This window comes from Haemaphysalis longicornis, unplaced genomic scaffold, assembly GCF_048455015.1.
Source record: "Haemaphysalis longicornis isolate Haplotype H1 unplaced genomic scaffold, Haemaphysalis longicornis Haplotype H1 scaffold_7, whole genome shotgun sequence".
NCBI lineage: Eukaryota > Metazoa > Arthropoda > Arachnida > Ixodida > Ixodidae > Haemaphysalis > Haemaphysalis longicornis.
In genome coordinates this window covers 169,569,848-169,641,936 of record NW_027526422.1, presented here as the reverse complement: position 1 = coordinate 169,641,936, position 72,089 = coordinate 169,569,848, and the positions used below count along the sequence as shown (strand labels likewise).

Below are 72,089 nucleotides of genomic sequence, written 5' to 3'. Positions count from 1 at the left end.
AGTTGATCTACTTAGTCCCTGGCATGGCCAGGGTTCGAACAGTCGTCGAACAAGTCCACTGGCAAAGGCAGTGATCTGCTATAGACGAGCTCAGGAGACGTGCATGTATATCGAATTACCAAGAGCGTCACAGGTTGTCCTTGAACTCCGTTGGGTGGCCATGTGCAGGTGGTGGAGTCTTGAGGTGTTGAGGTGTCGATAAAGACGCACTCCGAGGTTGTTCAATCAAACACACTCTACCACACTATAGACTATACTACATACACTAAACACACTATACCAAACACACTACATCGCGACCAAACACACTATACCATTTTTTTTCGAAGCGAAAGGCTCCGGCTGAGACACGATATAGTGTTTGGTTGCGAACTGCTAGTCATGTACCTCGCTGTTTATCACTTTAAGCACTACCATGAAGGACGCAAGTTCCCAATCTTCACCGATCACAAGTAGCTGAGGTTCGCCTTAAGCCGCCCTGACACCCTCCATACTCCGCGGGAAGTGCCTCAACTTGAATACCTCTGGGAGTTTACGTCGGACCTTGAGCACGTCAGTCGCAAGGCCAATTCCCCCGCAGATACTTTGAGTCGCATGGACAATGTAAATGCGGTTGCTCCAAGAACGCAGGAAGACATACAGACCTGCTCGATGTCCATGAACTAGCTGCGGCGCCAGCCAACAACAGCGAGCTTTGCCGTCTTCCTGTAGCACATACAGCACTCAAGCTTGAAGGCATACCGTTTCGTGGTGCGACCATCCTCTGCAACATATATACGGGTGTCCCGCGACCCTTCCTTCCTTCATCACATCGTCGCCGCTTGTTTGACACCATCCACTACATGACCTTCCGGCAATTTGGTTATCTCAGAAACTGATTGCGATCTGCTACGTTTGGCCCCGTATGAATGCTGACATTCGTGACTGGGGACTGGCTTGCACACCGCGCCACAGGTCAAAAGTCAAACGGGATTACATGCCACCTGCCAAACCATTCCTTAGGCCCGATGAACGTTTCTTCGTCGTTCACATTGACCTAGTCGGCTCCCTATCACCTCTAAAAGGTAACCTGCACATCCTGAATTTTGGTGACCGGTTTACACGTTGACTCGAAGTCAGCCGTCTGCCCGACATCACGACCTCCGCCATGAGTGCAGCATGTTTCTATCGGGGCGTAGCGCTACGGATGCCCTTCGGCGGTCGTCACCGAACTCGGTGGGCAGTTTGAGTCATCCTTGGTTACAAAACGATTACATCTCGGCATGAGTTGTCTGCGGGCTGCTGCGCACCACGCTGAGGCGAACGGCCTCGTACAGCGTTTTTATTGACACGTCAATAGCTCAAGGCTTCACAACCTGCACACGGCTGCCCAACGGAGCTGAAGGACTACCTGTGGCGCTCTTGGTCATTCGGTATGCATGCACGTATGCTGAGCTCATCTATAGCAGATCTTTGCCTTTGCCAGTGGTCTTGTTCGACGACTCTACGCACCGGGTCCCTGCCAGCGACTACGTAGACCAACTACGGATAGTGCTTCGGCACCGCCGCCCTTATTCTCACGCTTTGAAAAGCCCCACACGGTTTCATGATCCCAGTCATTAAAGCAGGCACGCATGCTTTCGTGCGCCCCAGACACGTTCGAGGAGCGCCACGACCCCATCACCTTCGTGGATACCCTGTTGCTCATCGTCACTCGTCCACATTCCTACTGGACATCTACGGCTCCCAAGACACCGCGGTAAATAAGCGCCCTCAATCCGCATAAACCTCGGCGTGTCAACTGCAACTGCGAATAATTTTTTCGCTCGTCACTCTCATCCTCTCTGGGAGGGAGCCCTGTAGCAGAAGATCCAGCGGCAACGCTAGATCAAACGCCGCCCTTCACGCGGAAGCCCGAGTGACATGGCATGACATTTGGCGCGGCCGCGCGAGCGTACGCGGACACGGATTCTGGTTCAGTTCCGACAAAAAAAGAATCTCCTTCGCCTTGCCGAAGAACCACTGTCCTGCCCGAGGCTCCTTTCTTTCGCCGCTACATGCCTCCCTACTTATGTAATTCTGCATAAAACAGCCTTTGCTTCAGTTACACGCACCAGCAAAAGTCAAAATTTATAAAAATAATTGAGGTGCAGGGTCGGAAGCGCTCATTAGAAGAAAAATAATCAGGGAAGGTGGCTTGTGCTTCTGTGCATATGCACAGGATTCAAACGATTGCATATTCGTACATGCTACGTGGTGCTTACGGTAAACTGCACGCACCAACTTTACTGGTTTCGTGGCTTGCCTGAAACAAACCTCAGCATTCAGTTTAACTTATCCAAGAGATTCCACTTCATAAAATTGCATCTGTTTCATGTTATACTCCTTGTAACAGCAGCTGTACCTTCCGTTGTCTGGGAAACACCACTTGGCGAAAATTTACCACTAATTGTGCAGAAAAGAGACGAGCCCGCAAACACCATTCCTGTGACTCTGTAACATGCTTATCATAATAACATGCTTATCATAATGATTGATGATGGTCACGAAGGATGCGAGGCGTCATCTTTTTGAGCATTCTCCCCTGCGCGAAAATGGCTACAAGTTTTTCGGCGTGTTCGGAGTCCACTGAGAGAAAGCAGTACATTTGGCAGGCAACCGCAGTTCATGTCAATAGAAGCAGGCAGTGTCAGGGTATCGTCATTGGTGCTTCCACAGATGATAACAGTTCTTCTTACTCCGCCGAAGCATAGAAATATTGCCTTGTGGAGCAGCCGCGGAACGTTTTGCGGAGGGGGGAATTCTGCTACCGATGAGTTAACCCTTGCTAGTTGGTCAAAACCCCTTATCCGCCAGCTGGCCTTTTGGCTCTCGCAGACATTTGCTTCCTTCGTTTGGTCTTCTGTTTTGAAGAATTCTGAATTCAAAGGCACTAATTTTCTTTCTCTGTTTCGATTTACCCGCTCAATCGGCTTTTACCCGCTCACCATTCTTCTTCCGTTTTACCTAGACAGTCCGCATTTTCTCTTGCACTTGCATCTTGATTGGATCCCGTGGTGAGGGAAACCAGCACTAAAATTATTTTCCTTCAACGCAGTGGGTTTTTTTCTGATTGTCTGGTAACACTTCAAGTGCTTCACGTCGTAAAATAATTAAGGAACCTAAAACATCTGCCCAAAACCCGGAAACGTGCTACTTTTTACCGCTTTCTCTTCAGATTCATTGATTTTTTATGACAGTTCTCGTTGTCTTGCACTTTTTCTGGCAGCACAGCAAGTCCGATTCTTGACCAGCCAGCCTACAGGTGTACTTCGGAGTGCTCGGATATCGGCAACGAGTTGGTCAGCGTTAGAAGGTGGCGTAGAGACTACATACTGCATTTTTCGCAGGTAAACCCGCTATGTTTACAATTGATTTGAGTGTCTCTTCAAACCCTCTTTTTTGCCAGTAAAATGTTACCTATTTTCTACGCCCCCCTTTCTGGATGTTTTCAAACAGTCATCCTTTTATTCTTTCTCCAGCGCAGCTATGCGAAACAACGTCGAAACAGGAACCTATTCAACCAGAACTGAAGAGGACCTACCCTTGCAGCGGAGTTAAAAACTTGTTGCAAAAATGTAAGCGCTAAGTGGGAGCAAATGCTTCTGTTTATTATGGTGGTGCGTGAAATATCTAAAATATTGATCTGTCTTATTTGAATGCAACATACTGGCTTTGTGGGACCTGCACGATATGGCACAGGCTCTTCTTGCCAGCCAGACAAAGAAACGTTTGGTCTCTTTCCTACTGCCACTTCAAACATGAGAAGAACTTGCTTTACATAGCAGCAAAGCACTTGCAAACACTGCACTCCTGTAGATATCACGCAGATCTTTGAAATAAAAGCGAGGGAAAAATATCACGCGTACATCCCTTCAGTGCCCAAGAAACCGTCGTGAGAGGCAAGTTACATTACGGAACGTTGCAAAGTGGCTACATCTGTACACTTTCAAGTAATGTTATATGTTAGAAGGACAAGGGTCCACCCTTGGAAAGAACACATGGTTGCGGCTTTTGAGTTTTTTAAACTTTGTGGAAGTATTAGGTTTTTAACTCGCATATTTAGTTTTTAGAGATTCACACGGATTTTTTTATATGTGACTCTCAAGAAACATGCTCACAAACTTCAGGCATGTATGCTAGAGAGCAACGCGAAAAAAATGGTTCGAACAATCTATCGTGATCACAAGCTCGAATATTGAATCAGGGTGCAATACCCTGTTGAAGAACAACCTAGCTAAAAAACCTAATACTAAGTTACTTTGTAAATGCACTGCGTCCCGCTCAAACTCACTGTACCATCAATGTAACATAGATCTTATGGAGAGGGAACGCTCGAAGAAGGCCGATAGCTGCATGAAGTGGCAAGGTGGAAAATACAGAATGGACAAATGCATTCAGACCGAGTGAACTGGGGCAGTTGGAAGTATTTGGTAGTGCTACGTTCCGCAGTAGAAATATTGCATGGCGTGGATGCTACCAAGGTAAGCTTATTAAGCAAATACGGCAACGGTTGCACACGATGTTGTGCTATCACCTGACAATATTACGAATTTTTTTGCTATAAATCAGCATTTCTCTTTTGGTAAGCTACCACCGCAAACCTTTTAAGGGTAATATTTTTTTGCAGTTTCCCTAACCTCAATAAAGGACAACATTTCTAACAGCGAAGAAAATTGTCAAGAAGAGAGTCTGGAAGACGGAGTTTTTAAGGTTCGAAAATATTTTTCCTGGGTTGCTCAGCACGTTCGTCCGCGTTTTTGCCGACACTCGAGTGCACGATCGGTAATGTTAAGCAGCGTAATTAAAACCTACCAAGTTATAATTATGCTGCTTTTTTGTGCCACATTTTGCTGTGACTTGATAAATACTATAGAGGGTATTCATGATTGTAATAGATGTCATTCAGTGTTGATAGATAGTCCTGTACTTTGGCTGAAATCATGGTTGGCGATGCACAGCGACCTTGTATACATGAACTGTGGGCATTGCTCTGAACACACTGGGAATGCGCTCATGCGTAATGTGGCGTGGAAATACGTGCGTTATACGCACCTAGAAGATGTTTTTAGTAAAGTTGTTTTGAACAATATCCACTTCAACACGAGAACAGTGCTAGTGGCTGGAACCGTATATAACGACAGCAATGAGTGTACTTCTGCGGTGTCGCAGGCTCGCCGCTGGTACCTTGTCGATGCAGTCATTATAAACTATGAAAACTACCGATCTGGGCGAATTCAGTGTCTCGTTGCATATCGGGGAAATACATCGGCTGGTACTGTAGTGTCAGTCTTGCCACAGATGAATTTTGACGAATTCGTAAATGAAAAAGGTGACCACGCATGTGCAGGTTCTCAGAAATGCGCCTCTGTCTACTGTATGCGCCAAGGCAAATGGAAGTCATCACTCGGTGGCTGTGAAATACAGATTGGCTGTATGCGCCATATCCCGTTGGGCGAATCTTCGTGCCACGATAAACAGTATGAAGTTCTAATAACCTCATTGCGCGCTTTCAATGCAACAATAAGGTTGAAATTTTATACTGATTACTACTCTGTAGCACGAGATTTTCAGAATCGGCAGGTCGACATTCTGCTGGAGCAGACAGGGCTAGACGAGATCATATTTCGCCAATATGCTTTTCCAAAAATATATGCCTACCAACATGAAACTTTCTATGCGTGGATGGGCGAGCAAGAAGAATCGTTTTTCTCCACCCTAACGCACTCTAAAGCAGTCATTGCGTTTCTCTTGTTTTCATTTGTGCTTTGCTGGGTGGTTTTATGCTTAGGATAGATTTTACAATTCGGTTGGAACTACAACGGCAGCTTGCTCATAGAGTTTGGGACAATCCTGGCTGGGTCATTTCTGGCGACTACGGTACTCATCCCACGCAACGTCACTGGCAGTAAAAGAAGTTGGTTCAGGACATCCCAAATGACTGTGATAGTTGTTTGGCTGTTGGGAATATTCCCAATGTCTTTTTATCTCCGCGGTGAAGTCACCTCGCGACTCACGGTCAGACTTCCTCCAAACCCCATTGACACTATTGAAGAACTCGAAGGGGCTTTGGATGCAGGTTCACTTACTCCTTGCATGGTTAGAGGTAAATCACTTGAGTTCCTATCGAGCACCAGGGAAGAATACCGCTACCGAAGCCACGGTCTTTATAAGAAACTTAAGATGGCTTTTCAGACGAAAACCACCGGCATAGATTTTAAGCACACTAATCCTCTGCAGTGCATTCGTTCTTGTGCTACCAAGCCAGGCTACGCTTGCATCATGTTGGAACACGAAGACTGCCCCCAACACATTGCAACAGGCGGCTATGTTAAGTCTCGAGAAGCGCTCAGACTTTATCTTTCATTTTCCACACTAAGAAAAGATTTTGCGCTGTCGAAAACCTATGACGCTATTGAGGAGAGAATATTTGAGACTGCCCTTAACCCTTACGCGTTCAACAGTCGCAGACGGTGTTACCATCGGTTGATGAGCAGTGGCACTGACTTTACGGGAAGGCACCACGAGAATTACGAGCAAGCACCGCAGTTTTTGCAGCTGTCGATGTTTTTCGCTATTTTCTCCGCTTTACTTGCGTTTACGAGCATTGTATTCGCTGTGGAGGTTGTAATCGGATCCAACCAAGGAAACCAAGTGCGCTGTGAAAACAATATTCATTCTGATGATTAACGCACCGACACTAAACAGGCAATAAGACGCGAGGGTGCGGAAGGCTCCGAATAAATTTGACCACCTGGGGATATTTAAAGTGCCCCCAAAATCTCGAACACGGTGGCGTTTTCGCTTGCCGCCTTGATCAGAAAAGTTGGCGCCATGGCCGGTAATCAAAGCATTGTCATTGGTCTCAGCTGCACAACGCTTTTAGCCACTAAGCCACCACGGCGTGTGCCCCGCAAACAAACCATTCTGCTAATAAAACAAAAGTATTAACCCAAAAAATTACCACGTTTCTGCTTGTGTCACTGCAAATTTCGTCGAAAGACAGTAGTCACCGGCCGCCCCTACCTCCTGAATCCTAATCTCCCACTGCGTAGCTACCAGCGCGCTCTTCTCCTCTCCTCTTGCACCTCTGTGCTGAATAGAATGAAGGTTTCTTCAATGCAATTCAGTTTTCTCGCCTTCGTAGAGTGACGCGGTATCTATTTGTAGAGCACGTATCCCTTTTTATCCATAGTTTTATGTTCTTCCTCGAACAGCAGCAGCACAAATTATGTTCATTTGTGCTTGGTTTTAATCCGCACCTGCTAGACATTTTCCGCGCCATTCTGAACCCCTCTTTTTCACTTTCTGATGTAATAACGTACCAACGTGTGTTTCTATATAAAGACCGCGGGTACTTAAATTCTGCCTCATATAGGCTTAACGAATTGCGACATCTATGACCAATGCAAGACGTTTCAGGAACTTCAATGGTTTCTACCTACATACACGTCTTTTGTTGAACAGAGTGACAGAGAGACCAAACCTATCTCGTTGTAGTAGTGTAGGAAAGACTACATAGTCCTTAAAATTCCTGATTGTAAGACTATTATGGAGTGAAGATGCAAGAATATTTATTGCTATGGTTTGTCGGCGTAAGTCTGCAACATGCAATGCCCGTCAAGACAACAGGGCTCCAGTTTGGGCTGATTCGTTACAGAAAGCAAGACATCCGCAGTCTTTAACGCTGTCTTTTTATTGTTTTCTCAGGGTAATAATTTTCACTGCTAAGCCGTAGAGACGCAGCAAGATTCTCGTTCGGCGTGATTATTTCAGTTCTGTTCGTCGGTCAGGTCGTTCCGATGTATTCGGGCTAATAGACAGCACAAAAGCACAAATTTAAATTTCCCCGGTAAAAGTTACGTCACTTTGTACGCTATGTGCATGCTCCCGTTTTATAATTGTTAAAAGGACAATAAAACAAAGATGCATTTAAAACAGCCGGTAGGCTTCACTGCATAATGGAGCAGGGGCCATTTAGGAAAACTTTCTTCGCAGCCCCGAACCCATGATTACGTTTTCACATATATTACGTTTCCGTCTAGCGATGTATTAGAAAAAGCTGCACAGCCGGTTGATGTATATTCGGATCCACACGCAGAATTCCCGATTCGCGCTATGAAGATAGACACAGAAAAACTTCAACGTGTGGGGCGCATAGTACGAATGGGGACTTGTAGCTTTAGCGATCTCGTGATTACCTTGGTTGCTCGGAAGACACTCTTTAAATTTCATACATTTGACGACGTGATCTAAAAAAGGCATCCCGCCACGTTTGTTTTAGTATAATTGATACCCATCCCTTACATGGCTGAATAGATGATGCTATATTTGTCACACTCGTGCACGCAACTCGCGACCACTTCTTGGCATATATTTTACATAGAATTTGGCTGGAAGCCTCTGCATTCTGCTGATTGCTTTTTGTAGAACGCTTCCCCTGGAATTCTCATCGTGCCGAACCAAATTATATTCACTGAATGTCGCTTTACTGTTGTTTCATCGAATCAAACTCGTTGCCAAGGGCCATGCAAATGATTTTCAAAGAATGTGGACATCCACAGGTTTGCCCGCGTTCTGTGCATAAATATGCTTGATCTCTTTTCATGGCTGCCTTTTGTCACTTTGCGCTTGCAGCATTTCCAAGGTTTGAATAACGCTGCTTGTGAATTTTTGCAGCCAAAACAACCATCAATGATTTATTTAGTAACGCAGGTTAACACAAATGCTGTCGTACATGGAGCGGTAATCGGACCGCAATCTTCACATATTCAGGCCATTTTTAGGCCTCGAAAACTCGTAGACATCGCATTAAACACATGTCACGTAGTACCATACCTTCAGGGCCTTACCTATCTGATCTGGTGCTGCGCATGAAGTTGATAGTTATTGTTGTTCATGCCCATTTTGCAAATGTGCAAGATCTATGTGTGGCGAATTTCACAAGCAAGCTTTCGCTTTCTTCTCTCGCTCGCACGTATGTAAGGTTCCTTGGAGGCACTTCAAAGTTATCTTGCGGAAACCGGCATACGTGACCCAAGTTGTACCTTCTGTTGCGTTATTTCTGGCCATTCTCTCCTGTACGTGTTTGTCGATGTATAAGTCACTCTTTACGCACGAGATTCAGATGTGAAACGCCACTTGCACAAACGTCGAAAGTGTTTCCTAATTTATTGGTGTCGTATACGCTTGCCATAGTCAGGTGCTGAAATATCTGTAGTAACACACGAGCCCCGTGGGCTGGTGCAAAGCGATAAAAAGATTTTGATTCCTCTATAGATGATTTCACCCTCAAAATAGCCTCAAGAGCTCTCTCGTGGAGCCTATTTTCGATTAGCGCGACGGGAGCACCGGAAGTGCAATTTGGACAGGCACTGCTTTCGTGAACCTTAGCTATGGCGTGTTTTTCTTGGTTCTACGTATTAGTAATGGCACGCAGGGTGTGATTGACATTAAGGTAGGCCACCACCTTCAAATTTTTTTTTTATTTTAGTCAAAATATTGCCATTATATTTCTGATTGGTAAAGCTTATGCAGTTAGAAAATTTAAAATGTTAATATTGCTAAAAATATATAAGAAAAATTTATATAAATAAAAATATGCATATATATGCATGTTGCGCAAACAGTGATAACTACAAAATGGTAGGTGCGATTCAAACAAGCCTTCGCAGGAACGTCAGCAGGACAATAAACTGTGCAGCTAACTTCCGTGATCTTTACATCTTTAAGCCAAGTTCCGTAATCAACAAAATACTGAGAAATTTCATATCCGGCCGCTTTGGTTTTCCCATAATTGGACATAGTATAAAATATACCGATTGTTTTTGGTCATTGTGCTTAATTGCATTGTTTCATATATAAAAAACATCGCCAAAAATTTCATACAAAAATATTTATTTTACGGAAATTTATCACCGTTCGTCTAACTTTGGGATGCGAAAAATCACGTGTTGAGAAAAACGCCTTCAAAGGTTTAGACCAATTGTAGATGGAAACAAAAAACAGTCAATGAGCCCAAAATCCACCAGGCTTGTAGCTTGGGCACTCCTTTGAAGCAGACGACCTCTTTTTAAGCGAGCTGAAGGGTACATTTTTTTTCTTGCCTGTTTTTCGGCTCCAGCTGGCTCACGTGCAGCCTTCGTCATAAGGTGGCCGTCACTGGTCCGGCACACCATCCTCGTACTATACCTATAGCTGCATATTGTAAAGCACTATACCTGTCTTCTTGAAAACTAGAACTAAACTGAACTCAAACTGGTGTAGGAGAAAACACAGACAACCTGACGCAAACGCAACGGCGCGCAATGTAAACCACAGAGTTCCCGGCACACAGCCCTGTAGTGGAAATTTTGAAAAAAAAAATCGAAAATTTAACGCACTACAAAATGCGTCCAACAGCGTTAGAAAGTATCTAAACAAATAAGTATTAAATAATATATATACGACGAGACATTTTTTGACAACATGGTTGGTGTTTTAGAATCAGAAACCCCCAGTTTCGGTTTCGGATGCGCATAGGAAGGGTTGCGAAGGGATCATAACTTTTAAACCGATTAAGATAACAGCATAATTCTTTTTGCTACATATTTTTAATAGACATGAATGTTGAAAATGCTGAATCCGAACAGCCACTTTTTGTCAAAAAATGCTGCCTTGAAGATGGTGATCTACCTTAAGTTATTAAGGTGTTGTATGTAAAGGATTGAAGCTGATTGATGAAGAGGGTTGATTTAAGTTAGATGTAATTATTCACGTGTGAATTCATGCCTTGTAGACCGATGCGTTTACTGATGTTTCACATTTCCGAATTCGGACAAGTGTGTCACTCATTCAATCTCTCGAGCAAAGAAACAGGCGCAAGAATATGTGTTTATTGGGAATTAAACATTTAGCTATGATATTTCGCTCAGAACGCGTGTGTTACCATTTCACACAGCTATAAAGAATTTGTTGTTTCCAGATGGTGTCTTGAGAACTGCCTTTGATAGATAAAAAAGATGTAGCCAGAATATTTGTTAACTTCACGCCACTGCAAATTTTTTCCTGTTGTGCTACGTGGTCTCCTTTTTGCCCAATTTCTTTTACTTTCTACTCATAACAAAATAACACATACGGAAGGCAGCGGAGTCTGCTCATGTCGACGATGCGATAGCACAGCTGTCATGCGCAGCTGTTTGACGCATACCTTATTTGTTTGAATGCACACTTCAGCCATATTACTGTTATAGTTTGATATAGATTGAGGCTTTAAAGTTTTATTTAACGTGTTCTTCAAAATCTATAGCAGGTCGTTGCTGATATAGCGTCTGGCTGAAGAATTCTCTCGTTTGTTTCCCTTAATGCCTTGCAGCATACACCCTGACCATTGTGCAACAATTTCGGGGTTCTTAACGTGTCGCAGCCAATCGAGGCGTTAGGCCACCGCATTTTTGTGTTTCCAAAAACACTTGGCGCTCCAATAAAGGCCTTTGAGATTGCATAAATAAACGTCCCGCGGTGAAGGTCACCTAATCACGAAAGAGCGTATTTTCGCTCGCAAGGTGGCAGTAGCAAAGTGGCACCTTGGGTAAAAGACTAAAATATAAAAATGGCGAGAACTTTAAAATTTTTTGCGTGTTATCTGAAACACCTTATGTGTGGGTGGATACGCTATCGTCGGAGCCAGCAGGAATTGATGAATAGGGCGTGAGCGTCCGACGACAGGTATCATGGTGATAGACAAATGGGCGTTTGAGAGAATTGTAGGTGGTTATGCAGACGTCCCAACTGTGTAACAGTTGGTAAATCTGCGGCGAGGTTCTGACTCAAGGTCCAATCGTTCCTGGCCACTCCGCCTATGCAGGTGCGTTTTGTGCCCACCTTCATCGTTAACGTTGACTTAACGAGGAGCCCGACGAAGTGCGAAGCAACGTCAGACTCATTGCACTCGAAGCCGCGGGACTCCGCTGCAGGTGTGTAAACTAAAAAACGCACACGGCGGAAAATGTATTTGCCCTGTTAATGTACACGTATCATTGTGAATGTATTTTAGAACGGTATCTTGTTTTCTTATTTGAGTATGTACGTGCAATACGTCCACCTTTACTTGCTTAAAATCAGGTTCTTCTACAGGGTTTTAATACTTGTGCTTATTGTGCCTTTTTTGCACATAGTTTGCAGAATTGTATAAAAGTTTTGTAGTTTGTTTTCCGGAATTAATGAGTCGTCTTCTTGGTGTTGGTGTTCCTTCAAGATGTGTAAGCAGATTTTTTGTTGTTTGTTAATGTTGTCATTCGCAAATAAACAATTGTTTGTTCCAGGTTTTCTAACCAAACAAATTTCTGGTTCGGGTATGGTTCAGATTCGGGCGAATTGTTTCGTTCCGGTTCAGTTCCGGTTCGAAAAAATCACATATCAAACCGCTTCCCTGACCTGTTCGGAAGCATGACCTGGTTGACAAATTGGTTCCATGAGTTGAATGATCAGCTGTCAGAAAATGCCTTTGTCGAATAGAACGAGAATAAACACAAAATACGAACAAACTTTCAAAATACTACTGTTTATAAATAACAATGATGCGATATGAAATCAAACTTTAAACAATTCTTTGACATATTAGGAAAATGTTACAGCAGTTCCGCTCAACCTGAAAGCAGTAATTTGTGGGCAGTGACTCGTCAGAGGTGCTGCGGCGCCGTTCTCCGCTCGCTACTTCCTGTTTGATTCCTATCTTGTTGAATTGAACAAAGTTTTGTACAATTCAATAAATTTTTCCTGCTTCGCAGTGCTCACGCGCCACATACCGGGGCAGCTCGCATTCTTTTTTTACCATTTGTTACTAGTTCTAGTTTGAACCACACGAGCGGGACTTGTGTTTTATGTGCTTGCTGTCACATCGTACGAGAAGGAGATTGTCTGCGCCGTCCTGAACCCATCGTGTTTTTTTCCAAGGACGTTTAGCGAAAAAACCAAAACAACAAGGATTCCTACCAAAATGGCACTTAAGTAGATATATTTTTCATATAGGCTGCAAGTTAAGGACACGTGTTTCGGCTGAAGTATACCTGCGCTATTGTTAGCAATAAATAATGGGGACATGAATGACTAGGGCAAATGGTTCCAGGAGTGTACAGCAGCTCGGCTTATCTACTGTTAAACCTGGGTGTAACAAACTTCTTTGGGACAAATTCCTTGATTTAACAAGGTTTTGAAGTTCCCCATTGCCACAAACATTGAAGCCCATGTTCTTCGTACCTTGATGTAATAAACTCACTGCAGGGATAAACCGTTGTTCTTTCCGCATTTACTAAAAAATCGGCCAGAGAATTGCAATAACTTACGAATACTATCAATACTTCTAGGAACCAGCAGCCACAACACCATCTAGAATCGTGAAAAGCAAATTCGTCGTTATGATAATAATGAACCAGAAACTGCCAGCACCATCCCAGGGCTAACGTTTCGCCCACTTTAGCTTTTGCTTTTTTAGCGTGACACCACGTGGCAAGGGTAACTGTACTTCTTCTTTTTTTGCCCGCACTACAAACTACCATGCGTTTCCACGTGTAAGTTCGGTGCCGTTTCGACATCTAAGATTTGGTTTGCTACGACTGCTAGACACCGTGTATACTTACGCTTCTATACTAGTATGTGCGGTGTAGGTTCATAACTGAGGACTTCTGCTACCACAAAAAAAAAAACTTCTTTTTCAAGACAAGCTCGCAATTTTTATTGCCGTCTCATCCCTTTACAGTCTCCAAACATGGACTCTCTCAAAAATTTTGGGCGTGAATAATATAATCAAGTTCCCGAAAAGCTGCCCTTTCAGCACGGGTTTGGTTCTTGAAATACATTTTGTATCAAAAGTTGTCAACAGGCAGAAGTGATAACTAAGTTACGTTAATGAGTAAGGGGGTAAGTTGCCTTGCTTCTTTGAAGTGTGTAGCGCCCAAGCACATCAGGAACTTTTTTACTCTGAAATGAATCCTTCAAATGCAAGTTTGCTGGCCTAGCATTCTGCCTTTCCTCCGCTCTATTCACGCGACCACACTTGAAACATGGCTGTAACAAAAAGCTGCATGTGACAAAAAATTGCGAACTTTTGTCACCTTCACTATATCCAGGTAACACTGTAGACCTCGTGTCTGCGTATCCTCCTATTTTTCGCCAGAAGGCTGAATCAAAGGACAAGCGGTATCTTTTTGAAGCATCTGTTTGGGTACGCAACGCCGCGTAACTCTGCTTGGGAGCGCGACACCTAGTGACTGTGTCGGCTAGATACCGTGACTGCGGACAAGCTACGAATAAAATCTGGGCCCATAAAGTGCTCCGCCCTTGACATTTGAAGTAGTTACGATTTATCAGCTACTTTCCCTTGCACATTTTATGTTGTCCAAAGGACTACATAAAGCCACCAACAAGAGGTACGACCGTTGGATATATTTATATTCTTCTCTTTTTGGTTTAAATCAAAATCCTCGCTATGAAATCGCTTATCACGCTGACGTTCATACCCTAGAGTTAGGCCTGCGTATTGGCGCACTTAAACAACAGCGCATATAAACCCCAGGACAAGGTTTCCGCAAAGCTTAGTCGACGGAAAGTCACGCTACATCACCAAAACATTACAAAGTTCGAATAATCTGCCCTCAGACAACTACAAACATACACCTTCCTTAGCCAAAATGGCTACCACGTATATCAACCATCCAATATCCAGTACACTACAAATACTGAAGTCAGGTGCACATAGAGAATTTTCATACATTTTAGGAAAAGCGAGCACGTGCCACCTCTTTCCCGAAACACACACCTTCACCAGCCGTGGAAGCCACTGCTGTTCAGCTCTGCGTCTCGGACCATCTCCTGCTTACCGCGAGAGTCAGTTGTCGATGCGAAGACGTTTCATGAATTCCTGTCATGAGGGCACCACTTTTACTTTATCACCACAAATTCTGACTACAAATAAACTTTTGTCTTTCTCGCTCGATAAAAATGCAACGCACTCTGCTTTAAGTGGACATACCCTACGCACCATTTCTTGAAAACAAAAAAAACAGCACCCGGAGAAGACACCTTATGCCCTCCTTTGCTACGCGGACATTCCTTCCCACTTGAGACACGAGGGTGAGCAGTTTCGGCTGTCTTCTCGCACATTTTGCCTGAGCCGAGGCAACAAGACTGAGCGGATATCATACCTTATCCTACCACCAGTCTGCGTTTTCTCAACTCTGTCATAAATACAACCACACATCCAAGTTCTGCTCCCGGCCTGACACCCTCTACTGTCTTTTACGACATGCCAACAACCCACATCCTTCACACCTAATCCCGATATAGGTACAAGAAATTTCATGCAGTGACTGAAGAGGTCGCACTTCTAGACTTGGAGCATGCCTATAAAGAGACCTCGAGTGCGATAAAGGCCATGGCATCACGGACTGCAGGACACTCCGACCGTTCGGGTGCCCCTAACATCAAGCACTGATAAGATGCTGGATAATGATATTTGTTCCCAGTCACTTTCTCAATCACATCGATAAAATAAACTACACAACTGATTTCATTGAGCCTTGTTCCTATAAGGTCCACGTAGCATCGAACTGCAGTGCGGAGGGAAGGAACTGCCCTTGGATATGGTCTAAAACGATTCGTGTGGCCTGGTTTCTTGTTCGGCAGCTTAAAAATAAAGTCTTTCAAAACATCAACATAGGGAACAATACTTCAAAGTGTTTGCCAAGGCCCGGACTGTCCCCAGGCTCTTCTCAGATGTGGCGTCTTTTTTCCTAAAGAATTGTCGCAACCGATATTTTGTGAATTTTTTTGTTTTTGTTTTGTCCCCGCACGTCGTAGCGGCGCAGCGTTGTAATTTCCCGTGCCGAAATCGCAGTATTCCATTGCTTCTCCTGGCATTTAACCGTGACATGCCATGCGCGCTGATATCGAAACATTGTAATCTGTCACTCACCTATGCGTTTCTTGTTAGATCGGCAACATTCCCAATATCTTTTTCGACGTTCCTAGGACTGCTGTTGAAACGACGCATGCAGAGCTATGTCGGGCATACGATTCGCAGATGTTTCTGTACAGGTACGTTTGACTACTTCTTTGACGTGAGGCCATTTCTTGGAAGTTTGCAGCCAAAGTTCCGCGCAATAACTTTACATTTGTACAAGACGTGCACCCTTTTTCACTACTTGACGGTATAGCCCGAGCGAAAAGCGAATTGGGTGACAAAGATACAACTCAGCATATGGGATACGGAATGCCTGCACGCTGGCCTTCAAACTTCTCGTAGTGGCAACGAAGCAGTGCAAATATACCAAACGGAAGAGAAGAAAGGGACAAACACAATGGTCGTGGCTTTCTCTTTCGTCTCTTCAGTTCCACCTGGGTGCACCGTTGCTTTTTTGCCATGATTGTATACCAACTATCTAGCCTCCCCACTCTAGTAACTTCTGGCGATTCGTCGACTCCGGTGCTCAAGCTTCTCCAAAGGGTGCGAGAGTGGCAGAGATGCAGAATTTAGACGGGAGGTGACTAAGGACCCCAGGCAAGACGCATACACAAACTAGTACGTGGTTGCCTTTGTGCCGTACGCATTAGTGTCCATTACAGCAAGCCCCGACCGTCTGGGCGCGCACGTTCATGCTCGTCGGGAACGGCGGTTCCCCAGCTTTCCCCAGCTTTCTCTGCCCCCGTAACGGCACCAATTTATCGCCCTGCTTGTTGAGATAAGCCAAGCCCTTTCCTCCACCAAGATGAAGATCGGTGACCTGCGCGAGGGTAAACTCTACCGAGGCATCACCCGACACCTCCTCCTACGAAACTTCGTGCGGAAATGGTCGCGGCTACCGAATAGTTTCTGTGACTACAGCATACACCAGAAGGCTGCAGCGTTGGTTTACTGGAGCAGCAGCGATGAAAGTACTGCAAATGTGGAAATCAACTATACTGCAGCATCGGTAAACGGCACTACCCCACACAAACTGCAGCGAGATAACCTTAAAGGCGCGTGTGTACCATAGGTCCGCAGGCTCACTCAGGAGTGCACGCACACACACCCCACTCACCAGTCATGAGTGAGTGGTGAGTGACCCTCGCCGTCGTTTCGGACTGGCCAGTATGAGTGCGAGTGAGTGCAAGCCCCACGCGCACTGAGACCCACTGACTACTCGCCAGTGCAAGCGCCACTCGCGGCAAGCCCCACTCACCACTCGCGATTGCGAGAGCAACTCAAAGGGAGCCTCGCTCACCACTCCGGACTGCGAGTGCCACTCGCCGTGAGCCCAGCTCGCCACTCGCGAGAGCAACTCGAGGGGAGCCTCGCTCACCACTCGGGACTGCGAGTGCCACTCGCCGTGAGCCCAGCTCACCACTCGCGATTGCGAGAGCAACTCGAGGGGAGCCTCGCTCACCACTCGGGTGTGCGAGTGCCACTCGCCGTGAGCCCAGCTCACCACTCACAAGTGCAATCGCGCTACTCGCGCCATTACCAGGGCTAACCGCGGGGAGCGCCACTATTGCGTTTGTACACGCTGGTGGCTATTCGTCGCAGGAGCCGCTCGGTCTGATGGTTATTAATGGCGGCATTTCTTTTAGCTTCGAAAATATGTCGTGACTGAGCTCCTGCTAAGGGGCACTCTAAAAGTATCTGTTTCGTGTTGATTTAGGAATATGATTCGGATGGCCTTCTGACGCCGTAATGCACGAATACTGTCGGTTTCATGACTCATATCGGGTCTGCTTTACACGCTCACGTGCGAGGGGAGACGACGAGTGCTGAGCGCTAGCGCGAGTGAGTGCGAGTGGGGACGCCGAATGGTGAGCGTAAGTGAGTGCGAGTGGTGACTGCGAGTGGTGAGCGTGAGAGGAAATGAGTGCGAGTGTGGACGGCAAGTGGTGAGCGTGAGCGCTAGTGAGTGCGATTGGTCACGGCGAGTCGTGGGCGTGAGTGCCAGTGGGTGCGAGTGACGGAGGGCGCGTAGTCAGCGTGAGTGCGAGTGAGTGCGAATGGTGAGGATGACTCGTGAGCGTGATGGTGAGTGAGTCCACGAGGGAAAATATTTTTTTCTGTGTCAGTGTGAATGAGCGCCGTCAAGTCTTGCCTAGGTATGGTGCGTATGAAATGTTCGGCTAGGACGCATAAGCGACTCAAAACAATTACTAGGTAAAATTACGATCAGGGTAAAAAAGCGCAGAAAAACCGCTGTCGGCACAAATTGTGATGTCTTCGTGGCCTGATTTCTGTGTGCTGCAGTTTCAACAGCGGAGCTGTTGTATGTACAGCCTTTCCGCAAGTATGCTGCAGGTTGTACGTCAAGCACAGGTAGGAACAGGTTTCAAAACCCACAGATAGGGGCTCATTCCCAGACTCGCCTACGGCGCAGCTGCATCAGTGGTATCGTAAGCACGGGTTCTGGTCCCTCCCAAACAGGTGAAAGCCGTTCACCGGTAACGGTTAGCCACCGAGTTTTGTCCGCTAACCAAAGAATTTGGAAAGCGACGGCGCTGCCGTTCTCGGGACCGGTAATTGGCGTTCGAGTCGACACAGGAGAACCAAAGCTCCACCGTTTGAACAGTTGTCGCACTTGTTGGAACTGGGTTTATTTTTTCCGCGTTATACCCTTCTTCATAGGATTGCCCCACTCACCCAAAACAAGGCGTTCTAAAGTACAAGGTGTAGCTCGTCTGTATCACAGAATGCGTGGGAGTGTACAACGCGTTCTACTAAAAGTACGCACGTAGAGCACAGTACGCAATAGACGCGTTACATCTGGCTCCCAAGTTTGAAATCTACACGCATGCGCTTGTTTTTCACTCTTTTGAGAACACAGCCCGCCATTCAGTGGAATTCTGCTCAGTGACGCGGCGCTGTAATTTTTGTGAGTTACTGATTTCGAAAACACAGCGCAGATAAGCAAGATGCGGGCCCAACCTTTCTCATATGACAACGTAACCTTTGCTTGCGGGGCTAGATATGACTGCCTGGTCGATACCAATTAAAGCCCGCATTCGTGCTGATGAATGTTTATTCCCAAGCTGATTGATTGATTGATTGATTGTAGGGTTTAACGCGCCGATGGAAGGCAGTCGATGAGGCACGCCGTAGTGGAGAGCTCCGGATTAATACTGACCACCTGGGAATGTTTAGCCTGCGCGAAATCTCGTACACACGGGCGCTTGTCGCCTCCTTCAGAAAACGGCGGCTGCCGCGGCCGGCAATCGAACCCGCTACCTCGTGCTCAGCAGCGCAAAGCCTTAGCCACTGAGTTATTCACAAGCGCAATGCGAAGGGCGTCTTGTAAAATTATGTTTTTTGCCTCCCTCAAGGTAAAATAAAACCTGTTTTAATTAAAAGTCATCACACATTCGACGATTTTTTTTTTCAGGCATGGTTGTTGCCGTCTTGACACCGCATCTTGTGCTGGGCGTCGTGGTCTTCTTTCGTCCAGTTCTGCTTCCAGGGCTGCCGGATAGGCCGGGCTGTGACGCTTACGTTCGGTGCAGCGGGTGCGCTCAACTTCTGTCACTTTCGCGCCAGCCAAGCTCCGGCGACAACGGCATTCCCACCTTTACTCGGGGCGTCGTTCATCGTACCAACGAGCGAGATTTCGGGATTTATTGTTTTCGCATAACAGCACACGTATGCTACGATAGCGGCGGCGGGTACAAGAACCTCAGTGCGGATGTGTGTGCGGGCATGGTGAGACGTGCCACGCCTGAGCGGAGGGAATTCTTGGGCACAGCAACGCAATCCGCCCGCCACCGGATTGAATGCGCACATGCACAGTCGGATCCCGTTACTCTAGGCCGCTAGCGTAGCATACGCTAGCCGCTGTGCCTTGAGACTCAAGTATGGTTATTTTCTTTCTGGCTCTCCAGCAACATCCCAAATACGTGGCCACGGTGCATTTCGCTGCGACAGACCCTGCCGTTCTCTTTGCGTTTGTGGATTAAGGGCACCTCTGAATTTTTTTTCTTTCGCCCTAGTGCACTCAATGCCTCGAAAGGTTTTAAACACTGAATCAGCAAGTTCATTTCGCATGTGTATCGGGAAGTCGATTGAAAAAGATAAGTTTTCAGTGACTGCTAATATATTTTCTTCCCTCTAGTTACGACATGAACAGGTGCTGGTGGTTCCTGCAAACTGTCCCGTCATCTTTATTTTCAGGAACACAGATCTACCCCTTACGACGCTCATGGTTGTACAAATCATGTTGCCGACGCTGAACGAAGAGGTCATCAGGATAACCTCTTTGAGGGAGCCCCATTCAAAGCGTTAGTTCAGATCCACCCACCCGGCGATCCAGTCCTTCCTCCCTTTATGTTTGCCTTCATGCCCTACCTGCCATTTCCTCACCACTACACAAAGAACCGTGAGCTGGCATGTGGTGGTCGCACTTACCAATTTTGCGTTACAGCGAATAAATAGTTTAAGCACCATCATGTGTACAATAAATCCCGAGGCATTACATTTCCTCAAGGACGACGACCTGCGAAGCCGGATGAAATACCCATGCGCGCGTATTTAGTTGCACAGGCAAACGTAGAAAATACACGTGTTTATTTCTTCTTCATGCGGAAGGGTAGTCAGTGTAGCTTCGTGAATAATAAAATAGTAAAAAATTGGCGTTATTCTATAAGTAAACCAGAGAAGCCTACGTCCTTCAGTAAGCTTCATGTGTTATCATGTAGACGCGAATTCTGGAATGTGTGCAACTTCATTGTGGGGTAAATTATTGCAACAATATGACTAGTGAGCTAAATGAGAGTCGTATTGGCTGCCAACTGTCGCACAATTTTTGTAGAAAATTTGGATAAAACAAGAGTTGCGACCGTTTTATGCTGAGAATTTGCAACAAAGTAGGCTTTCTCGCAATTTGCTTTTGAAAACAGAGCACAAAAATGCAGGGAACTTTAGCCACAAAGCTTAACTTTAAAACGCCCGCCGTGCACCAGCCGGCATAAACCCACGTGAAAGCCCGCCACCTGGGACAGCGAGGCCGCAGCTCTTAGTGAGCGATTTCAAAGTTGCGTACCGTCCACACACAGGCCTTCGCCTTCCTACCTAGTACGACCAAACCATCGCCATTCGGGAAGCTAGCTCCGTAGATCCTCTCCGGCTCAATTTCGCCAGGAATATGTCATCCATGCACAGCCGCTTCAATGTCTAAAAGTCGGAAGCACACCTTACATTCGAATCGCACTTTTGTCACATGCCATGAGGGCACTTTTTCTAGGCTAGCACCAATGAACTTCATCCATACCCAAATTATTTTGCAAGGACAACACACTCCCACCTTTCGTGTTCATCGTTTGGATCGGTGCCTGGTCAACGCAGATCTCCAGGCTTAGTTCTCGTCAGTCAAGCCGGAAATTACGCTTGGTATCTTCGCCAGCGCACATCGGCCTTCGTCACTTTCGAAGCACTCGCATGTCGTTTTAACGGCGAGCGTACCGCACATTTGATATGCGCTCACTTTAGTGGACAGTACAGCAGTGCACCTACGGCGGGAATGATCCCATTACGCCATCGAAGGAATGTTTGCGGGAACCCCGAGACCGACAATCATCAACCAGCTTAGTAAAGGACCCACTAGCGACCTTTGTTTCCAAGCCTGATTGCAAATATGCGGATTTTTTTATTTCACAGCCAAGAAGCGTTTTTGTGCTTTCCACAGGATTGATTGTATTGTTTAACGCGCCGACGCAACGCAAGTGACGAGGCGCGGCGTAGTGAAGGGGTCCGAATTAATTTGACCACCTGGGGTTCTTTAACGTGCGCCCAAATCTCGTACACACGCCTGTTTTTGCTTCTCGCCTCCATCAGAAAAGCGGGCGCCGCGGGGGCTGGGAATCGAACCAGCGACCTCATGCTCAGCAGCGCAACGCCTTAGCCACTGAGCCACAACGATGCTTTATACCCACGCCATCTCAACGAAGCATCCCAAAGCACAGTGTAGAAAAGGTCCTCCTAGCACCTTCTGATTTTGGCCTCGCGACAAAACAAGTCCCGTATTACAAAGAACCACTAGTGTATATTCATCATCTCACCTTTTTACTGATTTTTCTACGGGAACTGCTATGCGGGACATGCACGCCCATCTGAAACAGTAGGCCCGGCAAGAATACATATGGTCAACCAACTGTCTCCGACGTCTTGGCAACCCTTTGCGGCGTCCGCGCGTAATACTGGTCAATCACCTCCCGCCCCTCTCCCGCGAACCCGAAATCGTAATCACTGCTGTACCACCAACGAACTACTCGAACACCCGAACTTTCTTGGCACGCGCATATTTATGTCCCGATCGATAATTAAAGTAGTTCCCTCAACAAGCGTCTCTCCGCCCGCGCAAATAGGTGGTATTCATTGAAAAGTTTAGCTGTCAATTTCTTCACCTGCTAACACTGGAAACGTCACGGATATGACCCGCCTTGGGCCACTGCGCCAGCACGCCGAATACAAGAAACACCTGCGTCCGTCGTCTGCTCCGTTTCAACCAGATTCTCAACGACGGTGTCATCAGAGATTTTATGAATCGCAGTCACATTGGACTCGAGGCATTACTTGGCGTTTGGCGGGGTAGAGTTTGGAACGTCTAACACAAATTATGTGCTGATCACGCACAAGTACCGCTGTCCCGTGGTGCCCGACGTAACCAGTGACGGCGCGCTGACATGGTGGCCGCCATACGTGCCTCACCAGTGAATAGAAGCTATAAGCGGCAGAATTAGCATCGTAAAGAGCCTTGGCGGCCCGTTAAGCGAAACCACTTAGGATCACGTGCAATGGATAACTCTTGACCACGCCGACCTTTCATAAACAGCTGAAGTTTATTTCTGTCATTTTTTATTCTCTCCAGTAATATCACGCACATCCTTGCACTCCCCGGTAATTATGCTGCCCTCGTTCCATCTATCCCCACAGCTCACTTTGTGAAAGTTGAAGTATCGATTTAGCGCCTGCAAACACGCATAACGTATGCAGTGTACCTTTCGAATATTCCAGAGGGGATTTTTCTGCGTACATTCTTTTTTTCACTCGTTTGCATCCGTAGTTCTGTCATGTGCACACATTTCCATAAACCTTACGCCACCATACTTGATCGAAATTCGATACTACTTATAGCGTAGCGTGCTTCAGCATTAAACGTCTTGATATTAGTAAATGTGTTAGACCAGTCAGTGAACCTGACTTGGACGATGTGTTAGCGGAGATGAGCATTACAGACGGTTTATGTAATAGTGTAGTCACGACTGTTTTGAGTGTTGCGTTAACACGTCCGGGTGCGTTGTTTTATGTTGAATGTGTAAGAATGATGTTTCGCGAAGAACACTATTTTCCAAGCGTTACTCTCCAATCAGATGGAGCAGGCATCAGCCGAGTATTAAGCAGCACACTACCCAACTTCACACGCTGCATGAATCGTGTCACCATCGCCGCTGAAAGACGGACAAAGCCGTTTGACTACACCTTGTTTGAGAATGCAGGGTTAGCAGCATAATACACCGCAGTCCGCATGTTGCCCAAGTGACTAGTGAGCACTACCTACCTGCCATTTTAATTTAATACACTTCCAAACGTACCTTAGGGGTCCCTCTCACGATTTTTAAGGCCACACTGCGGCAGATTGGGATACAAACGGGCTTGGACGTATTAAGAGAGCCATGCTATATTATTCAGATTTAAAGAATAAAACTCAACACGAGTGGCTGTCACCTCCTGAAATGAAAAGGGTGGAAAGTACAGACAACTTGCCAACAGTCCTTTTTGCCGCATACCCAGTATAGCCGTTGCCATCATTCCAAATCTATGCTACACATGCACAGTCCGGCGCTTCGCCTGGACTAAATTAGGCGTATCCTGAAAACTTGAAAGTACAAAACCAAGAATGACTCATGCGTAGATACCAAACGTTACCTAACCCACCCGCATATGGCGCAGCGGTAACCGAATACCGGGGAACTGAACTCGTTTTTCGCTATTATCACTACTAGAAAATCCCGCCGTACACGACAACACCGCCATTGCTCTTCCCGCAACCACTGTACCAGTACCGGACTCCCAAAAGGCATGTCGGCATTAGCCGTGTTGCTCTTTCTAGTTTCACATTCTCAAGTCCGCTTTCCAACACACCTAGATAGAATTTGTCCGAACCACAGAAGTCGTGTCCATCGAAGGAAGTGAAGCGACGCCTGCCGCCACCTGCACCCACGCCTCCCAGTGATCTCAGCCTTCCTACCAACCACCTCCCAATTTATTTAGAACTACTATAATGCCGTTCCCCGCGCATACGCAATGTCCTCTCCCATGATCACGTTTTTTTCCGCATCCATCCACCTCGCGAAGATACGTTAAAGTAACATAGACCATACACTTCCGCTATATACGTTTCAAGCCGGTACGTTGCGCCACCGCCACATCCTTCCTGCAATACACTGCATTTGATATTCCGTCACTTGTAGCTATTACCCTTCACGCTGCAAACCTTACCATAGGATTGCGAGTGCGCCTATACCACCCCCCCTCTCTCATTTTTACCCGTCTCTCTTCCCGAGCCGAGAGCCAGCATAGTGGACAGAGAGAACCAAGCAGAGATGCTGTAGCTGGCACACAGAGCAAACGTAGGCACCGCAGACCAGGTACTCGTAGACAAGACAGCCCTCTCAAGGCTCGGGACGAACTAAGGCAATTTTAATTTATTAATCACTAACGTAAAGTTCATTCCTAATCCTTCCTCACGCCTCATTCGTACAATAATTCAAACACGTCTCAGCCATATCTGTTGAAAGCTCTAGGCTTATCACCATTTCAAGGGTAAGCTACGTTGTACGACATCCTTAAAATATGCTGTAATGTTGTCGATTTAAACACGATAGCTCTCGAAGCGGTAACAATAGTCACAGGTTCGCTTGACAGAACTCTTGCATGTACCTGTTAAGAGGACAAAGAAGAAACACCCACAGCCGTACTAGAGCAGTCCATCTTTCCCTTTTAATTTTGCAGCCAATAAAAAATCATGCAGGAAACCATCCATAGCCCGTTTCCCCCATTCAATAAAATTCTCTTTCGTGTTATGTCCTTGTAGGGGGAGCGTCGGCCGGATTTTGTAGTTAGGGGGGCAAGCCAGTTGTATGGTGAGTGGAGGCGGAGAGGGACGGAGGATTGGGAGATTGAGCTGGTGTACCTTGGGGAGGACACGTTCCCCTATTGCACCCCCGTGCAGATGCCCATGCCCGGTAGGTAATGCAAAACAAAAGCACCGAAGCTACAATGTTCACAGCTCCGAAGACACGGTAAAAGTTGTCGTATGACCCAAGAGTGTCCCTGAAGAAACCTGAAAAGGTATAAAAACGAATTACATAAATGTTAGGCAAAACCAAAACACCTTCAAAATGCGTAGATGACCGTGAGAGTCGGTAGTGCACGAGAAGTTTCCAACTAAACTTTATTTAGCGCTTCGTACTACATCAACATTTCGTACTTCAGCTTGTCTCTAGCTAAATGTATCCCGTAGTAGACATGCAATTGAGATGCATACAATTTTGTTGCATTTAAGGATTTTTTACCTCCATCTGTGTCCGTCATATGACACATTTGCCTTCTCTTGAAAAGATTGCAACTGTGCGCAACAGTATTTACTCAAACTACATATTACGTCAACCGTAGAAAATCGTGCTTCTGCTAGCCAGTGGAGGTACACCTAGAGTCACGCTGTGGACGGGTCGGGTGGGGTGGAATCGAAAGGCAGAAAATAAAGCCCCGATTGATGGTACGGTACAGATTTTGTTGTTAAATATTTCATTACAATTTTTTCTTTTGGGAGAACGGGCAACTCGTCATCCTAGCTTACATTCCAAGTAAAAAAAGGACGCAGTGGTCTTTGTATGACCAAGAAATCGTGTGTTCTCCTTGATTTGGGATTTCACGCATGTAGGATAAAAGCAAAGGAGAGGTATGCTTGGGTTTCTATGAATGCGTGAGCGTTACATCTCCCTATCTGTCGAACTTGAGGTTGGGCCAAAATCTCCCGCTTTGCGTCGGATATCAAAATCTGCAAAAGTCCAATTTTCGCATCCTTAGGCAATCTTGCAAAAAAGCGAATAACAGTAAACGGCAGCGGAACACATATATCTTCCGGCTGTTCACGTTGTGGTTATACAGCTGAGGTCCTCATGGCTCAAATTTGCAACCGCCACATTTCGATGGCTGTGTTAACATGTTTTATTGCTGTACTCACATCGTTTCTTTGATGCAAGCAAAACATTTCCTTGTGGCCTTTCTGTTAGTTATGACCTCCACATGGCCTTATATCCCTGTCCGTTTAACACAAGAGCCATCGATACGTTTGGCTAGTCGTCAGAGGGCGTGAGTTCATGCAATAATGCATAACACTAACATTGCTGGTGCACTTTTGCTTGCACAAATCTCTTGAGCGCCAAAGCCTTTTGGCAGTTTTCAGCGTTTTTTACCTCCGTTTGCGCGTTGTTGGTGTGCTCGCAATATTGACCGCGCTTATATGGCGCAGAAAGGTCCGATAGACTCGACGTTGATGCACTTTATACACCGAGACATGACGCGTGTCGGTCCGAGAGCCCAACGAACTCCCGGCACACTAGTAGTAAATTACTTTGCAGGCTAACACGTCACGACTTGCGCGCGCCCGTGGAACCACAAGGTGCTTGGGATGGTATTAATCTGTTTAATGTCTGTTCTTGGCGGCGTGGACACCAATGCCGACTGAAAGCTTCCTTTGGCGCTCAACGGGGCCAGGAGTCACGTTTGTTTCTGGAGACAAGAGGTTCTTACGCGAATTGTGAACTTTGTAAACGAAGTTGATGGGGGAAGGGTTGTATGTATTATCATGTCTCCGAACAATAGAAAGGACGCCTTTAACGCGTGACGCGTCATATATAGCGACTAATTTATTAGAAACGCCCGGATATCCGGATTGGCGCGTGGTCATCATCAATGTCCCACGCCTTTCAGAACTTTGCTTTAGACCCTAAGCCATGCGTCTAACTACCTGGATATGCGCGTTGCGTAGATTAGAGAATAACAGCTCCAGTATTCAAGATAAAAATGGTTTTGTCTCTCCTGCGAATACATTGTATCACTCTGATATACATTTGACTAGATTGCGTATCAATGGGCCGCATTTTAAGGATGGGTTGAATTTAAGGCAGGTATAATGGATTCTCGAGAGTTTGTCAGCGTGTGACTTGCATCTGCTATGTCCATGTTTGCAACATAATCTCTACGTCAGCGTTTCAAGCATGAGTCGTTTCCTGCGGCTACTCGGAGAAGAGGATTGTCAAGTCTAGTTTTCGTTTTCCATTTTAAATTTCGCTTCTGTTCTGTTGTCGGAACAGGGACGCACATTATGATCGGTTATGCAGGCTCCACTATTTCTAGCAACATTTCTGTGAGTCTTTATTATGAATGTGCCAAGTCTTGCCCTTTTTGTTCGTTCGCACTATGCTGTTGCACGGTTCGAGCCTCTAGATCCCGCAGGTGAGCCTCAGCTAAAGCAAACTCGTTTAGTTCTGCCTGTTGAAGTTGTTGGTGTGTTCCCACCCGCTTTTGTGGATTTCTTCTTCATAAATTAGGTAGCAATGTTGTTATTGTTCTAGATGCTTTTCCTTGGCCTTTCCACTGATTACAATTTTTCAATCTGTTTTACCATCAAACTAAACCTGATTTATGCTCTGTTTACACCTAAATGGGTCTTATTTATGTTGTGTGAATCGCATCACGTTCAAACGCTTGCGTGTATCGAATTATTTCCCTAGCCTAGCTTACTTTTACATATCACTATTACCCTACCTTCGGTCATTCTTCAATAACTGCGCCTGCTCTCTGCCCCCCCCCCTCCAGCACACTGCAGACTGCAATCAGCTAGCTTGTGGCTGTTTCCCGTCAAAGTTTTTCCCTCTTTGTTAGTTCCTGGTGACGCCATTTTGTCCGAACCCGCGGTCACATCGTGAAGCCCCTAGTAAATTACGACAAGGTTCGACTTCAACGTGACATGGCAGGTCGGCCCGTTGCCTCGTCGTCGTCGCGTTCTATATTGTTCTACCAGGAACCCAGCAAACGTAGAAGCCATTTTCAATCTGTTACTACCATGCACGTATCAATTTTAGTCTTCCAGTAATCATTAGGCAATTTGCAACGGCTTATTATTACTGACAGCCCGCTACATCTACCCATCTTTCAGCGCATAGGTGCAGCGGTCGCAATTCATAGCTTCCGCCATGTGGGTAACCCCGGTGCATGGCTCCGGTTCGTGAGTTTTTGGCCAATTTACAGCTCCGCCTACCGCCCTTCTACCCAATTTACGATTTTCGGTTATTTTCCTTATGGTTTTCTGATTCAATAATTTGTGTTGATTGTATTTGTGGCACCCGATTATACAAACTAGGGTCATGCGCTTCTCACAACGCCACTAGACGAAACCTAGCCGGTACGCATTGGCTGCTTCCTCAGCCTCGTTGTCATCCGGCTAAAATGTCTGGGCACCTACTTGCCGCAGACAGTGGCAGCACTGCCCCAGCTACCTGCGCGAGAGCGTTACCTACTCTGAAAAGAACCCGAGAAAGTAGAAAGCATCATTAGGGTAAATACTTATCTGCGGTTCCCCATTTGCAAACAAAATGCAGTGGTACAGCCAGTGATCCCGTCACCCACCCGATTGATTCGCTGATGAAGAGCCACACTCAAGCCCCAAAAGCGAGCTAGGCTTGTGCCTCTGTTCTTCTGTCACCAAGCTTCTTTACTCACTATTATCCACACACATTTATTAATGTTGAGGTGAATCACCGTAGAGACCGGGCAGCTTTACCTTTCAAAGAAAACTGTACCTCTTTTGCCTAGCGTGTCGAGGAATTTGTCTAGGGTGTAGAAGAATTTGTCGCCATGCTAGTCGACAGGTCTGGTTATGGCGCGAAGCTAACCGAGATCTTCCCAAGCGTCTACTGCGCCACGACATCCGTCGTGCCTTGCCTTGTTGCACATGAGTATCCGGAATCCTGATTGCTGACTACGTCGTGATAAGTCACGCCACGACGACTGCATTTTGTGGTGACAATACCACCAGAGATATTGATAAGTTGGCAAACGTTGTTGCGGCATATGAGACGCGCTTCGATGCGGGTATACGTGTCTTCAAAGGTCGCGGGGAGTCTGCTTCCATGGACCAAGTTGGAGAGCACCAGTTAGATCCTATCGTGTAATTACGCAGTGCTTTGAGCAGCCCGCGTAAATACTACAGGTAGCCTTTACCTAACAATCACTGCGTTATTCTTGCGGCCCATTAGATCATGGTGCTCCCCGACAACTGCGTGGTACAGTTGAAGATAATGAAGGGGCTGTGAGGACCCGTCCAGGGTGTTGTCCACCAATGTTACGGAGGCTGCTGCCAGGCGCAAGCTGTCCTTGCTGATCGAACCGGGTGCGACAGCACTTTCCAAACGTTGGCCGTGCCACTACCAGCGCCGGCGTCCCCGGCAATATTTTCAACTTCCCATCGGCGCCAGAACTATGCACTGGGCGTAGCCACGTCGCCAAACGAACCCCGTGGCTACAGACTTGTGAACACAAATGGGTGGTTTCAATACCCACGCCGGCATATAGAACAGATGCACTGCGAATTAGTGTGAAAGTTGTTGATATTCGCTCTGAGATACACTGTACTCAGTGTACCAGCCTTGTTTCTGGTTAACAAGCTTTGGATGGGCAGTGCACGTACGAGTACGAGCACGCAGCGAGACTAGCTTGGGCAGGTGGTCTAAGTTTATGTCTACAAGATGCAAGAAGACACGGACAAAATGACACAAACAAAAGTTGTGAGGGGTGTCCTGTTTGTTTATACCTTCGTGTTTTCGTTCGTATCTTTTTCCGCCTCGTAAACATGTGCCAGCACCCCACGCGCCAATCGAAAAAGTGTGATCACGGCAAACAGGAGTTTGCGGCCACCAATCAGCCTTTTTTTTGCGTGCTCGTGCAAGTGGGCGAACTTAGGCAAAACGAGAAGTCAATGGTCAGTCTTCGCCTCAGTTGCCTCGTGCTCTGGGGGATTAGTCCGCCGCATATCTTTCGCAGCTGGCCGGACCAGCTTCTTCTATGCCTGGTGAACGGTTCTACTGTGCGCTACTCCAGACTAGTCGTGGCGTTTTCGCCGCAATCGGAATTTTACAACTTCCACGTTGAGAACTGTACCCTAATCTTGAGTGAAACGTACTGCAACATGCCCTTAAGCTGAACAGCTCTATGTCTGGAAACATCGGCACCTCGCATGAACTGGGAAGGCTCTGATGTACTGGTACAAGCAGCAGTCAGCCACAAGCAATAGAAGCCTGTCTCTTAATAGAACCATGGTTAAAACGCGCAACATTCTCGCATGCAACCGGAGTGAAAGTCAAAGTCCTCAACCTAAACTCTTTCGACCGTGTCAGTATGGCGCAACCAGATAGACATGGGCTTCATAATGCAAGTGACCCAGGTTTAATTCCCACAATAAAAGCGTTCTTTTTCTTTTGAGACGCCTGATGCGTCTTTGTGGAAACACATCATCATCACCACGTGAAATTGAATTGTATTAGGTATACTTTTTTCCTGTGCTTTTTTTTGCGTGAAGTGCCGTCAGTAAGGAAAGCTTTAAGAGTTCTCAGAAGACCAGATGTTCCTCTGCGGGAGCTTTGAGGCTACCCTAATCACAAAGCGGCTTCCGGAGCAGTAATAATCTGCTGGGTAAGTGAGCCAGATTATGGGTGTTCACCATATGAGCCTGCTGCTCTGCATGTCCGCAGAATACACTCTGATGCCGTCGTCAATGTTAGAAAATGACATTACCTTGAACAAGGACCGGCATTATAGATAGCGACCTTCCCACTGTAGACGACGATAATGAGAGTCAGCGTGCCGAAAAGCGGCTCTGTAAGAACGGCGAGCAGCGTCAGGTGGTGCTAAATATACTCCAAAAATTGCAGTGCGACCTGCGACTGCTCGCATTATACGTAATGGCCGTACCAATCAATACCGATTTTACCGAACAGTACCATTATTACCAGGCAGCACCGAGAATTTAAGGTTCACTTTAGATCCGATTGCTAGCTATGCAAACTCCAACGTGTACAAAGGAAACCACACTCGTACCATATAGGTCCGAGTCCCTAGAATTCCTTAATTTAGGGCCTTTCCGTGCATTAAAACATTCGGAAGCTCTATCGACTTTCGCAATAAAGAGGCAAGCCTTATTTTTACGTAAATGCGATCTATGAACGTTCCAGAGATCACAAGGAAGGCTTGAACTTTCAGGCAGGGTTTTCAACTGCGCAATTCTGTGTGTGGAGACCCCGTCATTCCTGCGCGAAAACAGATTGTTTTTTTTTCGGCGAATCTAGTACTGATCCACGCAAACGTTTTCAATGGCTGCGGTGTTTTCCCCACATCTAAAACACAGTTTGCGGGAGCTTTCACGGGGTAGATTATAAGCCCAATAAATGGCGAAGTTGGCATGGCCACCGCTCCTTGTCAATGCGTGCAGTGATAACCGCAATAATGTTCAAGTTATATTTTGGAGCCAGTACCGCCGTGCGGAAGATGTGGGAATTGGTAAAAAGAAATTGCTTTTGCCAAGGGTCTGCCAGTCTAGCTCAGCTGTTCGCAACAAACACGATCGCGAACATGTTCATGGAAAGTATATAGAAAAAAGTTGCGCATGATCATTCATCATAATCTTTCGCGAAAGCATCTATTGCAGCTAGGTTTGTCACCGAACCTTCTGACAATGTCGACAATAGCCTACAACCTCGACAACAGACCCACTGTAGCTACTTTTTTCCAAAACCACTATCTATGCTGCTGCGACCGTACCACTACAGAAGCTGTATGCTAACAAAATCTGCGGAAAAAAATTTCTCAGGCACATCATTTTTTGTGTTTTTTTTTATACTCGTACCGTCAAACGCCTCGTAAACCAATAAAAACTGACCACGCACTGACTGCATCTTCCTCCTTTTTCTTTTGATACACTACATGATGCACTGCGGGTCAAGTACTCTGTTTTTATTCTTTCTTACTTGTGCTAAAGAGCAGAATGCGCTAAAGATTTGCGTTTTATTCTTTTTGGCCTGCGTGGAGGGCGATGAAATCCGTTAGGAAACAGTTATTTTGCCGCTGTGAAAATTATTGGGGGGGGGGGGGGGGGTTTGCGTTGGCTTAATGGCAGCCGGGTACGTGCTTTCGCCCACCTATCCAAGTAGCGATTTCGCGTTAACGAACACTCATTTATGCACATAATTGAGCCCACAGATAGCGTGCATTTTCCTCAGGCTGAACTGACTAAGCACAATTGGCGATAAAAATTGCGCAGTAACACCGACCCCCAACCAATAAAACACGTTTACAGCAGAGAAATTGGCATCCAATGCAGCGCTAGCCGGTGAAGTGGCGTTGGAAGGAAGTGAAGAAAGCCAAAGAAGCAATGGCAAATACTGCACGCGGGATCGCCTAGAATCGGCAGCTCGCTGTCTGTTAAGCCGGTCGTGCCTTCAACGCGTCGTACTGCTCGTCTTTTCAGATAATCAATCAAGCATTTTGATGAATGTTGTGTCCTGAAACCCTCATGGGCGCACCCATGGAGGGTGCTTAAATGGTCACTCTGGTGTTAGATACACAGGTACGTTGCCTCACGTTTGCTTGTGACCCGCTCTTTTCCTGACCCGACCTGGACTGCCTAGTAGAAATACGGCACCTAACCACATATTTGCCCTTAGTATATTTGCGCCTGCGTAGTAATTAGCCAAAGGGTTCCACTAGTTTGCCTTTTGTAGTACAGTCGTGTCGTGGAGTTGTGGGGAGTGTGTGTCTCTGTGGATAACAGTGAATAAAGAAGCGAGACTGCACGAGCCCGGTGAACGTGCGCAGCTCACTCATGGTGCTTGAGTTTGGCTCTGAGGAGCGCAGCTATCAGGTGACGTTGCTGCCGCAACACACCCTCTGCTGTCTCTCTACCGCTTTCCTCCATTGCCCACGTGGTTGCTTTCCGGCTGCTCACATTCTCGCGTTGTGGGAGCACAAAACGTACGTCTGCACTGCACGGTGTTGCCGGAGAAATGCAGAAAAGTGCGTAGACGCACAGACTTGTTTCGGGCGACGCTTTTACCGATTTGTGTCATTTTGCCGAGTCTTAAAACTGCATTGACGGAGAAAACATTGCACTTAGAGTAATTTCATTGTTAGAAAGTATACAGTACGCTAGCTATCCTAACATCTTTACAGGGTGCATTGGCCGGACAATATTTTTGTTCGTGCCGCCTTCAGCGTAGCGCGTAGTCTTAGGAATGGTCTACCTTGGCAATTTTTAGGGGTGCTGACAGTGACAAGCCAAAATGTGCTCACCAACAATTGTCGGGTTTCCAAGGGAAATAGGGAGTAGGGAGAGGCCCACGAACCCAGCAAACACAGGTATCCGGTGGAGGCCGAGGTAATCCGTGATGAGGATGGGCCGCGCGGACATCACGTATCCCTGACACACGCCGAACACCGCGTGCAAAGTTGCGAAGCACGCGAACGATTCAACAAAAGTCATTCCGAAGAGTGCTAAGGACGACAAACCCAGTCCCGCAGCCACAAATAAAGAATGGCCAAAGGGAACCTTATCTGAAAGGAATGGAACCACAGTCCGGCCCAGTATTTCACCAACGGCACCATATGTCTGGAGGTAGTTGGAACTTTCCAGCGAAGCTCCTTTGTCGCGTCCATAGTCGACCACCGTAGTCCCCTGGCTCGTGGTCACCCAACCGTTGACAAGGTATACAATAATGAGGACATAAAATTCAGGGATAACTAGCAGTTCCGCGACGCTTTTCCAAGAAATACCAACTATACCAGCGGCTGGCCGATTCTGGCGTGCTGGTGACACCGCATCTGGTACCGGCAAATGCTGGGACTGTAGCTCTTCAGTGGAACTCATCGGCTGTAGCTCATTCGGGTTTCTGGTACTGCTTGACTCCGGCACTGTGCCTTCGAGGTGGCACCAAAACCGGAAGGGTTGTGGTTTCTTTATTAGCATTACGAGCGGAAATGCTTGCATCGTGATAGCTCCGCTTAAAAGCAGTGCCCCCTGCAAGCCGTAACGGTAAACTAGGAGAGGCATAAAGGCTGGTGTGACCAGTCCGGCAACCGCCAAGGCCGCAAAATTTAGCCCCGTCGCTGTCGCCTTGTACTTTTCGAAGTACAGCATGGTGTAGAGGCCGAAGCTGGTAAGGGTGGCACCATACCCCGCACCTGGGGTAAGCAAGATAACCACAGAAAAGGTCACTGCAATTGTGCAAACCTTCATGAACACTTAACACTTGTTCACTCGTTAAACATAAATTACCAACGATTGCATTATTTCAATTTGTCCATTACGATTAGTAGGGCAGTACGGGACATGTATTCCTTACTGTAGCCTCAGCTAAATATTTTCAATGCACTTTTTACGTTTTCAACAAAATAATTAGACACACATATACGGTGCTCCACATAAATGTAGAGACAAGGATATGGTTTGTTCAGAACCGGAGACACTTGTAGCCAGAGCTGTTTGTGTATTTCTGCGCGTGCTCGTACTTAAGGCATGATAGTTAAGACTATTCTTATTACATTCACATGATTTCCAGGTTAATACGATATGTTATATGTTGTACAAGGAGAATTGTTATCGTTTGCTGTAATTACAGGCGGCCGCAAAATAAAACCAAACGAGCTGCCAGAACGCGAAAACTATCGACGAGACATGTTCCGGACCAGCGCATCCTTTGGAGATAGCTAAATCCGCAGGCCTGTCTTTCTGTAGTGAGTTTCTGCATGTCCTCATTCTCGAGTTAGGCGCCAAAGCCTTGTTTGTCTTGAACTAGGCGGCGCATTTTGCGTCCGAGCGAGTCGGACAATTTTTGGCAGTGGCCCGCAGCGTACAGAATGTGTAGAAGCCGTGCAATTATTGCGGTTTTTCAAGATAATCTTTGCACCAGAAGCTCTGTTGTTATCATTTTGTTGGCGCTTCCATAGAAAGGCTCTGGAGATAATCTACACGATTAACCTACACGTATGGCTGAGTGGTCCCGGGTTAGTACGTGACTGAAAAAAAAGCAAATACTAAGCATAACTGCGTCGCTTCTCTTCTATCTAAGCCCTTTTTAATGCAACAAACCAGGTACATTTATTTTAATTTTTACAACCACTGGACGGGAAAACTCCGCCAATTATGCGATTTTGTGGACACGAATGGCTACAAAGATTTGGATTCATGATTTTTCAAATGCCTATAAAGGGTTGTTTTTCTGATTTGTCTGGTTTCCGTCTGGTTGCGGTAGTGTATCACACACATTTGCTTTTGTTAATTCATTTTCATCATTTCTAATGGCCTTAACTGTTTGTCTTTTCCGGTTTTAAAAATATGCTTCAACCGTCACATTGGGAGTACCATCGCCTTAGGAAATGGCTATTTACACTTATATAGTAGGTAAATATGTTAACTTTTAAAACTACGAATTTCGTGCAGATGCACGGCGTTAAACGATTGTTGCTCGAAGAGGCAAATACACCAACCCAGGGTGTTTATTCAAAGCGGTCCCAACGTTTCGGAGCCAACTCGGCTCCTTCATCAGGGTCTGACTGTGTACGACAAGAAGCAGCGGTTATATAATGTGTCTTATTTTTTTTTTCATACTGGAATTGCCCTTGCGCGTCGGAGGACGTGGGCGTAGACGGTGGGAAGGGCTCCAACAGATCTATTCAGGCCTTGCCGGTTCCCATGTATGTGCCAGGACTAAAGGAGTAATATTTGTGAGTAATGGGTTTCGGGGCCAATCACCTGCGCGCCGTCAAAGTTAAGCCTGTGGTCAGCTTTTTCGCAGTCCTCTGCTAATACACTCCGCTGAGTGTCGGACTTGCGAACGTTGTTCTTGTGTTGGCAGAGGCGTTCCGGGAAGTTCCTTGTCTCCCCAACGTACCTAGCGGGGCATTGTGCACGAGTAATTTTGTAGACGACTCCTTGGGCTTTTTCTTTTGGCGGCCGCTCTTTAGGTCGAGGTATGAGCCGTCCAAGAGTTGACACTGGCTTTTGGGCGATGACAATGCTTCCCTTGCGAAGAATGTGGGATAATGTTTCACTCGTTTCCTTAACATAGGGGAGGAAAATACGGGTGGGTCGGCGTGCGGAGAGGGTGGGGAAGGAGCAGACAGCGAAGACAGGAAAGGGATTGTTTACTGGTGGCGTCAGTACACAGGAATTTTCTTGGCTGCAGCCCGATTGAGTGAGACCGCGTTTGACTCGTCGTATGAAGTTGCTCATGTATTCATTTTTCTTCTGGTCAGTGATTGCGGCTTTTTCTTCTTTCTTCCTGTCCTTTTTTGTTGAGAAACCCGCCGCGGTGGCTCAGTGGCTAAGGCGTTGTGCTGCTGAGCACAAGGTCACGGGTTCGATTCCCGGCCGCGGCGGCCGCTTTTCTGATGGAGGCGAAAGGCAAAAACGCCGGTGTGTACGAGATTTCGGCGCACGTTACAGATCCCCAGGTGTTCAAAATTAATCCGGAGCCCTCCGCTACGGCGCGCGTCATCGCCTGCGTTGCGTCGGCGCGTTGAACCCCACAATCCAATTTTCTGTTGAGAATATAGTTCTGGCTCTCAGTAAGAGAGCTGAGACCACAGATGTTTTGTGGGAATTTTGGTGGCAGGAATCGAATTGAAGGTACCGGCCGGTATGGGGGGGTTACCTGTACACTGAAAGTTAGTCCATCTGGCTGTCTTTTTATCAAAACGTAGAGGAATGGTAAGGTGCTGTTCGTTTCTTTTTCCATGGTGAATTGGATGGCTGGTTCAATAGAATTTAGCTGCAAAAGGAAGTTGTCTGCTATTGTTTCTTTGATGACACAAAAGCAGTCGTCCACGTACCCGAGAAAAACCTTGGACTTTTCGGGGAAATTTTCCACAGCGGTCTCTTCAAATGTTTCCGTTACAAGATTCGCTGTGGTCACGGAAATAGCAGCCCCCATCGCCAGCGTCCCTGTTTCCCTGGCCGTCGCAAGCACCACTAGTGCCCTCGAGAACAACTACAGCCTGAGCTCCAGGACCTGCTACAACGTCGGCGAGATAACGCAAGTTCCGCAGTTCTGCCTGCAAAACACATATTTCTGCTACAAGCAGGAATATTTCAGGCGAGTAAGTGGAACTGCGATGGGGGCTGCTATTTCCGTGACCACATCGAATATCGCAATGGAAAAAATTGAAAAGACAGCTCTGGAAAATTTCCCCGAAAACCCAAAAGGTGTTTCTTCGGTACGTGGACGACTGCTTTTGTGTCATTGAAAAAACAACAGCAGACAACTTCCTGACGCAGCTAAATTCAATTGAACCAGCCAACCAATTCACAATAGAAAAAGAAACGAACAGCACCTTACCATTTCTCGACGTTGTGATAAAAAGACAGCCATATGGCCTAAATTTCAGTGTATAGGAAACCCACCAATACCGGCTGGTACCTGAAATTCGATTGCTGCTACCCAAATTCCCACAAAACATCTGTGGTCTCAGCTCTCTAACTTAGAGCCTGAACTATATGCTCAATAGAAGAGGGCCGGAAGAAAGAAGAAAAAGCCGTAATCGCTGACCTGAAAAAAAAATCGATACATGAGCAGCTTCATACGACGCGTCAAACGCTGTCTCAATCAGTCGGGCGGCAACGAAGAAAATTCCTCTCTACTGGCGCCACCGGTCAACAACCCCTCTCCGGTCTTCGCCGTCTGCTCCCTCCCCACCCTCTCCGCACGCCGACCCACCCGTATTTCCCTCCCCTATGTTAAGGGAACGAGTGAAACATTATCCCGCATTCTTCGCAAGGAAGACATTGTCATCTCCCACAAGCCAGTGTCAACTCTTGGACGGCTCATACCTCGACCTAAAGAGTGGCCGCCAAAAGAAAAAGCCCAAGGAGTCGTCTACAAAATTATTTGCACGCAATGCCCTGCTACTTACGTTGGGGAGACATGGAACTTCCCGAAACGCCTCTGCCAACACAAAAACGACGTTCGCAAGTCTGACACTCAGCGCAGTGCATTGGCCGAGGACTGCGAAAAAGCTGACCAAAGGATTAACTTTGACGCGCGCAGGTGATTGGCACCGAAACCCATTACTCACGAAGATTACTCCTTTAGTCCTGGCCCATACATGGGAACCGGAAAGGCCTGAATAAATCTGTCGGAGCCCTTCCCACCATATACGCCCACGGCCTCCGACACGGAAGGGCAATTCCAGTAAGAAAAAAAGAAAACAAGAAGACACATTATATAACCGCTGCTTCTTGTCGTACACAGTCAGACCCTGATGAAGGAGCCGAGTTGGCTCCGAAACGTTGGGACCGCTTTGAATAAACACCCTTGGTTGGTGTATTTGCCTCTTCAAGTTTAACCCAACCGGACAGAGTTCTGTCGAAGATGTTCACATTCAACGATTGTTGCTGTGGTCACCTAACCCTTGTAGCACAATTCGTAGCCACGACACTAACCGTTCACCTTGGGGAACCGTGCAGGTCGGAAGCCACGGGTTAGTCGTAGCCTCCTGTCTAACCAGGTGACAGCAGCTAGCTACGACTACAGCTTATACCGCAAGCTGTCAGGAATCGAGATGCTGGCTTGCCCGGTTAGGCAAGGCATCTTCGGATGGTACTCTCGAGAGAAACTAAAAGCAGCAGCCGAAATCTAGAAAAACCATTAAGTATTCACTGTCGAATGACAAGCATCACCACTCATCATCTCGACAGCAGGCTATGGGCTGGAAGGTATCGCGCTCATAGTTCTTCCGCGTTGCTTGACGGGCTAGTCTCTTCTGTGGCCGCCTGCACAAGCGCTTTACGGAACACTTTCGGGGATGTGTTGCTTATATCGGGACATACGAATTACTTGCCATTTTCCCCTTAAACGCATGTAGTTTTACACTACCAGCTGCTACGTTAATGCTAATGGTTTGCTAATGGCTTATCAACGACACTCGCACGAAAACGGTGACTCGGGTATTGCGCCTGACGTTTGATATCGCCGCCCAAAAGACCAAAACAGAAGACTTCCTTTGGAAACTGGAGCACAGTATCGAGGTTTTTTTTATTTTCCCCACTGACCTGTGATAGTACCTTCATGAATGACGACGGACCACTCCGGTTTTATACTAGCTCACTCGCCGGTTTTTTACAGATGTTTACTGCCTGCGCGTCCTTGTGTTGTTAGCTACCCTAATTGTAGCCTCAGCGTAGAGCTCCCTGGCAGAAGTGGTGTGCTTAACTGTCTTCGGCATTTGCAATGTGAAAGCTGTCAATCCCCGACAAAATATAAACACATGTTCTTCTTTATCATATAAAGAAGTGATACCCACGCTAGAGTGTAATTCTCACCGTAGACTCCTCCGATTGCGACGCTCATGCACACCATGTTTGGGCAGTAGGCACCGCCGACAATGCCTGCGCAAACTGTAGCCACCGAGAGCATGGTGAGCCAGAATACAGAAACCTTGGTCTGGATCAGAGCCTGTCCGAAGCCTGCGCAGAAAAATTAGCAGTGGCTTAGATCGGCTAGGCCACGATATACGTAGAGTGAGCTAAGGTTCAGCTGGTTATTCCCATGTTTCCTAATTGTATGGGTTTATCTGAGTATCGTGATTGCTGCTGTAAAAGGATTTCCAATCCAATTCAATACGGACTTACCCCAAGAGCGATAGGGCTGGGGCTGAGCCATAACCGATAGGTGCTGGGCACACGCCGCCAGTGGAAGTCCAGCCACGAGCGCTAAATATACGTGAATGTAATTATTGATTGTGTGGCTGAACATGCTTAGCTGCACTTGGGCTCTAGAGGCACCGTAGTGGAGGGCTCCGGATTAATTTTGACTACTTGGGGTTCTGCAGCAGTGGCTAAAATCTCGACACAGTGGCGGATTTGGATTCTTCCTCTATCTTAAAAACGCCTACCGCGGCCGGGAATCATAACTGCGTCCTTGCGAGCTGCAGAACAATGGCTTAACCATAGAGTTTCTTAGCAAGTACACTAGAGAGGAACCTGCACCTGGTGATCCATGTCGTCGTGGGGGTTTATGGAAAAACACCCATTTTTGGCTGTGGTTGGCATAACAATTGTATTCGTACAGGTTTTTTGGTATTTGCTTTTTTCACTATGCATTACGAGCCACGTCTACGAGCTACGAGGGATCCGAAATCCTTCCTGTTCTCTAGTAGCCGCGTTTTGTGGTAGCCGTGTTCGGCACCGTTTCACCACGAAAGCGACGTTTCTATAGGCACGCTCAAAAAACTTTCCAAACGCTTCAAACAAGCTATTAGTTGAAATAATGGTAAAATAATGAAATTAGTCTCTAATGAGTACCCCCCCCCCCCTCAATCATTATAATTGTTCGCAACTACTAACCTGGCCTGAGAATAGCAAGCTCAACTGTTGCGGTAAAAATACGCTTTGCTTCCGTTTTCTTTAGTTATAAAACTACCTGTTTATTTTTCCCCTTACATATTTGCACACTCTTTTTCGCATTTCTGTGGCACTTTGTTTAAATTGGCAGTAACTAATACGTTTCAATCCAAGCCAATGATGAAACTAAGCCGAGCGCATGATGTGACGGCGGTCCGTAACTACACAGGCGGCCGTGATGTGAGCAGCATAGACGGTGGCGTCAGATTCCTCTCTGGTATATATTGCAAGAAACTCTCTGGGCTTAACCACTGAGCCAGCGCGGCCAGGGTAAAATAAACGGCGACCACACTTTTGATTTGCTATGCAGTACCGCTCGCACGTGTTCTTCCTTAACTCTAGTTGACAATATCGACAAAACATTTGCCAAATTCACATGCGTATAAACTTCCCACGTGATTTGTAAGTCAACGTTAGCATGTTTCGAGCAGGCATACGGATTTGAGCTTCTTTTGTATCACACGCGATTCTTCCATTTCTTTATATTTTTGGACGGTGGTAGCTAACACTTCTTTCAAAACAATCCTGACGCTTTAACGGAATAGTTTGCTGACATTTATTTGCAGTTCTTGACTCGAGTTATGAAATTGAATGCTCCTTTCGGGAATTAATAAGACACCACGCACTATCATACTGTCGGCGTGCGGACGCCAAGCTTGCTTTTGATTGCTTGCTTGATTGAAGGGTTTAACGCGCCGACGCAACGCAGGCGATTTGGCACACCATAGTAGAGGGCTGCGGATTAATTTTGACCACCTGGGGATCTTTAACGTGCGCCGAAATCTCGTACACATGAGCGTTTTTGCTTTTCGCCTCCATCAGAAAAGCTGCCGCCGCGGCTGGGAATCGAACCCGCGACCTCGTGCTCAGCAACGCAACGCCTGAGCCAGTGAGCCACAGCGGCAGGTCAATCTCGTCTTTTTTAAATAAACAGGCCCATCTGCGAGTGTTTTTCGCCCCAACATACTTAAATTATGAATACCTGCATTTATATTTTTGTCAACTACACTCGCCCCCGGAGGTATCTTACAACTGGCCCACTTTTGTAAATTTGTTCCACATAAATGCGGCCATGCACTTAACTTGAAAAAAAGAGGTAAATGTACAGCTGCCGCTGGTAAAGGGACAATGAAGTGAAATTAAAGTTGCTCTATATTTATACATTAGCCCACCAAGAACACGCATATGCCCCTCTTGCACGTAGCTTCTTAAAAATTAAGGAAGAAAATTGCGAAAACGTAAGGCAGGTGCCGCCGCCGCTGGCAATAACGCGCAACTCGCACAGAAAGTGCTCAAATGACCAGCCGGGCGCACCGTCTTTCGTGGCAAGGAGAGGCCCTGCTAGCCACCGGCTCATTGGGAGGAGTGTGAAATAAGTGACGTAATTTTTTCACGGCCATCATAGGCTGACGGCTACCGCATCCTAGCAACGGCGCCGAAGGCCGGACCACCGAGGCATGATGTCACTGCGCGGTCCAGCCGGTAGCCAATGATCGGCGGGCAAAGAAGAAGCACACGACAGTGGAGCGAGAGAAGGCGGAGGAGGTAGCACTTGCGCGCAAAATACAAGCAAAAATGGCGGCTAACCAATATGGCTGATCCGGCTGCTGCAGAAATTACGTCAGGGCCTCTCCTAAGCTTTTCTTTCCTCTGCCTACCGATGGAGATACCGCTGGATGGCAATACTCGTCCCTGCTTGGGGGGAGGTAGCAAAGCTTTCGAAGAAGCGTGCGGACTACGCATGGGCGGTTGGTTCGACACCAACATTCGCGGTGCCTGAAAAGGACCATATCATTTCCCTCAACAAAGCGTCAATACTGACCGCGGGACCCATAAAAGAACAAATCACCTAGAGGTCCGGAGCTGCAAAAGACGTGGGAGTTCAAGAAAGCATGACTGATTAGACCGAAACTGACCAAAGCGCTCGTTACTTGGCAAGGTTTTTTTTAGCTTTCTTCTGTCCCGCTAACATCATCGCTGCCTCGCTTGCTTCCAGTTTATCGCGACACAAACAGCGGCTGCAGTCGCTATTTGCCGCACGTTTATTCACCGTTTGATCAGCTATTTCTCAGCAATTAAGATATCTTTCCGCATCAAAACAACGCTAAAATATCGATGGGAAGTTCTAGACATTCATTGTAAACCAACTTGCAGGTGGACGTCGGTGTCCCTCACTACACTGTAAACGCAAACTAGCCGGAAATGGAGTTTTAATCAAGTAATGTGCCCTGAAAAGTACCTATAGCAAAAAATGTACTCCCTAGGCATGATCTAAAGAAGTGGACGAACCTCCACGGTAGTACCTTTGCCCATCCAGGTAGCAAAAGGGAGGATTTAGAACGACTTAACACCATTTGTGAGATGGCGTTCGGTTCCTTGTATACTACCACGTCCACAATAAACGCCCTATCTGAGGTAATCATCTCAAGCGGGCGGTCGCCATGTTAGTCTTCTGTTGTCTCCGTGCACCAGCACTTCAACCGTGGCCTAATGCTAATTAGAACGAGTAAGCAGGACGCAACGGTTGCACGCAGCTACAAAACCAATACCGTACGTATACCCGTATAGATGCTTCAACCAGCGCGATCACAGGCAGAGAGCGCGGCCGTGTTGTCTCAATCTGTTTATTTTGGCGATAGGTGGTGTCAAACTCTGCTGCTAACGAAGAGGCAGTTCTCGCCGTTGCAAACAATTGCAACGTACATCTGCTTCGCTTGCTTGCGCATGCATAGACGATTTAAATTCCCGTGCCAGCGCGCCAACGCACCCGACTGCAGCGACTCAACTTGCCCTGGCGGCACGACTGGCTGCCCGGATGTATACAACGACGCAGCACGGCCGGTGACTCGGCGCGGCCGGAGCTTCAAGCCTCGCCTTGGGCCGTCGTTTTTTCTTATTTGTGAAGGACTAGTAGTGCCATTTGGTGGAAAGATTTTCATGTGCCCCTGTCACACGAGGAACGGCCGCAAACAGCATTTGGATACGGCGACAGGTGTGGACAGCTCGCTGGTAAGTGGTCTTTCATCAGTCGATGCGTTTGTCAAACGTTTGGATAGGGTTAACAGGGAAGTACCCGGGTACCCGTGCCGCTCACCGCTCGTACGCGCACGGGCAAAGAAAAAAGCGCACACTCGTATTATTTTACTTGTTTGTGGGTTTTGGGGTATGCGTTCGCATTCTTTTGTAGGCTGGTTTGTAACAGGGCATTCGATGTAAAATCGTTTGTCGCGCGCGGCGTCGTTTCAAAGCAACGTGACGGTTACTTCGTGCTGGCGAAAATCAGCGCAGTCAGACGGAAGCGGTAAGGAAGGTAGAGAGGTCGGGGAAGAGGGCGCTAATATATAAAAGAAAGCGTAATGCAAGACGAGAAATATAACACAACCCGCCTGCATTTCTCCGAACTTCAGGACAGAGCCGCACACGGGTACGTTGTCACAAACTCGAGCGTACGACGTCTAAAAGTACCGTATATTTTTTTTTTTGCATTTTTCAACGTGACCTGAGCCACTTATCTTCTCATTGCCGCGCATGCAGACCTGATTGTGTCCCTGTGTTTGAGCGCACAGCCATCCTTTTGCGACATAAGAACCAGTAAACGCGAGAAATTGTAGAAGCCAGCCACATCAGAAAAGCTGGTTCCGAATGTGTCAGTCATCCCTCTATCGCCCTGCTTAATCGAGAAGTCGCATATTTAGACGCACATTGAGCGCTATTTCGGTGCTTCTGGGAATGCGTGTTGGGGGTGGGAGGGGGGTCTTAATCCATGTATGATGCGGTTAGCTTTGCTGATTTTTCGCCTTTCGTGCGCCTCAAAGTTCGTTCTGTGGTTTTGTTGTTACGGTTTTTTAGTATTTTCGGCTGAGTGCGCCGAGAACTGTGACGCATTGGGGGCGCGGCAATTGGGCGCTTGCGCATATAAAGCTTTGAATTGTGCAATAATAAACTAGTTGCGAGTTTGCGCTTGTGCCGTCTTCATGTGTTCTTGTCCTCGTTAATTTGCGCGCAGTTTATTTTTCGCAATGCATAATTACCAACTCGCAACCCTTTTACAGATCCTATACTCCGTAAAAATGAGTTGCCTGTCCTTTTAGGTACGGCAAAATCTCGCGCAGCGCATCATTCTGCCAGGGGGCCGTATCCTAATGTCAATGCACACACTATGAAAGCAGCTTGCACTTAATGCGTCACATTGTCTGCTGATAAGCATTTTAGATTCGCCCCTCTCATCATCATTCACTTCGTGGAGATGGCGGGATTTTCTTTCATAGCTTGTTGTCACTGCAGTAATTAATAACAGAATCAGTCCTACAAATCACAGAAACGGTTCGTTTCACGTTACACAGTAACACACTTTGCACCACACGGAGGAACAATCGGTTGCAGTGATGAGGCATAAGGGTAACTTGTTGTTAAAGGGTCATTGAAGACAACCAGCAAGTTGATTTCAAACGGAAGTCGGACCTCCGCATAGCCATTTCAGCATTGATTTAGTGCCAAGATGCCTTAAGTGCTGAGAAATCGCTGTTCAACTGCTCATCAAGCGTGACGCAAACAGTATACAAGCAACTGAATACAACATTACCACGTACCAAGCAGTTTGGTCAGTTCCGGTGAAATCGCTCATGCTTCCCCAAACTCCCCTGTCATTTGCCGTTCGAGACCACTAAGCAAAATGTTTCTCCATTGGACCTGTGATCAGTATTTACGCTTCACTGAAGAAGAACATTGGCCTTTTGAGGCCTCCCAAGTTTTGGCGTCGAACGATTTTCTCATGCGTAGCTCGCATGCTCCCTTGGAAAGCGGTACTGCCACCCCAAGTATGGACGAGTAGCACCATCCAGCGGCAGCCAAGAAAGAAGTTGTGCGCGTCAGGCCACTTAAGCCCTTCCGGTGAAAACGTGTTTTTGCTAGTTTCAACCTTATTTAAAAAAAAAATGCCAGGTGTAAGAGGGGTATAATAGTGTTCCCCGTGAGCTAATCTATCAACCTAGAGAGGCTTGCATTTTAACTTCACTGTCATTTAAAGTTGCGCTCGAGTATATTGTGCGGAAGTAATATCTTTTTATTGCTGCAAAAGCCACGATGGTTAATGTACTGGCACTTGGTTTTATGAAGCCTTTGCATTCCTAATTTAAGTACTGAAATTCGCAGGGAACCTGGCATAACAATTTTATTACTGTGCCGAATTATTAAGTTCGTTTAACCATAGTGTCTGTTTTGAATTTTACATGTGGGGCATTTTTTTTTCTTTTTTGCTTTTTCAGGTAGATGTTCCTTTGACTCCCTGCCTGCATTCCGCGAAAGGGGAAATTAGCCTCCGCATCGATGGCCAGAGTGTCTTGACTGCATCATCTTTACTGGGAGGACTGTGTAGTCTGTTTGCATCGTTCTGGGTTTTCAACATTCAATATCCCAAGAAGGCACACAGAGCTCTAACGTTTGTGGAACATGCCTTTTTGGACCTTGCCAGCACCAAACCACGTGTGAAGGATTTAGAACTAATTAACTTTTATCGCATCAATATCCCTCACCAATATTTTATTTGTTTTCAATCCTGTAATCATTGGATAGTAGTTTAAAGAATTTCGTATTATGTTTCTGACGTTTTCTTTTTTTTTTTACTGAACAGGGGATATTTGATGGGCCCTTCTGTATGCTGATAATACAGCTATCTTTTAGTGAAGCAATAATATTAACCAACTAATATAACTTGAAACAATTATCTAAATAATGTTGGCAACTGGTGCCAAATGAATCAACTCAAAATTATCGGAAAAACACGAATTACATGGCTTTTTCTTCTCACTCTGAAGAAGCTGTCGCGATACCACCCATTCTGTTCTATATCCTTGCAATTAACCCCTCAGACTGGGTCACTTTTCTTGGCGCATTTGTGTCTTTATCAAAACGCACTGGTATTTTCCGCAGCATATTTCTCGTTCTTTATATTACTCATTTATCCATAGCCATCTCATTGCTGTCTGTCTCCTACATCATTTATCTCTTGTGCCTTTACCATCTACAAAATGCTCGTTACCTTTCAATATCAAATCGTTACACAGCTCTCGCACATTTCACCACCAATTGAAAAAAAATTTTGTTGTTGTAAACCACTGCAATCATTTTTTTCACTTTGTGTACTGAGTACTGATGCGTACTGATAAGTACTCACGCGTTCTCAATCCTCTAGTATTATATAATGATGTCACTTACCATGCCGTTGTGTTTGTGCCTATATGTTTTTCGCGTATTTCCAGTTCTTGTAGTAATATTGTTTCTACAGTTTGTTCAACTAGCACACAGATCGCTCATTTCACCAACTGAAATTTTTTTGTTGTTGTAAACCACTGCAACCATTTTTTTCACTTTGTGTACTGAGTGCTGATGCGTTCTGATAAGTTCTGATAAGTACTGACGCGTTCTTGATCCGCTATTATTATATAATGATTTCACTTATCAAGTGGTTGTGTTTGCGCCTATCTTTGTTTTTCGCGTATTTCCAGTTCTTGTAGTAATATTAATTCTACGGTTTGTTCAACTAGCATTCTATTGCTGTCTTCCATTCCTAACTGGCGTGTTTTTAGCAATTTACCATTTTTGCTTTCTTATAGGAGGTCGCCCTAAGTTTTTATTTCGGAGCCTCCTTGTGTACACCATATACCATGTAAACTTGTATGCGAAAGTTCGTTTGAAATAAACCTGAAACCGAGCAAAACCGTGTGAAATCAGTACTCCCGCAGGGAACTAGAAACTCTCCCTTGTGGCCTTGAAAAAACTCCTTTCGGAAGGCCTACAAAACCGCCCTAGCTTTGCAAAACTCCATTCAAAAGAAATATATGCTTCCCTTGAACCTCCTAAAAACTCCCCTCGCGAGGCCTACAAAACGTAAAACTCCATGCAAAAGAAGTAAATGCTTCCCTTGAACCTCCTCAAAACGCCCCTAAAATAACATAAGTACTTCCCAAGGGAGCCATAATAAGCTCCTATTCAACCGCCTAAAAAGTCCATAAACATCACTTAAAAACGCCTTGAGGAAGTAAAGAATACTCCATTTTGATCTCCTTAAATTCTCCCTAACATTTCTTAACACTCCCTAACTACCTCCTTTCTATCACCTAAAAACACCCTGTTTTGAGGAGGTAAACAAAACCTCCCTGTTCCATGTAGTAAAAAAACTCCTACAAGGAGGATCACTAGAGGACAGGCGAAAAAGAACCTCGAGGGAGTATATGGGTGGAAAAAAAGTTTAGAGTGTATTCTACACAAACGTGCGTGATCGGCTGACACATTTATTGTTCATTTCAAAAATATCATAGCAGACGTTTTTTGCCCTTTACCTTCATTGAATCCGCCTCGCACAACGGGCCTCTACGATTTTCTTTGATCCGATACCGCCGAAGTATTCGCACAAGACAGAGCGACATCAGGAACGATTTTACCAGAATAGGTCAAGACTACCGTGCTCCTCATTTGATGCTTTTGACTCCGCCGTACAAATAATAGATGAGCAAGCTGTGGCCACAGCCAGCAACACGAAATGGGTATAATTTTCGACGTGCACGGCAAAAGTGAGGCTCTTTCTCGTGTTTTATGCAGCTGTGATGTACCCCTGAGCAGCGAGACATCGAAGAAGCTGCGACATAAGCTGAATAATTCAAAGTTAATCACTTCAACAAAAACACTTACCAATAGTATCTGCAAACGGGAAGTATGTATACAAAGAAAAGCTGACATTCATAGGCGGTACGAATTGAAAACAAAGAACGTAGCCTACCCTGCTCTCACCGAGCATGCACAACAGTAGAGCATCGAGGAACAAGGATGAAAACAACGCTTCTTTCTGGCCTCAATCGGGCCGTGATATCATACTTGGAATCACTCGGAATACTATCGACAGCCACGCGCACTTCATTAGAAAAGTGCCACTCGGCATATCATTAGTAAAGGTGTGTATATGCGTTGGTTTTCAACAAACTGAATTGGCGGTCAGGAGCCCAATTGTTCAAACTACCGTTTGTTTCGAAGCAACCGCAGCAGGGCGAAGGGTGCGATGAAAAGTATGACTTTGCGCGTTTAAAACGCTGCATCTAACCCTCCTGTGCACCCGGTGTACACAAACCTTCTGAGCGAGCACGGCACGGACTCTTCCCGCAAAAATATCCGCGATATTGCACCCTGTACACAGTCATCCCCAAAGCTTCCAACATAATTATCAAGCTGAAAATATACCTTTTTCTTGGGGGGCTCATTAATGTAAATTCCAGATTTCACAGACGACACTTCGAATTTCTCCATGAACTGCCTCGCTCAAATGTTCAGAGCAGGACGCTCAATTTTGGCAAAGTTCGGATTAGTGAAACAACAGCATTTATCACTATCGGAGAAGCTTCTCAAGCTTCTCTGTATGCTTCGAGAGAGACCACAGTCTCTCGGACAGCTACCCCTCACAGTCAAGCTTCACGTCAGGCTAGTTGGTGTAAAACGCTTTTGAAGAGAGCTTGCGTTTGCAATGCTCACAGATACTGACACAGGAAAAAATAGGACACTTCTCTTCTTTTTGTGAAAGCGTACGTTTTTTTCTGTGTCCATTCCTGTCAGCAAAGCAAGTGCAACTTCTCTTCAAAACAATTCACAGTCATCGAGTGAAGAAGTAGCTGACAGATCGCCGAAGCTTTAAACCTGTACCTTTCGTGCGCAATTAAAGAGGCGGTGCCGAAGACGCGCTCCTACAGTAGGGTAAAGGTATGACTTGGAGGTAGTGCAGGAGGCAACCAACCAAACACGACCGAAAATCACTTCCGGGTACAAATCCCCGGAGCCAACATAACAGGACCGCGGCAAAAGCGAGGCTCTGCGGCAGTAATTGGCCTTCTTTGTCCCCTCTTCTGGCGATCCTCGAATTCGGTGCTGCAGTTTGCCTTCGCGTAGGGGCTCAAGATACGCTTCTGCCTACCGGTACATCATCAACTCCGACCCAATGTAGTACTGGCAGTGCTGTTCACTTAGAGATGACTAGACTCCGGGCTGTATCCTTCTGCATGCAGGTGGGGTGTCCGTCGGGTGACTAAGCTGCTCGTGTACCTAATCCACGCGAAAGCCAGAACTCAAACCATCCCCATGGTTGAACAGCATGTAGTTGCCGCCCTACTGACATTGAAGAAAACGAACAGATGCACCGCCTACGCGCCGTTTCTATGTTCTGAGTTTCGCCCTCCGCTATTTTGCGCTCGAGTAAGCAAACTATTCACGGCATCACCCACACTGCAGGCCAAGAAAAACATCTCAGCTGTTTACAATGCCCACTTATCCGCTACCGCCTCCCGGTACCATGAAGGAACGGAGGCCAACAAAGACCACCTAAAAATAAAACTGTCCGTCCTTCAATAGTAAGAAACGACAAGTCGCTCACTGCCACCAACTAATCGCTTTGCCTACCGAATATCATCGTGCTACAAGAAACGTACAGCCGCAAGCCAATATGACGCCGCTAGGCTATGTTTGGTGTAGCCTGGTCCCTATACTTCACTGTGCGAGCTCAAAAATTTACCATCCAACAACATGTATTTCCTCTCTGGTCGACAATACTCTTGTTGAAATCATATTTATACAAACTGGTAACCCAAGTAACTTTATCCTAAACATCTACAGCACATCTTACGTCCCTCACGGCACATCGCCTTTCTACTGCATGCACAAACAGCTTCGCTCGGCCACGTTCTTGCCCCTCATAATTCATGGGTATTTTCAAAAAGCCAAGGAGAGGACGGCAGTCGTTAACATGGCGCTAGATTGTATGTACACGGTTCATCCAGTTCATCTGTCCGACTCTCCTGCGTTATGTTTTCTATTGGGCACGCTTATCAACTCTTTTGGGAGCAGTAACTACATCCCTGTCCACACGTTAGCACAGCCTCCCCCCATTTAAAAGCGCATCGGACAATCCATGCTCGTAGACTGGCCATTATTTTGCAAAGGCGGTCATTCACTTCCTTCTACTGACGCATACAGTGAACTTTCTACGTCCGAGTTCCCGAATTGGTGCAGAAACATACCAAGACCATTCTTGCACTTTTGGAAAAGACCTCAGGTGACTTCCACTTGGCGCCTATGTGTGTGGTTCTACCAGGCTTCGTCAGCCATCAAAGAACTTGCAAAGAGACCCGATACTTAAAAAGAAAAATTACAGAACCTAGTCAATATGTAGCAGGGTATGCCTATGAGATGATATCCCAAAGCTGGAGATCTTTTGTTTTACCAAGAATAGGGCTTATAGAGCGCCAAGCGTACTCGGAGTAAGTAAGTTCGCCAGCTGTTGGGTTCAAAAATGGGAAACGAGAAAGCATCACCAGACCCAACGACTTTGGAACAATCACCGGCATTCCCCGAAACAGCTGGTCGATACCGTTCACACAAAACTTTAAGGAATCATTAAGGACTTTTCAATCCTCCCCAGCCTACAATAACATGACGCTTCGAACCTAAACACCCCATTCTCTTGATGACTCCAAAGCTGGAGGAAACCCTCACTCGCTTGCCATGCAAGGTGACGCTGCATAATGGCTGTTTTGCACACAAAATATCTCAAAACAGGCGTGGCAAAGTGCTTAGGAGCACGCAGAATACTACAAAACCCAAGTGCTAAATCATAAAGCAGCTACGTTGCTCTTGAATACAACCTATACCCTAATAGTACTGGCCAGATTAAACTGCGCCTCAACAATTACCTTATGGAGATCCCACAAGCTCAGAAAGTCAGTCAGCCACTTCATCTCCCCCACAGGTTCCCAAACTGTGCCAACCTCAGCCTCAGGGCTGCTCCGTTTCAAATTCACTGGACGCACCACAACGCCTTTTTGCCATATTGGAATCTATATGAACATATGAACATGAAATCTATGAACATGAAATCTATATGAAGAAAAATAACTCCTTAGTACAACCTAAAATGATGGCTGACATGCTTTTGTCTCCTGCAGAAGCAGTACTCATACCATCCGAACACTGGACACGCTATTGTGAAGCCAGCCCAGTTGCAGTGACGACAGCCCGAAGTGGTGGCCTTCAACCTTCAAGCCTACCTCCTTACATTCGCGCGGTCGCAAATATCAACACCACAAATGCTGTAAAGACAGCTTTAAGTCCCAGCGGCAATACCACCATTCCACCAGACTGTCACCAAGCCTGCCGCAACGTTCTGATCATATTGTCACGAAGCGAAGGACGACGCAGTTGTCGTGAAGGAGAAACAAGTTTATTGCAGCGAACTTGTGCTCCCCTAACAACTCAAAAGAATACAGAGGCGGCGAAGCAGCGGTCAACAAAGTGGCTTGCGTCGGCAAGCGTCGCAGAATCGAATGCCAAGGCGTCTGCTCTGCAGGCTTTTTATCTTTCGGCGCAAGTGTTTCTGGAACCGTCGATTCACATCCAGAACATTGTAGATCACGGACGATTATTCTGGGCTAGCAACGTTACGGCGAAACAGTTTGCTTATCTGAATGTGATAGCACGTGCGGCATAAAAATAAAGAATGAAAGACGCGCTTTGCTTCGAACGCAGATAACACAGCCGGGCGTGGCCCGGCAGTTAAAACAAAGAATAAATAAGAAAGCCCATACATGGTTTGCGGCATTACCCCCCCTCTAAGAGTGCATCGACTAGATGCGAAAATAAAAGACAGTCCGAACAAACTACAACAACAACAACAACAAAAATCTGTCATCTTGCATAGTAACGTTTCAAGCGAACCACGTGGACGACTTCGGGCCGCGTGCGTCGTCGTGACATTCCGGAATCACCATCGGGGATCACCTCGTAGGTAAGTTGGCCGACACGTCGTAGAATTTGGTAGGGTCCGAAATATCGCCGGAGAAGCTTCTCACTGAGTCCGCGTCGTCGGATGGGAGTCCACACCCAAACACGGTCCCCTGGGTGGTACTCGGCGTCTCGGCATCGGAGTAGAATGAACTAGAATAAGGGAGTGTCCTGAGCGGCCGCGCCGAGCCACTCCGGTTGGCGTCCACCCCACGACGTGACGCGAATGTGCCCTTTCGCAGCTGGTCTGTTGCAGCGAGACTACGCGTCTGGCCTTACACTGTCATTTTCTCGCGTTCTCTTTCGGCTTTCAAAGGCATTCAGAAGCTAAGCAAGATTCTAAACGGCCAAACGTGATTTTTGCTTTACTTTCTCCTGCTCCAGGTCGAGCACTAGAACTGTGGCCTCGATGTGGTGAGCCGTTCTGGTTTGAGGCACCCTAGTTCCGCTATCCGCGATTTTGATTCACCTCCAGCTTTCTATCTGGCACGGGCGCTTCTGATTGTCAATGAAGTGTCACCTGTGTTCTCCGCAACACGCCGAATACTGCCTGGCTAACAATAATTACTTACTTTTCGCGAACTTGCTGGTGTTCAGCATGGACTGTTAGTCCCTGCACAGGGCAGAGCATCGCGGTTCTAAAAACACGCCATTGCTCGTATATCGTATAGCAGCATTTAAGAGCGACAACTTTTTTAGCCGAGGTGTTGCAGTCAACTCTGATGTATTGTTCGGCGCATGTGCGCAAATAAGCACGTTGACCCCCCCACTCCTCACCCCCAATCTCCTAAAAGGAAGTGTAGACCCGCCGCATAGCACAAAAACAAAACTAACTGCTGCTTGCCTGCCAATATGGTATGGAGTCTTTACTAGTTTTCAAAGATCAGAGCTGTTATCATGGCGAAAGACATATTATTTTGAAGTTATTTCTTTTTATAATTACTATAAAAAAGAAAAGTACTAATGTTAACACTCACATTCAATGCTACATGTTAAGCAAAGTTGTGTAAAGCTAATGGCCCAGCTTCACCTTTTCCAAACCCGATTGCAATTTTTATAATATACATACCGTGAACGAGATAGAACAGATTACCTTTCAGCGTGCTGTCATAGTTTATTTCGCAATTTGGTCCAGTACTACGGGCATTTACCTAGTTTAGCATATTTTTAGATTGCCGTCTTTTTGCATTGCTTCTGTTGATGCTTTTGACGAAGTGAATGCGGGTCGTGCCTCTGCCGCAACAGCCTTGCAATGATCACTGCACCCAAATTCACACCGCTGCTTAGCCTTCATCACACTCAAAATGTCAAGGATGCTATCAAAATTAAGCTCAAGAAGACGGAAGCATTCAGCGAACGCGTTCTCCATGTTTAGCACAAATCTGTGCATAACCTGTTATTTCCCACACAATTCGACGCACAATGCCATTCTGTACTCCACCAGGCACTCTATGGCACATAATATGGGAGTGCCTGAAGAACCCAGACCTCCCACCTCCTTTTCCTTCCCCTACTCCTGAGCAGTGGGAGATAATGCTGTCCAGCTCCCTTCCTCAACATCAACTTCTGCTGGTCGAGAGGGCCAGTCGAGCCGGGACGGCACATGGTTACCTGAAATGAGGAACCACCCCACCTAAAAGCCCGCTAAAAAAGGTTTTGTCTCTCTCTCTCTCCTGCCGGCGCAAATTGTGCTTCCACTTTTTTCGAACCTCTTCGTCTCTTGGGGCGGCGAACAAAGACACCTTTGGAGCGCCCTGATAGCGCGCGGTGTGACAGCCTAGGCAAAACAGTGCGCATCAGTCCTTCTTTTCGCCATCTTCCTCACATGCTGGTCCTTGACAAAATGCACGCTCTCACTGTTTTGAAAAATATGTCAGAACCTCCGCACCGATTCCCCCGAACGCACGTGCACCCACCGCCTTCCAAGTTCTATGTTTCGTCCAGTCTGAGGGCTAAGGCGACAGCGCGGGCGCGGCTGACCGGCTGCGAGATCGTGCACCAGCGCCCCTAGCCACCCAAGCGGTGCTTGACGGCGCGCGGCACGCCGAAAGCAATGCCGTCTCCGCCCACTCGGGCCACTCCCCTATTCTAGTTCACTCTAGTCGGAGGTTGTAGCGCCCGGAATCCACGAGCTGCTGGCGCGTAGTACGAACTCGAGCCAGCTGGCGGGCCTCCTCCGCACGCTGAAGATATCCTTGGACGTCGGTGTTGAGGTCGTCGTCTTCTACATGCGGAAGCATGGCGTCGAGCATCGTAGTTGGCCGTCTTCCGTAGACAAGCTCGAACGGCGTCAGCTGCGTCGCCTACTGGATAGCCGTGTTGTAGGCTAACGTGACATACGGGAGCACGTCCCAAGTCTTCTGCTCAAAATCAACGTACATTGACAGCATATCTGCGATTGTCCTGTTCAGACGTTCTGTTAGTCCGTTCGTTTGGAGGTGGTACGCCGTCGTTCGTCTGTGATCCGTGTTGCTGTAGCGTAATATTCCTTGCATCAGCTCCGCAGTAAAGGCCGTTCCGCGGTCTGTGATTAGGACTTCCGGGGCTCCATGTCGCAGCACGACTTGGCCTATGAAGAACTTTGCGAATTCCTCTGCAGTGCCCCTCGGAAGAGCGGCGGCCTCTGCGTAGCGCGTCATGTAGTCTGTCGCCACGACAATCCACTTTTTCTGTGATTGTGACGTATGGAACGGGCCTAGAAGGTCCATTCTAATCTGTTGAAAGGGCCTCGACGGGACGGCGATCGGTTGCAGAAAGCCGGCGGGTGTTGTCGGCGGCGTGTTTCGTCGCCTGCAGTCACGGCAACTCCGAACGTAGTGGGTGACGTCGGGTGTAAGACGGGGCCAGAAGTACTTCGCCTTGATTTTTGCAATAGTGCGAGCTATGCCGAGATGTCCGGAAGACAGGTCGTCGTGGCACGCTTCCAAAATTTCGTCACGGAGCTCTGCAGGGATGATCAAGTAGGTAATGCGTTCTCGTTCCGGGGATGAAATTCTTCTTCACGAGGACGGAGTTTTTGAGGCTGAATGCTGGCAAGTTCCGCTTGAACGCCCTAGGCACGGCGACATTTGTTCCTTCGAGGTAGTCGATCATGACGCGTAAGTCAGGGTCGGCTCGCTGCTGGGCGGCTAGGTCGCTATCCGTAACGACTCCGAAGAACGCGCTGTCTTCATCGGAGTCTAGTGGTGGCGGGTCGACGGGGGCGCGGGACAGGCAGTCGGCGTCCGAGTGTTTCCTGCCGGATTTGTAGACGATTGTAACGTCGAACTCATGCAGGCGCAAGCTCCACCTCCCAAGACGGCCAGAGGGGTCCTTCAAATTAGCGAGCCAACACAGTGCATGGTGGTCTGTGACATCCGTGAATGGTCTACAATATACGTATGGGCGAAATTTTGAAATGGCCCATATAATTGCGAGGCACTCTTTTTCAGAGGCTGAGTAATTTCTCTCCTCCTTCGTCAGACCACGGCTGGCAAAGGCGATTACTTTTTCGCTGCCGCTTTGCCTTTGGACGAGAACGGCAACCAAGCCTATATCGCTGGCGTCGGTGTGCATTTCTGTTTCGGCGTTTTTGTCGAAATGAGCGAGCACGGGAGGGCTTTGCAGGCGTTTTTGTAGCTCGCAGAATGCCTTTTCTTGGTCGTTTTCCGAGCTAAAAGGCGTGCTATCTTTCGTCAATCGTGTGAGTGGCTCTGCAATGCGGGCGAAGTTTGCGACGAAGCGCCGGTAGTGTGCACACAGTCCGAGAAATCTTCGCACGCCCTTCTTATCTTTCGGCCTTGGGAAGTTCGCAATGGCCGAAGTTTTTGCCGGGTCAGGTAGTACTCCTGCGGCGTTGACGACGTGGCCCAGAAACTTGAGCTCCTCGTAAGCAAAACGGCACTTTTCGGGCTTCAGCGTTAACCCCGACGTGCGGATGGCCTCGACTGCAGACTCCAACCTTGCAAGGTGTTCGGTGAAAGTCCGGGCGAATACCACAACGTCGTCGAGGTATACGAGGCAAGTGTGCCACTTCAGGCCAGCTAGAACAGTGTCCATGACTCTTTGAAACGTTGCTGGCGCCGTGCACAGCCCAAAAGGCATCACCTTGAACTCGTATAGGCCGTCCGGGGTTATAAACGCAGTCTTGTCTCGGTCTCTCTCGTCCACTTCAATTTGCCAGTATCCGGTCATCAAATCCATCAATGAGAAGTACTTGGCATGGCCGAGGTGGTCAAGGGCGTCGTCGATTCGTGGCAGGGGATACACGTCCTTTTTGGTTATTTTGTTTAGTCGCCGGTAGTCAACGCAGAACCTTAATGTGCCGTCTTTTTTTCTTTAAGAGTACGACCGGCGCAGCCCAGGGGCTTTTCGATGGCTGTATAATGTCGTCGCTAAGCATGCCGTCGACTTGAGTCCGGATGGCTTCCCGTTCGTGGGAAGAGACGCGGTATGGTGACTGTCGGGTAGGTCCGGCTTCATCTTCAGGTATAATGCGGTGCTTGGCTAGGGATGTCTGACGTAATTTTGAACTCGACGAAAAACACTCGCTGTAGCGACGCAGCAAAGCCAATAATTTGTTCCGTTGTTCTTGCGGTAACGCCGGATTCACGTCGAAGGGCTGCGGAAGCTTGAAGGTGTCATCGGGTGTGCGTTCAAAGTCGGCGACCGCGATCACGTCACTCGCTTCTTGCGTTTCTTCGAGGAACGCAATTGCAGCTCCCTTGTTTAAATGCTGGTACTCTTCGGTGAAATTAGTGACCAAAACATGAAATTGGCGTTGCTTAAAGTGCGCAATGCCTCTTGCGACGGAGACACCGCGGTCGAGAAGCAACCTTAAATCACTCTCTACGATAGCCTCGATGTCAGAAGCAGCATCCTCACAGTAGACGGTGATCATGAAGCTTGCGCGGGGTGGCAGGGTGATGTGATCGTCAGCGATCCTGACAGCAGCACGGTGACCGGGGTTCGGCTGTGGCGTCGTGGAGTGATCGGAGGAAAACGTTATCGACTTGGTCTGCAGATGAATTATTGCGCCGTTGTCCGTCAAAAAGTCCGTTGCGAGGATTACGTCGCGGGAGCAGTTAGGCAAAATAACGAACTCGGCAGGATACGTGGTGCCGCCTATGGTGACGCGTGATGTCCACGTTCCACTTGGCGTTACGAGATGGCCTCCTGCTGTGCGTATATGCGGTCCGTCTCATGTTGTCGTAACTTTCTTCAGCTTCGACGCGAATGAGCCGCTCATTACCGAGTAGTCGGCTCCCGTGTCGATGAAGGCGACTACGTCAAAGCCGTCGATGGACAACTGGACGTCGGACGCCGCTTTCGTCGAGTTTCTGGTGCGTCGGGGCGTTGTATCTAGGCTTGTGCGTGTTGAAGGTCAGGCACCATGCGTCGTCATTCTCGTCATCTTCTCAGCGGCAGGCTCTGTCGATTCGGGTACGCGTCGCGTCGTGTCGTCGTCGGGTTCGGGAGTCACGTCCGGGTTAGATCGAGTCATTGGCCTGCAGGTACAGTGTTCGGTGTGGCAATGCGTCGTTGGAGGGTTTTCGTTTTTTCGCCATTCTGCAACTTCACCTCCAGAAGTTGCTGCTTTTAGTTTCCCCCGCGTGGGCTGGGGGACCTTCCACGGGAGAAGTCAGCTGTGTTATGGCGGTTTGGCGACTGGTACCGGTAGGGCGACGGCGAACGGTTGAGGCGGGCAGGTCCTCGGTTCGTGTTGGACAGGTATTCGTCGATATCAGTAGGGCGCTGGCCGGGTCGGGGGCGTGGTGCGTCGACAGAGAATCCTCGCAGAGCGACCCTCTTGTAAGGGCAGCGACGGTAGATGTGGTCGGCCTCTCCGCAATGGTAGCACAGCGGGCGATAATCGGGCGTTCACCACACGTCGGTCTTCCTTGGCGTCTGGTATTGGTCTACAGGGCGTCGGGCGGGCGGCATTGGACGGCGGTATGGCTGGGCCTCTTGAAGACGGGTTGGAGCAGGGCGGTGTTGACGAAGAGCTGTGGAGTAGGTCTTCGCTTGGGGCGTACGGGGTGCTTCTGAAGGCATAGAAGTTCCCAGCGCCTGTTGAACCTCTTCACGGATGACATCAGTCAGAGAAGCCACTTGAGGTTGCAGCGTTGTTGGAAAAAGCTTCTGAAGCTCCTCCTTGACCACTGCTCGAATGGTCTCGCGCAATGTATCTGAGCTTCCAGTTCCGGCACCGATGGTCTCCAAGAACAGCGCGTTGACAGTGCGGTCGTACTGCCTCGTTCGAATTTCTAGCGTCTTCTCCATCGCGGGCGCCTCATTCGGGTATTCAGCCACCATCTTCGGCGGGTTACGGACTAGACAAGCAAAAAGCTCTTGCTTCACTCCTCGCATTAGAAACCTGAGCTTCTTTCCTTCGGTCATTTCGGGGTCCGCACGGCGAAAAAGTCGCTTCATTTCCTCGACGAAGATAACGACACCTTCGTTGGGGTGCTGCGTTCGAGTTTCAAGCAAAAGCGCAGCTCGCTCTTCTCACAACGGTAGTGAAGGTCTTAAGAAACTCCCTTTTGAATTGAGTCCAGTCGGTCAAAGAGCTCTGATAGTTCTCGAACCAAGTTTGAGCAGCATCTTCTAAAAAAAAGAAGACATGCCGGAAAGTTTCTTCGTCGTCCCACCTGTTGAAGTTGCGGACGCGCTCCAGCTTCTCCAACCATTCTTCGGGGTCTTCAGCGGGGGCTCCCCGGAACGATGGGGGTTCCCGGGGCTGCTGCAGGACGATTGGCGACATTGTTTCTTGCACCATGGTGTTGGTTGCAGCGTTCCTTCTCTTGGGCCGTTCTGGCATGAGACCGAGCTCGGGAAGCAACCCTTGCAGTCGGCGGCTTTCTCTGGTTGGGCTGACTTGGCGGCTTCCAGATGTCGTAGAGAGCATAAAGGATGAGTTCCCCTCACCTCCACCAGATGTCACGAAGCCAAGGACGACGCAGTTGTCTTGAAGGAGAAACAGGTTTATTGGAGCGAACTTGTGCTCCCCTAACAACTCAAAAGAATACAGAGGCGGCGAAGCAGCGGTCAACAAAGTGACTTGCGTCGGTGAGCGTCGCAGAATCGAATGCCGAGGCGTCTGCTCTAGAGGCTTTTTATCTTTCGGCGCGAGTGTTTCTGGAACCGTCGATTCACATCCAGAACATTGTAGATCAAAGACAATTATTCTGGGCTAGCAACGTTAGGGCGAAACAGTTTGCTTATCTGAATGTGATAGCCTGTGCGGCATAAAAATAAAGAATGGAAGACGTGCTTTGCTTGGAACGCAGATAACACAGCCGGCTGTGGCCCGGCAGTAAAAACAAACAATAAATACGCAAACCCATACATGGTTCGCGGCAATATTCTTTTCCCGCACTGCCCTCAAACTCCTTCACAGGATCGCGACCCTACCTCACATGCATGATCGCGTATACCCAAGTCATACATCACATCGAGGGAATCAGGTGTCTCAGGTCACCACCCCCATATCTTATAATTGTTGGCCGGTATTGCAAAAATCGACGAAATGCAGCGTAAATTACAATATAGGCCTGCAATTACTGTTCAGCAGTATTAAGGCTTGTACGCCATGCCCTCTCTCTGATTGGATGAGAAGGCCTTACGTAATATGAACATTTCGCAGGAACGCTTACGCCAAACACTGGCAACTTCGGTCTTCGTAAACGTGACGTCACGTTACACAACCGCTTGCAAATCGGGACTGTTGTGGTCACATAGAGCAAAAAATTTCACCTAGCGTCAGCACCATGAAATCCCCGTGAATTTGGAGCAGGCGCAGTTTCACACGACACGCGGTTTAAAACTGCGTCCCAGAGTAAAAAATAATAGTTTAGACTGTTGTCAAGTCAGCGATAATGGCTTACAAAAATAACATCCCGCATTTTGTTTTCATGTTTGCCTATAATACAGCAAATATTTGTTTCGCGTAACAGTCACTTAATATGGTTGTACAAGCCATGCAAGGGAAAATGCAATGGAAAATTGCAATGGAAAATTGCATATACCCCAAAGCATGGCATTTGCCCATGCTCCTAAGAGTAGGCCGGCGGGTGACATGATCAAATTGAAGAAAAAATATAAAAAAACTGACTTTTTTGTTTATTACGCCGCTGATTGAGGTCGAGGTTGACGAATGAGTGAAGTGGTTGCATCGGCATGCTCCGATATTATCAGGCATAGTGTTTCGCTGCCGTTACGCGTCATACAACCGATGGTAACCGCTGTCGTATTCTGTGATCACGCCATTACCTTTAACATTGCCGCAAACGGTAGCGTAGCAGCGTGACGGCCGTGAAGTTGATAACGCAACAAAAATTCCATTGTGGCACAGAACTCAACTACGTCACTAAAAGGTATTCGAAGAAATAAATAGATACGGTAAAAAAGATTGCGTGATGTTTTTCATATCAACATGCCACTTTCGCTCCCTTTTGGAGCAGCGTTACCTGATTCCCTTGTGGTGTGGAGGCCAATTTTGACTTGAAGAAACTTGTTTCTCGTGCCAGCCTCAGTTGCCGTCCTAATTTTGTTAATACATGCATGTGTATTTAGACCTTATATTGGTAATATTGATAGCTTGGTTGTGATCTGTGTGACTGAAGAGTCAAATTTCAGTGCGAATTGTCATAGCTAGATGTGCATAACTTCACTTGTTGCTTACGTTGTGCTTACGTAAAAAATGTAGTTGATCGCTCTTTCATAGGAGTCGGTAAATTATGAAAGTGAGATGTGCCTTCACAGAATCAGATGATTGTGTAGTCTGCATCGACATAAACTTGCACATCGCTATTTATATTTCGTCCGTTAGGAACGTGAGACTTATCAAAATTGGACACTGAATTGCACGCGCACGAGCACTGCGGAAACCCGAAAAAAACCACACGCGCTCACAAACCATGCGAACGAAACAAAACGGGTTGATAGCGAATCGTTTGGTGAACTTATGGTCCGCTGCAGCGAAAGAGCATGATTTGCGTGGCTGTCTTGTGAGTGTGCTTGGCGAGGAAAACGCAGATGGCGCGTTGCTTTCGCAAGTGTGCGACCAGTGCGTCCCTGCTTTGTGGAGTGTACGGCATACGGTAGTTGCGAAGAGCCCAGCTGGCGCCAACTTTCGGCGCCCATTAGCATCGGGATGCACTATTTCGCTCAACCTCTCGTAGACGGCAGCACCATCGAAATACAGGAGGTTATAGATAAGATATATGGTTAATTCAAGCTGCTAATTGCGCTTCGGTTCGTAGCCGAGTCGGTAGAGCGCAAGCACCTCTTGTTGCGGCGACGGAGCACCAGGCTCAAATCCTGGCGCAGCCGCGTTTGTTTGGCGATGTCATTTGCATGACGGCTATGACGTAAGTCACATCTTAGTGTATCCCGGCATAAAACACTTTCGTGGTAAAATATGGCCAATTAAGTGTGAATATATGCAATCAAAATAGGGCTCTGGTTGTCGCTGCGCCATATTCCAGATTTTGGCTAGCTCTGGCATATAAGTTTTTCGGCCCTATTCTCGACGAATCGAATTCGCAGTGCACTGCGAATTTGCCGAAGGACTTTTTGTATCAACTTTCAATTTTGGTCACATGCTTGTGGTTGACAAAGCGGTTGTGTGTAGCGTCGTCCTTATGACGTTTCATGACGTTTACTAGCACAACTTCTAAAGTTGGTCTTCATTGTCTTTCTTGAAAGTGAATTATGTTTGGCCGGCAGTGAAAAATTGGACTAAATGCACAGGGCATGACAATGTAGGCCTGTCTTTGGTTTTTAACGACAATACGGCTTGTATGTCACTACCTCTCTGTGATTGGCTGAGAAGGTGTGACATAATTTAAATAGTTGACGGGAACGACTCCGTGACGCATCGGCAACTGCAGCTCCGCAAAAGTGACGTGATGGTATGTAAGAGCTTGAAAATGGCGGCTGCTGTCACTGTGAGATAGGGAAAATATTCTTACCGACCTTTGGCGCCGTAAAATCTCCGTGAATTTGCATCAGGAGCATTTCCGCACGTCGCTCGATGTAAAACTGTTTTCTAGCAAAAGAGATACTAGATTTGACTGTTTCCATGTCAGCGATAACGGCGTATGAAAACAACGTCCCGAGTTATGTTTCCCCTACTAAGCCAGTGGGTCACTGACACGATTTTGGAAGCAAATAACAAAAAAACTGGCTGTTTTATTAATTACTGTTTTATTACCGCTCTCCCAATATCAGGCGTAGCGTTTGCCTTTCCTTACCCGGTCATACAACCGATGGTCACGGCCATCATTTTGTGTGACCACAAAATAAACTTGTGTCATGCCATCAGACGATTGCATGGCGGTGGTGACCGCAGGAAAGGTAATAACGCAACAAAGCTTGCATTGAAGCATAGACCTCAACAATGTTACTAGAAGCGATTAAAAGAAATAAATATATAGGTAAAGAACATTGTGTGATCTTTTTTAGCTCAAAACTCGTTTTTCACTCGCTTTTCGAGCAACGTTACTTGATCGTCTTATGGCGTTTACGCCAATTTTAACCCGAAGAAATGTGTTTTTCTTGCAAACCGAAGCTTCTGTCCAATGTTATACTTTATGACAATTATATCATATCATTTTGTGCAATATTTCATAGCTCAGTTGGGATCTTTATAAGCCTAGCGTAAAATTACATTGCATGTCGTCATAGATATACGTGGATTACGTCGCTGATTGATCACGTGTTGCTTACGCATAAAACATGGCGAATTCAATGTAAATTTATGTGGTCGGGAATAGGGCCCGTAATCCCACCTTCCGAATCGCAGCGATGACGTATTTGCGCAGCCGCATCAAAAGCACGGCTGATAGTGGATGACTAGCAGCCAAGGGGACATCGAAAAATGAGAATAATAACGTTATCGTGGTAATAAGCGATCATAATGTAAATGGGGGTGTGTGATTACCCGCGCCGCTCATTGTGCCCCGGCACCGGTATCCAGAATTTGCACGCGAACCCTAGTCGTGTGACTGCGCGCACAGCTTGTAATGTGTAATGACAGATGTCGCGTCGAAACGGAGGAAGCCGCTAGGGAGAGCCAACAAGGGTAGGAAAACTTACAGAGGCACAACGGCGAGGAGGGCTGCAAAATAGAAAGAGAGCAAAACGAAAGCTGGGCGTCCAACGCCGCGGGGACATAATCAGAACACGCAAATGATTTTCTTCTGGGCCACCATCAGCGCCAGTCTGTACCGTAATACGTGATTTAAACCATAAATAGTTGCACTATTTTCGCATTAGTGAGAGTGAAGAATCGTTTTTTGGACGGAAGTAGCTTTACGCCCTGTTATAAAAAAAACAAGCAAAGCAGCACATACCTACGAGGGCTGAGGTGACGAGGAAAGTGCTTTCGACCCACGACGCAGTTGCATGGTCGACGACGTAGTAATCCATGTAAAGTACGAACAGATATCCTTTGCTCGAACTGATAATGGCAGTCAAAAACATTACTGAAGCCGCAACAACTGGTATCAGCCAACAGCGGTCTTGCAGGTACGCTGGAGGCTGGAAGTCTGAAGTCCTCTTCGACTTGGATGGGGTGGGCATGGTTTGATCTCACTGGCGGTGACCATTTAAAGGTAGACATTAGCCTTAGTCATCCTTCCAAACTTGGAATATTAAGTCCTGGTTGTGTTGCACGAGGGGGCCAATATAAGATTGCAACGCAAGAAGCCAACAGGAACCAACAGCAGAAATACGAGTTACGTCGGCGTTTCCGCTGAATTTAATTTCAGTTGCTCGTACGGTCAGTTGACCCAAATAAACTTGCTACGTGCCTAAATGCTTTGTGTAGAAGTGGGACTGAAATCGTATGCCTTTCCGCGTATACAGTACAGTTTCGTTTGTTGAAGACGGCTGTTTTCACAAACCACGTTTACCGAAAATATGCCCAGCAAAGGACGAAAAACATTCGCCACCTGCTCCTGCACCTGCACGCATTCCCTGGCTACGACACCAGAATACGGGCTGTGTCGAGAGCCAAACTGCACAAACGCACGTGGCACGCTCGGGTTCTAGAAATATCTATCTGCGCAGTAAAACGCGAGAAAAGGGGAAGTCGAAATGAATGAAAAAATCCTTGGGGGTCCTTTGTTTCACAGAAACGCCCTCAGAACGAGAAAAGTATCAGCAACATTAAAAACTTTCTTTTTTAACATATATCTTTCAATCTACTACAGCGAACTAACCACGCCTAGCTGCTGATGAACGAAAGGTCTATGAGGCTCCTAATTATGTTCTTATCGACGATGATTTTGTAAAATGTTTTATTTACCCTAGGGAGCAGCCGAATCATAATTTTTTGATGCATACTAAACACAAAACTAAGCTGAAAGGGTGCATTGAAAATTTTGCATCTTTTTTTCACCTTTTAAGCCCCCAAATATAGCTCCGGCACACTAACATGAGGGTGCTTCACAATACAGGGTGTAAGCAACCGTTTAAAAGGGTGCAACAATAGCCAAAAAGGGTTTCGATTGGTATTCATTGCTGGTTAGGGCGCTCATCACAACACCCTATTGTTTGGGTATTAAAATATGGGGTGCAAATAAGCTGGTAGAAGGTGCAAAAGTGCAGAAAACATGTTTTATGTACAAATACCACTCTGCACTACATTCATTATTCGAGTGCCTCACAAGGTTTATTTAGGTGTCTGGGTATACGACAAGGGAAGGCTACAAAATGCCTCTTGTACTCCTAAAAATAAAACGTCTACGCAAGGCATCGGTTTCTACAACGAAACTGAATTTTCCTTGAATTAGTTATCGTAACTTATTATGCAGTAACACTGCTTGCGCAAATGTACGGAGTCTTTTAATAAAGATTTCGCATTCTATGGTAAACAAACAAGCATCGAGTGATTTTTTCAACTGTGTATCAGAATGTTATTTCACGAATAGAAAATGAAAAATAAATGCAACAGAATACTCCCAAAATGAACGTATTTACGATGGGATCTCTCTGTGCCAAATTCAATATATAGTAGCGGCGGCACTGACGTTGAAACAGGAAAAAAACAGCCCTTGCTTATTACGAACAATGACACAATGACACTCCCGTTTCCCCCTTTTTTTTGTAGACCCTTGCAAGGACTACAGCACAACCTTGAACTGCGACATCTGTATCGTCATTCCGCTGTTTCCCGTTCTTCTCATGCCACCAGCAAAATCATGCCCCGCGCTGAAAACATTTATTTTCTCCACACAGTGGAATTATAAGTACTCGGAATTATAATTCTATTACTTTGAAATTGTTATAGACGGTCTATTTTTGCAGAAATGCAAGGAACAGACCATATCAGTCTCTCCTGCACAAACAAAGCTAGAGAACGAGGCAGGTATCAAAAGAAACCAAAAGTGGAGCGGGGAAGCAGAATATCGGGCGTTAAATAAACAGACGCCAATTATAACTACGATCACTTACACCGAAAAATATACAAATACCATTGCACAGAATTATCCTGCCATCTGGTGCTTTTTCTTCGTTCAAATCGAGCGCCACAAAACTATGTGCAGTTCGGGTTTTATATTTGTAAGCTTTAAAAACTAAGCTTCTTTATTATAACAAGGACAATAAATAATAAAACCTAAATAATTGTTATTTGCAGCAAAAAAGGTCACGATATACCCAGTTGTCGTTTTATTTGGATAACGAAACACTGTGAAATTATTCGCGGAAATTTGCTATTGCCACATGCCGATACCCCTGTCACCGTGCTTTATTGCTTCATTACAATGCTTTTGTCTACTCCCTTGACGTGCTCCCACAGGCCGCCACGATGTTTATACTACTGCGATTGGCACTGTCTTAACACGGGTGTGCATGATATGTCTCGTTTGTTACCGGCATGGTCTAAGTTTTCAAATTTACGCCTACCTGAAACAATGGTCATTAAACACCTATTTGTTTATAGTTTGGTACTTCCTTTATGCGAAGCAAAGATGTGACTGCGAGATAAACCATTTTACCAGATAGTTATGCGGATCCTGAACATCTGTTATTTAAGGACTGAAAAGGCTCTTCCGCATGGTACCACCAATCTTTTTTCAACTTCCTTTTTCCATTTTCTATACAGTCGATTTGCGTCTTGGGGGCTTTTATTAGAGCGCGTGGATTCTGCGTTCCTTGGAATGTTAGAATCTAAAACCCTCCAAGTCTTCTTTTTTGTGGCCCTGATTTTAGGAGCTCGGGGGCCGCAAAATGTCGATGTTGACACACTGCGGTGCTCGCAGTAGCGCACCTGCCGATTAAGCTCGATAAACACAAAATTACCACCCCTCTTTAAGTTTGCGTTGATGTGCGAAGGGGTATCTTGCTACGAAAATATATAATTTATACACTGGCTGCTGCGTCACCCGCCTCTGTTACCTGCATGACGACGCTGATTACGAGGGTATGTTTGCATGCCGCCGCACCACTCCCGCCGCAAAACGTGGTTTGCCTGGCGTCTATTGGTCTCACCTATTCGCTCTGCATTTCTATATTTAGAGGCGCCTCTAAGAGACACCGACAGAAGTTCCGAAGTTTTGTTCACCCCAAACTGCTGAACGCTCTCTGGGATGGTAGCGTGTGGAACGAGACGCTGCACTTGCCGTGCCACACAAGCCTTCGGCGCACTGCTTTTAGATTCTGCGAAACCGCGCTTGGCGCAGGTGGGCTGGTGTTCTCACTCCGCTGCGTTGAGTGCGGGCTCATTCTAAAACTGTGCGCTCCAATAAATGTGAGGGTTCACGCAAACCGTTTGGCGACGATCACCGGCGGTATGTAGTGTTTCGAATTGAGTGCGGCTGCGACCACCTGCTATCATGGGAGGACGAAGGTGTCACCTGCGATTTTAAAGCATCTCGAGTACAGGCGAAGCAGACATCCGAGACAGATGAAACGTTGCCATTGGGAAGCAGTTGAAGGCAAATAAATTGTTGCAAGCTCGCAAGGAGAGGGTCTGTGCAGCCTGGTAACCACAAAATAGTGAAAGTAGTACAGGCGAAACCTGGTTACCAAACCGGTTCACTTTTTTAAGTGCGAATGCACTTTATAAGCGACCCTGAATTCCGTTGACCGCTGTCCGTCCACATAGCAACAGCTGCGGGTGCGCGCGCTCCTCGTCTTCCTTGGCAACGGGGGAGATGGCATATACCCACGTGGGAGATTGGCCAGGAATCTCCTCGTCTTCCTTGTCAACGGGGGGAGATGGGCGCGCGCTGCCTGGCCGCTGACATGGCACATACCCACGGGGAGGATTGGCCAGGAATCGGGCGTGAGAAGGGCTAATGCACCCGCTTAAAGGAGTACTGACACGAATATTCAAAGCTGAGATCCGCTCTAGCAATCAAGTACAACGACAACACAAATAGATGTCTGTGCATGGCACATACCCACGTGGGGGATTGGCCAGGAATCGGGCGTGAGAAGGGCTAATGCACCCGCTTAAAGGAGTACTGACACGAAATTTCAAAGCTGAGATCCGCTCTAGCAATCAAGTACAACGACAACACAAATAGGTGTCTGTGAATAAATGCATCTTTCTTTCTTTGTAGTTGTGTGTGTGTGTGTGATCTCTCTTCCGCGAACATTACCGAACCGCGAAAATTCAAATCCTGCATTCGCACTTTCACATTCTTCCCCTCGGGGAAATGCGGGGAAATTTTTATGTGTCACTTTCAACATGTGATACAAAGAAAACTTTCAAAAATCATTTTTGATCCCATAGCCTGGCTGGCTAGTGTCGGGAACAATAGTTAGACATGCCGCATAACTCAAAAGACGGTATCACAGTGGCAAACGGAACAGGTACAAATACATATACTGGATTACACAATGCATTTCTGGGGCAAAAAAAAGCAGACATAATATTAATAAAACTACACCACTATCCTCTAACACAAAACGCTTTATAGCCGCAGAAAAGTTGTGTGCGGCTTTCACATCTGCCGGTATAACATTCCAAATAAGAGCACCATATAATTCTATTAGCCGTCGACATTACACATTTTTAGCAACGGGTAAATTAAAGCAATTATTCGTCGCAGCTCTTCTACTGAGCGCCTGTAACTTAAAATGCTTAGTGGCAGAGGGCCGTCATGTTTTACTATTCTGTTTATTATATCCGACACGCTTATTACATGAACAGAGTGCAGCGGAACTACGCGCATGTGTTTGAACAGCGGTTAACTGGTATCAGTTATATTTGAAAATTCAATAATTCCTATTGCCCTCTTTTGTAAGAGGTGGTGAGGTTTCAAATATGTTTGGTATGTGCTGCCCCACGATTTTATTCAGTGTTTAGGGCACCCAAGGTGGCTGCGTTGAAACATTCACGGGCTTTTAGGAAAGCATGGCAGCCACACGCCGCCTTCCAACATGTCGTATCTATATGAGATTTCAAGTTCATATCTGAGTCAAACACGGCCCCTAAATATTTTAACGGGGTTACTCTCTGCAACAGCGTAGACTTTAACTGTAAATTAAAGCTACAAAACTTGGGCTGCACCTTCCTTGGGAGTAAAACCATATATTTAGTGTTTCCGCATTATTAATTAGGTGGTTTCGTTTAAACCATAAATAAACGCTCTGAAGCTCTCCGTTGATTTCAGATTCGATCTGATTTAGTGTCTCGAATAAAAATTAGTGCCGTGTCACCCGCATACATAAGGGCTTCCTAGTGCAGCATCCAAGAGGGAAAGTCATTGACATAGAGAGAAAAAAGACTACGTGCAATAACTGAGCCCTGTAGTACTTCTGCGGCTACTGACTCTGTAGAGGACACAAAACCAGCTCTCACTATTCGTAGCTGTCGGCCGGAAAAGTACCATTTAGGAATCTTGTTAATTCTGCCTCTAAAGCCATAATCATGCACTTTGCTACCATGTAAATTCTTCACCACTGCTAAGAAGTGTGGCAGTTCAAGTTCAAACATGCCGAAGCTATCGGAGACTGACCTAGAAGGGCCCGTATGAGCCGAATTTTCAGGAAAGTGGACAGCCGAAGACCGCCTGACTTCTGCAAAATAGTTGTAGAACTATCCGCCGTGTCCTGTGTTATTAAATCAGGCAATACGCGTTTATCGTAATCTAAACCAACTGCATCCTCAACGATCTCCCACACTTGTTGGTGTTGCCTTCAGGTTCTTCAACAAGCTTAGTAAAGTATTCTTTTTTCCGCTTCCTCACCATGGAAACTGATTTTTTTTCTATAAAACGTGAATTGTTTTAGGTAATATTCATTGTTCTTATGCTGCTCCCATTTGTGGGACCATCGGTCCTTTTGCTTTAGTATCCCCAAAATAGTGCGTGTCACCCACGGGCAGAGTGGGTTGATATATTTATTGTTGGTTGTAGTGGCGCCTAATAAAGCAGCATTTTTAAGCGAGCGTATGAAATTCCCGTGCTCAGTAATAACATACGCCTGATACATGGCCCAGAAATCTATTTCATTTATTTTGTCTCGTAATAAATTGGGATCCACCTGAGTAGTGACCTTCCCCCTGGATGGTTTAGCATTAAGAGGTTGAGTTTTAGAGGCAACAAAAATAGGCATGTGGTCACCTACCGAGAGAGGAAGCACACCAGAAGACACTTCTTTGTCAACGTTGCGAAGGGCGTGGTCCATAAGGTTGCTTGAGGTATAGACAGTTCAATCGGGGGAGGGGGACACGTACTCTCGAACTCAGCGGTCACGGCGTCTCGGCCCTTTTTCCCCTTCTCTGGAGTGTGTGCGCCGATCACGGCGGGCCTGGCGCGGCTGCTCCTTTGCCTTGACTACGCATTGTAGGCATCGCGCGTTTGGATTTACCACTACTTTCCGCATTATTTTAATGAAATGTTTGTAATAAATGAGCCAAACTAGCATCTTGTGAGTTGCGCACATTAAACTGTTTGGCAATTTTGTTCTGCTGAGCTCTTTTGGTACACCTACTTTGGAGTACTGGCCGAAAATTCTACTTCCTTTCCAAACTAAAATGGGTCACTGAAACTTGCCTTTGCCGCAGATAATATTAGTTCCATCTCTGCCGTTGCTGCTGCCACATTGCGGCACACCCGGCTCTAAGTGTTACGTGGGATGGCCTTGGTGATTTTCAGTGACTACTACCTCCCTAAGTTGTCCCTTTCCACAGCCAATCTGAGGGGAATTGGGTAGGGGATACTGAAGGGGATTCCACCTCTCTTGTTTCCCCATCCCCGACTCGGACAAAATAAAGTTATTCAATCACAAACTCCAAGAGTTCAGGCTTTTTTCCAAATGTGATGTATCTGTCGGCAACATTAAACTAAGCAACGAAAAAGCGAACGCTTGTCTGGTTGCCAAACGGCGGACGCTTAATAAGTCCTTACATGACGCTCTCCAGGAGCCGTGTTGTTTATTTTATTTGTGTTGCACATGAGTTTCACGGCTAATTTGTGCTGGAGAGCCGATTGAAATTCTAGAGAGAGGAGGTTTTGCTTATTGTTGGCGGCAGTGGTGGCTGAGGGTGAGGTGTTGATATATCGGTAAGATATATACAAACTATGTAATGAGCCTAACACTAAGTTCACCCAAAACTACCTGTATTAAACCCTGCAGGGATAAGAAGCCAGAATTCTGTTACACCGACACGCGCTTCTGTTTGTTGCCCATGAGCGCCGAGCGTATGACGGTTAGTCGTTTTACAAACAACAGTTTTTGCATTAAAGCGATCAAAATACCCGCTATACGCTATCCCGGACGCACACACACAAGCAAAAAAAATGTGACCAATTATTGCGAACATGCTCGGCACGGCATCGTTTACCCATCGTGGACCACGCTACCTGGAGGCGAATTTCAGCCCCACCGCGGCGCAAAAAGCTGCCAATTTCAGCCGAGTCGTTTAAAACTGTCCTATGCAATAACTTACCTTTTTAATGTATACTGCGGAAACGGACGTACAATGGGCTACAACAAAAATTTTACCGAGCTCTTATGCGCCGCGGAGCAAACGCCCAAGCCAGCAAATCGGCCAGCTACGCGAGGGCGCTGCGCACGCAAAATGGCGGCGCCATCGTTGGAATGGTCTATAGTGATACGTGTAGGCTCAGTTATTGACTTACGCATGTTAAACGATCTTAGCAGCAATGTGTTGAGGTATCACTGGAGAAGTCAAAATTGAAGTCCCCGACAGCTACTGTATGTTTGCGGTGCACGCGAAAAGTTTCTATTTGCACAGCCTCAAATTCTTTCACGAAACCCGCCGCGGTGGCTCAGTGGCTAAGGCGTTGCACTGCTGAGACGAGGTCACGGGTTCCATTCCCGGCCGTGGCGGTCGCTTTTCTGGTTGAGGCGAAAAGCAAAAACTTCGGAGTGTACGAGATATGGGTGCACCTTAAAGATACCCATTTTGCCAAAAATAATCCTGATCCCTCCACGGCTGGGGCGCGTCATCGCGCCCCAGCAGTAGCCTTTAAAACACTCTAACTGCCCAAACTCCTTCCATTGGCGCCGACTTTGCCTAGGCTTCATGTTATCCCCGAACATAAATATCGTCGCTGCATGTGGCTGCCGTGCCTTTGCAATGGCTTTAACAGCGTTTTGCTCTCCACCACTACTTTGCTGCGTTCTGACATTGGCGTCAAATTCGTGACGCGACCTTTCAGGGTGATTATACCAGCACTTTTCAGAAAACACTGCTTTGATAATTTGCGCAGCTTAAAGTCCGGGAGAGCGTGTAGCCATGAGGATAGTCACACAGCAGTAGTCTCAGTGATAAAAGCAAAAATTAGAGGAGTATGGACCAGCTAT

At 46.9% G+C, this 72,089-nt stretch overlaps 1 protein-coding gene across 2 annotated transcripts; it reads right to left on the bottom strand.

Moving 5' to 3' along the window:
* Positions 1-24,983: 24,983 nt before the first annotated feature.
* LOC144145480 (monocarboxylate transporter 12-like) lies at positions 24,984-64,194 on the bottom strand. Of its 2 annotated transcripts, none has more exons than XM_077677116.1 (4): positions 63,656-64,194; positions 39,429-39,572; positions 33,404-34,291; positions 24,984-25,340 (listed from the first exon to the last, which is right to left on the bottom strand). In XM_077677116.1, the coding sequence occupies exons 1-4, from the start codon at positions 63,882-63,884 to the stop codon at positions 25,117-25,119; spliced, it is 1,485 nt and encodes a 494-aa protein (XP_077533242.1). In that variant the 5' UTR covers positions 63,885-64,194; the 3' UTR covers positions 24,984-25,116. The 2 variants fall into 2 exon arrangements, with proteins under 2 accessions (XP_077533242.1, XP_077533243.1); XM_077677117.1 differs by having other exon boundaries at positions 39,429-39,494.
* Between the last annotated feature and the right edge of the window lie 7,895 nt (positions 64,195-72,089).

Coding starts and splice junctions, on each gene's coding strand:
- LOC144145480 (XM_077677116.1), bottom strand. CDS start 63,884: ATGCCCACCCCATCCAAGTCGAAGAGGACTTCAGACTTCCAGCCTCCA. Junction 39,573..63,655: donor CGTCACCTCAGCCCTCGTAG/GTATGTGCTGCT, acceptor TTTTCTGCGCAG/GCTTCGGACAGGCTCTGATC. Junction 25,341..33,403: donor TGGAAACCCGACAATTGTTG/GTGAGCACATTT, acceptor ATACCTTTTCAG/GTTTCTTCAGGGACACTCTT.